Raw genomic sequence first — 72,089 nt, forward strand, 5'->3', positions numbered from 1 at the left:
AGGATCTCGCCCCCATCCCTAAGAGGGCACTCCACCCTTTTCCAGCTGAGGACCATGGTCTCGGATTTGGAGGTGCTGATTCTCATCCCAGCCGCTTCACACTCGGCTTTGAACCAATCCAGAGAGAGCTGAAAATCACGGCCTGATGAAGCAAACAAGACAACATCATCTTCAAAAAGCAGTGACCCAATCCTATACAATACAATATCATTATCAAAATAATTATTAATATAACTATTTGGATTGTTTTAATCTTTTCAGGAGTGTGCTGCAAACTACAAATTACTAAATAAATCATGTGCTACGGTAAGTGACAGACAATGAAAACACAAATGTATGTGTGGCACGTGGCTTCTATCAGGTAATGATACGGGATGTTTATATTTTTTAGGATTGTGATTTTTCTTTTATATTGCACCCACATTCAAGTTTTTAATTATTGCACATTGTTATACTGGAGGCAGGAGTGGGGAGGCATTAGTAAATTGGTTTTTCAGGATGGGTGGGATGACTTTTATCAATTTGGAAGCTGTAGGCATCAGGAGCTTTATGTATAAACGGTGCGTACGCACAAAACTGTTATGTACACCTGTTTCCATGCTCACTTTGTAATGTATAAAAACTAAACTTGGTAAAGCCATGCACATTTTCACAGCAGCCTCATAGCATGCATATGCACTTTTATACTCGGTTTTGCAAATGGGTGGCACCCAGTGTCAAGGTAGTGTTACTGTTTCTGTGTGGCCTCCCTTTTTTCAGATTTACATCAGTGACGTGGGATTTATCAAATACACCAAAATTAATTGCATTTTGTTTACGAATTTAATTTACTTGATTGTAGTTGGAGGTTCTCAAACTGTGGGGTGGGCCCTCCTAGGGGGGGCGCGAAGTAACAAAATAGGGGGTGCAAAGATGTGAAAAAAAGAAAACAAGAATCAAAAATATGAAAAATACATCTATTGAAACCAAAACAAATTAACTTAAACTACATTCTGATACTAGAAAAATAAATATAGAGTTAGATAAATGTCGATAAAAGTTAAGTAGGTATAATAAAATATGCAACTATGATATATCATTAATTAAAAAAGAACAAATTGGTATTAGTGGGCTCCTTTCAAAAAATGTTAGGGGGGCGCGATTAAAACTGTTATGAAAACTCGGGTCGCAAATACTCAAAGGTTGAGAAATGCTGATTGTAGTTATTCTGTAACAATATAATGGTCCACAGAATGAACAAACTATTTCAGATACCATAGCTGCTTTAGCATTATTGCTCTCACTGCACCACTCAGAGTATTTTAACCCACTGTATCTGAGTGGGGAATCACAGCTGTACATCAGCTGATCAGAAAGCTCTACGGTGGGCTGTGTCAAGAGTGCAGAGGATTGTCGTAGTGCAGCTTCCAGCCCTGCAGAACATTTATAGCACACGCTGCCTCAGGAAAGCCACCAGCCTCTGCATGGATTCCACAGTCTATTTGAACTTCTCCCATTCAGCAAATACTTCAAAGCCTTTCCTACACAGACTTCAAGGTTCAGAAACAGTTTCATACTAAGAGCTTTAAATGTACTCAATCAGTCCATCAAGTGCTCCTGGTAGAAATGTTTGTACTTAGAATTACAATGGCCTCACTGGAAACTCTCACCACAGCTATAACATAGCACAACCTGAGCCACTTTATGAACCATTTGCACTATCTGCATTATATTTATATGTGTATTGTACTTATCCTTTTATACGGTATATTTTTCACTGTTTTTTAATTGTATTATTATTTTTTTTTTTTTATTTTAATTTATGGAGGATTTGAATATTGATTCTAATTGTACCATACAAGGACAATAAAGGAATTCAAATCAATTCAATAGAAGAAAGCGCATATTTACAGATGACAAAGTCGATTTAGATTTCCAACAGTTATCGTCTTGGCACTGTGCACTGTTAGAGTACTAGGATGTGTACTGGATATCATTTTTATGATGAAATCCATTAAAGTATGTATATTACAGTTTACTGATAAATTATTAACTTCACTTAAATAATGAATACTGTTAATAATTAAACATGTAGAGGCACGGTGGTACAGTGATAGCGATGAGCTGGCGCCCTGTCTTGTTCCTGCCTTGGATTGTATGGTTGCTGGGGAATGAAGCAACCCTGGATGGATGGAATAATTAAACTTGTATATTGAAGATTTTTCAGTGTTCCTTACAAGTTTTGAACAACCGGCGTTCTAAGCTTACAGCTGGTTTTACAATTATTACAGGCGCTTATTGTGTGGCGATTGGTTATGTGGAGAAAGAAAACAGAAAGACAGGATTTGAGGGTTGGTACTTTTGACACAGACAGTACTTCTGCAATAATTTATTCTATCCAGGGTCACACATGTCACAGCAATCATCATGCAAGAGGCAGGAAGATGTAGCTCATTAGTACTGCTGCGCCACCGTGCCCCCACATGTTTAATACATGCTGAAATACATTTCACCCTGAAAATGATATCAAGTATACATCTTTGCATTCTAAAATGTTGAGAAGGCTGTAATATCATGAATGTAATATGGGCATACACAAATGCCAAAAAAATCCTGGATTACTAAAAATTACCACACAGTTCAAATGGAGGGGTGACTTTAATGAGAAGCAACCATTCACAACTAACAATGGCACCATGAGAGGGACTGCTGCTGCCTCACAATTGGGTTCAATTTCAGTCTGTCACTATGCTTGCAGATTTAACTGTGATTTGAATTATTTTTTCCATGATTACAACTTCTTTTTGACGTTGGAATAATTTTTTTATTAATGATAATTTATGACTATCATTTTTGCTTAATGGAATTCACAATTGTAGTTTAAGATTTTTTTTTTTATCTTTTATGATTTCACATGCTTAACACAACACCATACATCTCCACCATTCTGTACCCCAGTTGCCTAGATGTGATAACTGGCCACTAGGGGGTGAGTCACACTGATTTTGTCATTTCCATCGCCCGAGTCGTGTCTGACATTTTGCTGCCTCTCCTCTATGGCAGTCCACCGTCTGTGTGGATTGTACACATTTCCTTGTATTTTCATGGCAGTTTCTCCAGAACCTCCAGTTTAACTTCCACATGTGAGTGGCTAACTGGTTAGCTCCAAACTGGCCCACTATACACGTGAGTGTATTTTATTGGGGCTGTTTACATTTAGGTTGACGATTGCTTCTTTGTATTGACTCTGGGCCTTTTGTGATCCTCTACTGGGTTACGTGAATTAATAACTTTTTAAACATTCCCGATTGAGACTTTGCGCCATGTTAGCTGTTAGATAACTAAACAGGCTTGATGAACTGAGTGGTCTCTCTTTTGTCAAGCATGCTCATGTTCTTATGTGTTATATCTGTAATTAATCACTTTGCAGAGATCTGTTTCCACTTTGGCATTATTTTTCTATTGATCAATGTAATGAAATCCAAATTAAATCCACTCTGACTCAATATTGTATAACAATAAAATGTGAACACTTGCAAGGGGGTGAATACTTTTTGTATGGATGGTACATGACTGCAATACCATTTTGAGTTTGTTCTTCTTGTGGTCAGTGCCATTCTTTGACTCATTTCTCATGGCCTTGGTCATATTTTCAAGGGTAATAATGTCTTCTGCTAAGCCAGTGACCCATATCAGCATGATTTCATCACACACTGACTTGATATAAGATGCTGGTCCTCTATACTCTGTGTCCAACCATCAGATGAAAACTCTCAAAAATGAACACTTTTTAGGTTCCTTTGCATTTATGTTTGACTACAACTTTTAAATTTTCTTCCACACACAACAACAACAATATTTATTTATATAGTACATTTTCATGCAAATGATGTAGCTCTAAATGCTTTACAGGATGAAGAAAGAAAATAAAATTAGGCAATACTAATTAACGTAGAATAAAAGTAAGGTCCAATGGGCAGGGAGGACAGAAAAAAAAAAACTCCAGACAGCTGGAGAAAAAAAAAAAAAATCTGCAGGGGTTCCGAGGTCACGAGACCACCCAGGCCCCTCCAGGCATTCTACCTAACACAAATAACACCACAACAGAAAGAGTTAAGGAATAATAAACCGATTGAAATATTAATTATTTAATGAGGTTTAAATTTCCATGAAATTCAAACTGCAGTACAAATATTGGACAGTTCAGAACAATGCCTTCTGATATCAGCTCTTTCACATTCTAATGTCTCACCATGCACAGCTTTCAGCTCTTTTGTTAAACCACAAAGAAAAGCAAAGTGCTCTGTTGATAAGCACGTCTGTTGAACTGATATACTTTCACTCAGCAAACTGGAACAAGCTGGTCTCTGACCAGCCATGTGTTCAATTGGATTTGATCAGAGTGTTCATGCAGTGAAACTCATTCAGAAGAAGCAATTCACACAAGTCATTCCACTTATGCCTCAACTGTAACCAGGCTCTGCTTGACTTATTATACAGTTCATCCGGAAAGTATTCACAGTGCATCACTTTTTCCACATTTTGTTATGTTACAGCCTTATTCCACAATGGATTAAATTCATTTTTTTCCTCAGAATTCTACACACAACACCCCATAATGACAACGTGAAAAAAGTTTACTTGAGATTTTTGCAAATTTATTAAAAATCAAAAAACTGAGAAATCCCATGTACATAAGTATTCACAGCCTTTGCTCAATACTTTGTCGATGCACCTTTGGCAGCAATTCCAGCCTCAAGTCTTTTTGAATATGATGCCACAAGCTTGGCACACCTGTCCTTGGCCAGTTTGGCCCATTCCTCTTTGCAGCACCTCTCAAGCTCCATCAGGTTGGATGGGAAGCGTCGGTGCACAGCCATTTTAAGATCTCTCCAAAGATGTTTAATCAGATTCAAGTCTGGGCTCTGGCTGGGCCACTCAAGGACATTCACAGAGTTGTTCTGAAGCCACTCCTTTGATATCTTGGCTGTGTGCTTAGGGTCGTTGTCCTGCTGAAAGATGAACCGTCGCCCCAGTCTGAGGTCAAGAGCGCTCTGGAGCAGGTTTTCATCCAGGATGTCTCTGTACATTGCTACAGTCATCTTTCCCTTTATCCTGACTAGTCTCCCAGTCCCTGCTGCTGAAAAACATCCCCACAGTGTGATGCTGCCACCACCATGCTTCACTGTAGGAATGGTATTGGCCTGGTGATGAGCGGTGCCTGGTTTCCTCCAAACGTGACGCGTGGCATTCACACCAAAGAGTTCAATCTTTGTCTCATTAGACCAGAAAAGTTTCTTTCTCATGGTCTGAGAGTCCTTCAGGTGCCTTTTGGCAAACTCCAGGTGGGCTGCCATGTGCCTTTTACTAAGGAGTGGCTTCCATCAGGCCACTCTACCATACAGGCCTGATTGGTGGATTGCTGCAGAGATGGTTGTCCTTTTGGAAGGTTCTCCTCTCTCCACAGAGGACCTCTGGAGCTCTGACAGAGTGACCATCGGGTTCTTGGTCACCTCCCTGACTAAGGCCCTTCTCCCCCGATTGCTAAATTTAGATGAACGGCCAGCTCTAGGAAGAGAGAGAGAATTCCTTTGACTTCATGCTTGGTTTGTGCTCTGACATGAACCGTCAACTGTGGGACCTTATATAGACAGGTGTGTGCCTTTCCAAATCCTGTTCAATCACCTGAATTTACTACAGATGGACTCCAATTAAGCTGCAGAAACATCTTAAGGATGATCAGGGGAAACAGGATGCACCTCAGCTCAATTTTGAGCTTCATGGCAAAGGCTGTGAATACTTATGTACATGTGCTTTCTCAATTTTTTTACTTTTAATAAATTTGCAAAAATCTCAAGAAAACTTTTTTCACATTGTCATTATGGGGTGTTGTGTGTAGAATTCTGAGGAAAAAAATGAAGTTAATCCATTTTGGAATAAGGAAAAATGTGGATAAAGTGATGCGCTGTGAATACTTTCCGGATGGTACTATATGTGTGTTTCTCTTTATTTCTTTATGGGGTACTTTACAAGTGCTTCTCTCATCTTTAATAATGCTGCAAAATACGTGGACTCTCTGCATCTACACAATTAAGGCTGTCATTATTTTGCTTAAAACAATCAAGTGTGTGACAGTTACCAGCTCTGTCTGACAGAATCTACTCTTTAGTTTTTCCTCCCTGCCCACACCCCAATAACTGTAGTGGACCACTCTATGTCATCAAGCCATGGTTCACTTTTACCAGGTCATTTATGTGTCAAGTCATCCTGATGTCACTCTGATGTGGGGTTCCATTGAGAGTGAAATCTGATGTGTTGCTGAAGACTACTTCTGTAGAAGAACTGTTTGCCACATTCAGAACAACAAAACGACTTCCATCCTGAGAGGGATTTTGTGTGTCCATGATGTCTGTGTATATCCGAGAATTGTTAGCCACATTCTGAGCAGGATGAAGCTTCTCTCCGGCATGAATTTTTGTGTGCCTTCGAAGATTTCCTTTTATCGAGAATTGTTTACCACATTCAGAACAGCTATATGGCTTCTCTCCAGTGTGTATCTTTATGTGCCTTGTAACATAACTGACAGTTGAAAACTGTTTGCCACATTCAAAACAGCCATATGGTTTTTCCCCAGTATGAATTTTCATATGTCTCTGAACATCACTTGCATTTGAGAATCGCTTACCACAGTTAGAACAGCAGTGTGTTTTTTCTCCTGTGTGAACTCTTGAGTGTACTTTAAGATTGCTTGCCTTTAAGAATCGTTTCCCACATTCAGCACAACAATGTGGTTTCACACCTGTATGTATCCTCTTGTGCTTTTTTAGCTCACCAAGCAGGGAAAATTGTTTGCTGCAGTCTGAACAGCAAAATGGCTTCTCCCCAGTGTGAACTGTTGTATGTGACTTAAGATTACTGATGTGTGCAAATCTTCTCCCACATTCAGAACAGGGATATGGCTTTTCTCTAGTATGAACTCTTGTGTGTATTTGAAGATCACTGGACTTTGAAAATGGTTTGCCACATTCATTACAACAATATGGCTTCTCTCCAGTATGCATTTTTCTATGTCTCTGATAGTTGTTACTGTAAGAAAATCGTTTACCACATTCAGCACAGCAATACGGCTTCTCACCGGTGTGAATTCTTAAGTGGGTCTTAAGATTTCGAGTTTGCGAGAATCGCTTACCACATTCAGAACAGATGAAAGGCTTTCCTGTTACATAAACATTTCCGTGATCTTTACAATCAGATTTAAAGGTTGAACTTTTCTCATTTTCTTGGCAGACATCTAAAGCAAGGGGTTCACTATTTTGCATTTGTTCTCGAGCACTGGTGGCACCTAACCCTGTTGATTTCACAACATGAAAAGAAGATGGCCTCAAACTCTCTGTCAGCTTCTTCCCATCTTCAATTTGCAGCTTCTCCCGATGTCTACACTGAAGTGAGTAACACCTGCCATCCTCTTGCAGACCTGTTTCAAAAGAAAAAAGTATTATTGATTTAAAATGCAAAATGGAAATTGATAGACATATCTATGCACCTGGACAAATTAAATAATAAAGCACATAAAGGAGAGTTCAACCTACACGTTATTCAAGGCAACAGGCCATGTTTGTCACTGTATTTTGGTAAAAAGCTGGAATTCCATATTTTTCACTTAAAGGACCCTTATGAAAACACATGATTATTTAGCCTGGAGAAGTTTTTGGCAGGGGATCATTTAGCACAGAGAAACGTTTAATTTCATCAGTGTTGTAACAGGCATCACACCAGCAGAAGGTGAGGAGATGTGGCTTCCACCCAGGTATTAGTCTGTGCCTCCATTTCTGACAGTCTCAAGCCATTTTAGGATCAGAAGGGCTGAGTCTGTCTTAGCGGTGCTAAGCACAAGGCAGGAATCAACCCAGTTCATCGTGGGCACAGTCCACGTATGCATGCAAGGATGCGCAAACACAAACACGCGTACTACGCCAGGTCACAGATGTCTTATGGAGCATTAATATATGCAGTGTAACGAGGCCTTGAAGTCAATTAAATTGCTTTCTTAGAAACTGATTTACAAATTAATCTAATTTACACATGTTTTGGATAAAAGAAAGAAATTTGAAAAGACTTAGGAGGAAAATGCAACCTCCACACTGGCTGGGATTTATTGAAGCTAGGGGTGTGCTGGTAAGCTGTTTCATCTTGTTCAATCAGTAAAGAAATAAATAAAGTTATAAACAACCCCAATTCCTAAAAACTTGGGACAATATGAAAAATTCTAATCATCTTCTTCTTTTGGCTGCTCCCATTAGCGGTTGCCACAGCAGATCATCTTCTTCCATATCTTCCTATCCTCGTCATCATTCTCTGTCATACCCATCACCTGCATGTCCTCTCTCACCACATCCATAAACCTTCTCTTAGGCCTTCCTCTTTTCCTCTTGCCTGGCAGCTCTATCCTTAGCATCCTTCTCCCAATATACCCAGCATCTCTCCTCTTCACATGTCCAAACCAATGCAATCTCGCCTCTCTGACTTTGTCTCCCAACTTGAGCTGACCCTCTAATGCCCTCAGTTCTAATCCTGTCCATCCTCATCACACCCAATGCAAATCTTAACATCTTTAACTCTGCTACCTCCAGCTCTGTCTCCTGCTTTCTGGTCAGTGCCACCGTCTCCAACCCATATAACATAGCTGGTCTCACTACTGTCCTGTAGACGTTTGTGATGATGCGGGTTCGGTGCATGCTCTCATCGTCCGTCCGGGAGCCCCTTGAACCCGACACCATCGGTAATGTCACCGATGCGCTTGGCAGTGAGGCACAACAATGGAGCAAGGGGATGGTGCAAAAGTGGAAAAGTGCTTTTATTAAAAACAATCAACAAAAACAAGTGTTCAAATAAAAGTGCAGTGCATTCAAAACATCATTAAATAAATAATCCATAAAAACAAGTACTGAGTGGAGGTTAAAACTAATAAATAGAAAAAACAACAATCCTTTAAAACGAGGTTAAAACAATGCTGGAAGCAGTCCTTTAAAAACACAAAAGCCCGGCGTGTTCTTTACCTGGCGGCTCCCCTGCTTCTCCCATCTGGGCTCCGCAACAGGAGAGTCGCTCTTCTGCAGCAGCTGACCTTCTCTCTGCTCATCTGGTCTGGAGGCCTCCTGATCCCTGGCTTCGGTCGCGTACTCTCCAGACTGAGACTTGGCTTCCCTAATGACCAGGACGCACACGTCAGGGAATTCACCGCCCAAGCCTCCCGCTGCCTTCTCGGCCTTACGCAGCCAGCCGTCCTACTGCCGGTCACTCCTGTTTCTCCTTAAAATACTCAGCGGGTGCAAACACTTCCAACTGCCCTAAGTGTTGGCCAAACACCCCTGCTAGGGCTCACTGTCCAGCTGCTTGCTTGCCTGCCTGCGATCACACGCTCGTGCTCGCTCACACCGGCTTTTTCCTCCTGCTTCCTGCTCTCCTGCAACCTCCGGCTCTTTGTCTTCTTTTCTTAGCCGTCTCGCGCTTCTATTTATGAAGAGGACATGGCAGCTGAGGCAAATCAGCAGCCCCGAGAACAATCATGGATGCAGACGATTTCTCACCTGTGCACTTAGGTGAGAAACGCCCACATCACGAATCATATCGGGAACCGCTTCAGCCACACAACCACCACTCCCCCTCGCTAAGCCGTGAGTGCAGTGATTATTAAAAACTGGCCTTCCTGATGGGAGCTGTGGACCCACAACACCACAACCTTCCCTTTCATTCTTGTTGATGCCCATCTATTACATATCACTTCTGACACTCTTCTCCATCCATTCCACCCTGCCTGCACTCTCTTCTTCACCTCTCTTCCACAATTCCCATTACTCTGTAGTGTTGTTCCCAAGTATTTAAACTCACCCACCTCCCTGCACCCTCACTATTCCACTGACCTCCCTCTCATTTACACACATGTATTCTGACTTGTTCCTACTGATCTTCATTGCTCTCCTCTCTAGAGCATATTTCCACCTCTCCAGGGTCTCCTCAACCTGCTCCCTACTCTCACTACAATCACAATGTCATCAGCAAACATCACAGTCCACGGGGACTCCTGTCTAATCTCGTCTGTCAACCTGTCCATCACCATTGCAAATAAGAAAGGGCTCAGAGCCGATCCCTGATATAATCCCACCTCCACGCTGCCTGCACCCGTCACTCCTACCGCAGACCTCACCACTGTCACACTTCCCTTGTACACATCCTGTACAACACTTACGTACTTCTCTGCCACTCCCGACTTCCTCATACAATACCACAACTCGTCTAATGGCACCCTGTCAGGTCCACAAAGACGCAATGCATCTCCTTCTGGCCTTCTCTAAACTTCTCCATCAACACCCTCAGAGCAAACATTGCATCCGTGGTGCTCTTTCTTGGCATGGAACCATCCTGCTGCTCACTAATCATCACCTCACTTCTTAACCTAACCTCTACTACTCTTTCCCATAAACTCATCCTGTGGCTCATCAATTTAGAAATTCTAATAAAAACACAAAAGGTGTAATTTATAAATTCTATTCACCCTGTATGATTTATAAAACACTACAACATATTATTTGATTTATACCTTATAAAATTTATTATTTATAATTAAGAGAAGAAATGGGATGGGACAAAAACAAGCAGCCACAGTGGATACCACTGGTTTACAATATGGAACCTACAGGTGAGTAAAGACTAAAGAACACGGTTTCCATATATACAGTGAAGTCACAAAGTATTTGGAGCCCTTCACTTTCTACACAGGTGTGTTGTAGATTTTATTTTAAATGGCAACATTTGCTGTTTTTGTCCATCGATCTACAGTCAAAACCCAAAATGATGAAAGAGAAAGCATATGCAGTGTAAAGTGTACACAAAGTGAAGGGGCCTGAATACTTTAAGCTAATGTACACTTTAAAAAGTTACTTTAACAGCATGAGTTAATGTGATGGTGGTGATTTTGCTCTGCATCTAGTAGTAGCGGACAATATTCCAGTTGATCCAGTATACCACATAAAATTCTGCCTGTGGTGTGGATTTTGGGGAGAAAAAAATTTACCAGTAGGATAAAAAATTGCTGGAAATCTTGTGAACACAAAACATGCACAATTATGCATGCAAAAAGAAACAGCACATGTGATGTTGTGGGTATATTTGTGTCTTTAAGGTAATGTCTTTACATTTGGACTTGTATGTGACCTGTGTGTATTATGTGAGCCTATACTATTACCCAGAGTGCTGGGCAGCTCAAAGTAATTGGTGAGTCGAGGGAAGAAGACGCATCTTGAGCAAGCGAGCAGGTGAGTGTGAAGAATCCTCACAGGTGGCGCAGTGGTAGTGCTGCTGCTTTGCAGTAAGGAGACTGTGGAAGATTGTGGGTTCGCTTCCCGGTTTCTCCCTGTGTGGATAGCGCTTTGAGTACTGAGAAAAGCGCTATATAAATGTAATGTATTATTATAAGCTAAATTTTTATTGGCTCAAGAGAGGTGGACACCTGCTATCAAATCCTGTGACAAGCATTTCACTGTATTGGAGGCATGCCTTTGTGTACAGTTAATCATTAATACATATTTTCAGTTAGAAAAGTACATAAATATACTGCATACCAGTAGCTACCAAAACCATCAGATGTTTTAATCTTATCGTGATATGTAGCACATAAAGCTCTAATTGGCCATTTCTTACAAACCTAAGTGCACACTGAGATCTCCAGATGCCGGCCTACTTAAGATTTCAAGAATAAATAAAATAATAGTGGAAAGGTCAATCTTTTAGTTACAGGGTCCCAAAGCTGAGGAATGTTCTACCTGCTAATTTAAGAGAAGGTCCTTCAGTGTCTGCTTTCAATTCCTTCCTGAAGACTCACAACTTTAGTCTGGCATACCCTGCCTAGAGCTGCTGATTAGTTGTCCATAATGCACCTCTGTCTGTTAGTTATTTGTACAGAAATATAAGTAATACAATATTTATAAACTGTTACTAACAGTCCCTATTCTGTTCTTTTTTTATTGGTATCCTGAGGTAGCACTTGGTGCCACTGATCTACTGCCAGGCTGCTCTCCTGCATATGGAAAACTCATCTTAGATGAAAGAGCATTGGAATCATCAGACAGAAAAGTTCTGTCATCAGATTGGATGGCCAGCACAGACTCTACAAAAGAAAATTCAGGTGGGGGGGTAGGTGGCCAGTTGTCAGAGGTCTCCAGGACAGTGATTGTGTCTGACTTTGTGTTTGACTCACATGCTTACAACTTAATATCCTCCAATGTCAACTGGACATAGTTCATCAATTAATTAATGGACCATGTAACCGACAACTGGGGATCTTGCCACACCGGGACACCTGGAGAAGCAAAGGTCCGGGAGAGGGGCAATTCCTTCCCCGGGATGTAAGAGGGCAGCCCTCCTGGATTGCATGGGGGCTACGGAGCTTGGAAGCTAAACCCTGTGGGGTTCATGGCCACCACCAGGGGGTGTCTGGATGGTTCCGGAGCCATGGACTGTAGCACTTCTGCCACACCAGGAAGTGCTGCAGGACGGTCATCAAGGAGCACCTGGAGCACATCCAGGTGAACTATAAAAGGGGCCGCCTCACTCCATTCAGGGAACCGGAGTCAGGAGGTAGAGGACAGAACTTGCAAGAGAGAAATGGAGGTGGCAGAGGAGAAGATAAAAGGAAAGGGAAAAGAATAAAGAAGGTTAAAGGACTGAGTTGTTTATGGTGCATTGTGCTGTGTGAACTGTAAAATAAAAGTGTGTGCTTTGATCGGTGTGCCTCCGGCGTCTGTCTGTGTCAGGTTACATGCTGGTATAGCACCATCTATTGTCACAACAGATACTGTTGGTTTCCATCCATCCATCCATTTTCCAACCCGCTGAATCCAAACACAGGGTCACGGGGGTCTGCTGGAGCCAATCCCAGCCAACACAGGGCACAAGGCAGAAAACAATCCCGGGCAGGGTGCCAACCCACCGCAGTACACACACAAACACACCAAGCACACACCAAGCACACACTAGGGCCAATTTAGAATCGCCAATCCACCTAACCTGCATGTCTTTGGACTGTGGGAGGAAACCGGAGCGCCCGGAGGAAACCCACGCAGACATGGGGAGAACATGCAAACTCCACGCAGGGAGGACCCGGGAAGCGAACCCAGGTCCCCAGATCACCCAACTGCGAGGCAGCAGCGCTACCCACTGCACCACCGTGCCGCCCCTGTTGGTTTCCACTTACATTCATTTGTTTCTGTTTTGTGCTTTGTGATGAACTGTCATGCCCTCTGGGGTTGGTTCCTGCCTTGTGACCTATGCTAGCTGGGATAGGCTCTGGCACCCACATCGACCCTGTTAAGGAATAAGCGGGTTAGAAAATGAGCGAGTTTCTATTTTGTTCAATCTATGCTTGCATTTTACCTGAGAATTTGTTCACAGCACTCTTTGTGCCTGTACACAGTGAAGAGCGCCATACAAAAATAAGTTGTATCGTATTGTATTGTAGTGTAAATGGATTTAGGGCCACTCCACCCAGATGGAAGTTCCAAATACAACCAATTTAATAACTTTAAAGAAATTGGAAAATTAAAATGAAATTAAGGAAAACAAGCAATAAACTCTCAAGTGATATTTGGACTACGATGTTAAACACCCGGACACAGGGAGGACATGCAAACTCCATACAGCCCAAACAATGATGATGCATAGAATTTGAACTGAAGAGCTAAAGAGGTAAATTCAAAGAAATGCTTATTGAAAACTTTATATTAGGAATTTTCAAATGATATTGAAAAAATGTTGTTTGTGGAGTGATAGGTGCAGTGTTTAAACATAAAGCTTCAAAGCATGTTGTTAGAATGTTTCAAAGAAATTAAATAACTTCAGGGCAGCTTTACAATTTGATGTAAAAATGCAGATAAGGAAGCAATCTGTTAGGATGTGACACTGTTTAAAAACTGTTAAACTATTGAGGGTGTCTCTCTGTTATATAAAAACTCTTTTCATGAATAGGGAGTTTGAATTTGGCTGAAGAGTGTCAGCTCCCAGAGTGCTTTGTTTAAATACAGTTTTGGTGGAAGTGCATGTGTCCTTAAACCTTTCCTTTATATAACATTGAAATCTGAATCGCCGCAGTTTCTACACACGTAACTAGAAAGTGGCACGTTATGCGAGTTGAATGGGGTGCACAACATGAAATTTACGTCTGTTAAAATGTTGCCACTTGTTAGACATGATTTATAAAAGTGAAATGTCAGTGCAATGTGTCAAGCGCAAGAAAAAGAAACCTCGATAGAAAAATTTGTTCATTTTGTTTTGTAAATCACTTACATAATCCATGTGGCAGTGCACACAATTCCCGTTTCATTTTCCTGTCTGTATCTTTCTCTTCAAGTTTCAGCTTAAGAGAATGTTTCCTTCTCTCCTTGCACCCCAAATTAGACATTTCTGTTTTGTAAGCTGAATCCGATGGTGGTTCCAAGTCGTTTTCTGGAGACGCATCTTCCTTGAAAACATTTAAAGCTGCATGGTGTTGTACGTCAGGGGTAATAATGCCCTGCTCACAATCCTCTGCTTTAATGCTCACAGCCTCCTCCTCCTCCTGTTTCGAAACACAGATTTGCTCATCAGAGTCCTCGCTCCCACTGAAACCTTCATGTGCATATTGGGCAGAGCGCCATTCACAATCCTCTTCTTTAATGGAGGCTGTTTGGTCTTCCATGACATTCACTCTGTACATTGAAGTGCCTTCTTATTTTAATCATCAAGGCCTTGTGATACATTTCAGCACAGGACGGCTCATCCTCTCTGTGAATAGACCACATTACAATAAATGTACCATAAATAAACTCATTTACAGTTCCTTTAGCTCATTCTCTATTAAAATTAGCCTAACAAAGAAAAACAGCTGATCACTCTTAAAATGTGTGCAGGTCAGGAACAGTAAGAGAATCATCCTGGAGATGTTTAATGACACCTTCAAGAAAGCAACCAAAGCGCACCAAATAATCTAAATGATCAGTCTGGCTAAGCCGAGTATAACTTAAGTTAATCACTGCTTCTAAATTTACCCAGTGTGTGTGAGCAGGAGTGCCCTGGTCTTATGTCCAATAAGGTAGGAAATGATCTGAGGCCAGCAAATGAAATGAAAAGAGAAAGGGGACAGAAACCGGAGAAGCAACCAAATCCAACCATTATGGTAAGAACATAAAACCAGAAACAGGCAGAAACTCCTAACACCGAGTGTTTTTGGATGTCTTATTAGCTTCCTTCTACATTAATTAGGAAAAGAAAAAGAGAGTGAGACATCAAGAGAGTAACTTAGGTCAACAGTAGGACAGGATGAGCTGCAGTCTTAAGTGAGATCATAGCGTCACATGACTGGCAATAGCTACCACAATGGTATATAAGATGGCTGCACTTGTGAACAAAACAGAAACCCAAAATGGTGACTTGGTGATAAAAATAAAAGCAACAAACAACCCAAACAATTCGTAAAGATGAAAAAGACAAATGAATGAGGGGAAAAATAAAAAAACTCAGAATGATGACAAAGTGCAGCCAGGATGGGGTCTGGTCTCTGAAGACCCTAAAATCAGATCTATTGGAGTTAGACAGTAGAAGGATGAACATTTACAACTCTTAAAACTAAAAATCATTCAATTATAGTTTTTTTAGAGATTTTATAATCAATAAATTGGTAAATTGACTGTTTATTTCACTTGTATAATATATGGGGGTGGGTGGGGGTGTGTGTGTAAAGTTAGGGTCTCACGTCAATGTTGTGTTGTGAAAAAAGGCAATGTGGGCAGCAACTACACATCCACACATGAGCTGGTATAGCGCAATATCTACTAATAACATGGCTCGTCCAGTGAGTTACAGTGTCCTAAAGCCTTTGGCCGCCATTTCCTCACACCACACATCAGGCTCATAACATCTCTTCTAACCCCATTCACCCTCTGCTCACTCTCCCTCTCCTTCCTTCTGTCTGAACAGGACTATCATATCTCACAACATGACTTTAGCCACAAGCTGTGGGATGCGTGAACTTAACATCTTACCTTTAAGGGTCTTCTACACTGATTCAGTGAATAGGTCACAGTGGGTTTGTGCCAAACTGGTTTAAGTTCTGCAGGCGAATGACCACCACTGTGCCACTTACTGTATGCTACATGTTTTATTTCTCTGAGCTTCACCAAGTCAAATTCTATGCAACTGACACATGAAACACAAAGATCAGAATTACAATAACAATAAAATAACAAGAATAAAAATACAGTATACAAAAAACACACACTGATTAAAAAAAAATGACATTAACAATCCATCCATTGTGGTATGTGGCACTACAAGAAGAAAAAAAGTGCAAAGACTTCTATAAAAAATAAAAAGATTAAAAAATGCCTTATTTTAACTTTTAGCATAAACAGTTGATGCACTCATTTCCCTTTTTACTGAAGAAATTGAGAGAAACTGAGCATAAACTATAAACTGATCTTTTGACCACAATGTTAATTAAATTTACCTCCATCCCACGTACCGATGTGGCTTAGCTCAGTTTTAAGTTTATGAGGGGCTGAAGCCTACAAGCACCCAAACTCTTTCAAGATGGGAAGTTTAGCATCTTGATTCAAAATATTTTGAAGAAAAAAAGATGTGGGAGAAGCGTCCTCACACAGTGTGTGACCAGACTGCCGTTCGTGCCCAATATCCTGGAGCAATTCTAACCACTAATAGCCCATCATAAAATCAGCCAACAGATTTTTAAAAAGGGACAGCGCACGAAGCCTTAATATAAAGTAACAGTCCCAGACCCACCAAACCCAACTATGAGCCTATCCTGTAACTTCTGGGCATAAGGAAGGAAACAGTCCACTACAGGGCCCACTCTTGCAAACCACCACACACAAAACTTGGACTCACCAATTAGCTCAACACGCACATCTTTGGGGATGTATGAGGGAAACTAAAGTAACTGGAAGAAAATATGCTGTAAAAGACGGGAAAAATATGCAGACTCCGCACGACTAGAAAAATGGACAGTCATGGGATTTGAACACTGGATCCGGGAGGCACCACCGCTGCCCACCATAGCATCATGTCACCCACATGAAGAACTAAAGAGGTGATTTCTAGACAACGCTAGTTGAATCTGAACATCAGTCAGTCCCGACCGTAACCACCGTCCAGTCTATCTCTCTCACATCGTGAGGTGCGCGCTTCTGTTACTCGTTACAGATGTCTGCTCTCAACAGTCATTCCTCGGGAATGAAGGACAAACCATGCCCAAACGGCGACGCAAGACCGATTCCAATTTCTCCACTTAGGTTTCTTCTACTAGTTTAGGATTGATTTTATCTCCCCACCTCAAGACACTTACCAACAGGCCACGGCACTGTGAAAAATGCACAACAGTGGACTTCAGTTCCCAGCAAGTCTTACTTTCAACATTAGAACTCCAGACTGACGGAAATGGAGTCACTTTAACAGCTTTCTACAGCAATGGGAAAAAAGAAATTACATCATTAATCCGCACTGATTGATTGAAAATACAGGGCATCACCACTTTAAGTAGCAGGCAATAGGTCCGTGAGCGCAATCAGCGTGTCTGTGTAACTTGTCTACATTTACCGACAGTATTTGAATACTCACTTGTGTACAGTACTGTATTGGAGAGAAAAACGAAAAGATTTAAACTTCATTTCCCATGAGCGGCAGTGGCGAGCGTGGACGCCGGGAACAAGGATACGTCCTCTCCGCTCTTGCTCGGTTAAGGAGCCAATCATATTGTAGAAGTCCTTGGATGCTGTTGCGGAACGTCATACCTTAGAACTATAATATCAAAATAAAAGTCATCATTAGCGCGAACTTAAACAATGTCCTAACAGTAATAAATTGCACTTTTCAATTGCGTAAAGTATTCTGACATACTTATACGTAAGTATTGGTTTTAACAGATTTACTGTTTGACCTGTTTAAAAAAATATTTTCTAAGTGAGCTTTCAGTTGCATTTTTGAATGTGATATTTTGCAAGTAAAACGAGCAGATGTATTTAGGAATTTTAAATAAGTGCGCAATATCTTTAAATAATAAACGATAGATATAGGCAGTAATTAATAATAGACTATAGATATTTCCCCTAATAAAATGTTTTACTTCTACTTCGTGGTTGAAGTGCATAAGAAATGTCTTTCATTTTAGATGTTTCTTTAGCTTAAGTAATATTTGTGTTACTTTATGATCTATCTATCTATCTATCTATCTATCTATCTATCTATCTATCTATCTATCTATCTATCTACCGATTACGTGATCGCCTACAACTTCCTTGGCCACGCCTCTAGTGATACGTCCCTGTGTTTTAGCAAAAACCTTACAATTGAAAATGAAATGGCGCAGTTGTAAATTTACAAAGCAAAAAGATATTAAAATTTACAACGTTTAAACAAAAATACATTTGAATTCCCTAAGTTACAAAACCATAATTAAAATATCAGGCCTAACAGAAAAGTTTCAAATGTTTGGGGAAAAAATATGTAATGTCTCAGAATCAAATGAGATGAATGCTCAGATATTCATTGAGTCATAATAATGCACATTTTACATCCTAGCGTTACATGCATTTAAAAGTATAGGGACCTGCTCTTCTAGATGGTACGGAAATAAAACACACCATTTCATCTAAAATAAAGCGAACAAACAAACAAAAAATCCTGCTGACAGGTGTCCTGCCATTTAGATAAAACTCATAAAAGAAAAAATAGGACAATTGGGTCAGCTTCAGGATAAGATTGTATTTAGTGGTAAGACAATATAAATCAGAGGTAGCGCTACTGCCTTGCAGTAAGCAGACCTCGGTTCACATCCCAGTTCTTCCCCCTCATGGAGTTTGCATACTTCACCGTATCTGTGTGGGTTCCTTGCAGGTGGTCCGGTTTCCTTCTACAGCCCAAAGGCATGCAGATTAACTGGACTGGTGATCCTCAATATGCCTGTGTGTGTGAGTATCTTTGAAGTACGATGGACTGGACTACTCTTTTGTATTTGAACTTTATTACAAAGGCTGTGGGATCACCTCAGGTGTTCGAGACGAGCACTTATAATACTCATGAGTTTCCACTTTGGTCATCTGTTTGTTATGGTGGAGTCTATGAAGAAGCGCTTTCGCTAGTCGAAACTTTGAAAGTGATTCTCTTTACACAGTGACAAGTCTAAGAGGGAAAAAAGCATGAAAACAATGTCTTGAACCTATCAGGATGATTTTTAATTGTTCCCCTGGGTTTGCGTGAGAAGGTGCTGGCGTCTGCTGCGGTCAATCTGGTATCAGTCATTTGAGGAAATGATGGCGGTTCAGGCGACCCTCTGACTGGGGTCGACATCAGAATCATTGCAAACTTGTACCAGTTTGCACCCGATCTTGTACCAGATATTGCACTTTTACCAGATCGAACGGCTGTCCTAAGTTATGAGTGCTACACTATGGCAGATAACCTGGATCTCCACGATCAGGCCGAGGAGGGTGTATAGCGCAATGGTGCGCTTAGCAGTTCTGCTGTTACAGCGTGTGGTGCGCATTGGAGTGAAAACGAGAGTTCAAGTGAGTTTGTTGCGGGTGCAGTGGCCTTGGTATAATACTGTCACGAGACACGCCAGCGTACATGGGACACTGTGAGAGGTCAAAGGGGACAAGAGTGGGCAGTGCATGTATGTCTGGAGGACGGCTGGCACATAAATCAAAAGAGGTTGAAACTCCTTGAGTAATAACACCATAAGGTTGTTTGAGCCTTTTGGGGGCTATGGAAAGTGTAAAAAACATGTGACAAACTGCTAATTTTTAAAATGTCTTTTGGACTTTTTTATTAATCATAGTACAATAAAATCTTTTTTTTGTACAAACTGATTTTCATTTTTGGACCCTGATAAGGATTCTCTGGTACTTGGTTCAAACTACTAGACTTAGAAGTGCCAGTCTTCGAAGTGAAAGGTGGCGCAGTGGTAGTGCTGCTGCTTTTCAGTAAGGAGATTGTGGGTCTGCTTCCCCAGTCCTTCTTGTGTGGAGAGTGCTTTGAGTAGTGAGAAAAGCGCTATACAGTAATCCCTCGCTATATTGCGCTTCGCCTTTCGCGGCTTCACTCCATCGCGGATTTTATATGTAAGCATATTTAAATATATATCGCGGATTTTTTGCTGGTTCGCGGATTTCTGCGGACAATGGGTCTTTTAATTTCTGGTACATGCTTCCTCAGTTGGTTTGCCCAGTTGATTTCATACAAGGGACGCTATTGGCAGATGGCTGAGAAGCTAGATTGCTTACTTTTCTCTCTCTCTTGCGCTGACTATCTGTGATCCTGACGTATGGGGGTGTGAGCAGGGGGGCTGTTCGCACACCTAGATGATATGGACGCTCGTCTAAAAATGCTGAAAGATTATCTTCACGTTGCTATCTTTTGGGCAGCTGCTTCGTGAAGCGACATGCTGCACGGTGCTTCGCATACTTAAAAGGGCACGTATCGATTTTCGATTGTTTGTTTCTCTCTCTCTCTCTCTCTCTCTCTCTCTGTTCCTGACGGAGGGGGTGTGAGCTGCCGCCTTCAACAGCTTTGTCCAGCGGTGCTTCGCATACTTAAAAGCCAAACAACCCTATTGATTTGTTTGCTTTTCTCTATCTCTATGACAATCTCTGCTCCTGACGCGCACTCCTTTGAAGAGGAAGATATGTTTGCATTCTTTTAATTGTGAGACGGAACTGTCATCTCTGTCTTGTCATGGAGCACAGTTTAAACTTTTGAAAAAGAGACAAATGTTTGTTTGCAGTGTTTGAATAACGTTCCTGTCTCTCTACAACCTCCTGTGTTTCTGCTCAAATCTGTGACCCAAGCATGACAATATAAAAATAACCATATAAACATATGGTTTCTACTTTGCGGATTTTCTTATTTCGCAGGTGGCTCTGGAACGCAACCCCCGCGATGGAGGAGGGATTACTGTATAAATTTAAAGAATTATTATAAAGCCATGAATTGCCATAAACTCTGTCCTTGCAGTTCATTGGATGTTCTTCTGGGAGCCCCTGTGACTTTTTGACTGTGTCCTTGCAGCCGTTATGGCAAGCCAGCCTTTCCTGGGAAGATTCCTTCTTGTTCTAAATGTTCTCCATTTACAGATGCACTGGAGTCCCAGTGTTTTAGAAAAGACTTTGTAACCCCCTTCTTGAGTCTTACATTTCAAAAATGTTTTTTTCATTATATTATCTAGAATTTTCTTTGAGGTCTGCTGTTTTTGTGGTGGAAGATTCACTTTCGTGATAAGGGTCAGTACTGTATTTGGTGAGCTTCAGATTCATCGAGTCTGGTTGTTTTCAGTCAGCCGAGTCTTAATCGTCTGTTAGAGTAAATAAAGGGGAACTTACAAATGGTACAACTTTAATACATAAGTACAGATAGCAGATAAAATTATCTAATATTAGATTTAGTCTAAAATTGTGAAACCATTAAATTTGAAAATAATAAAAAGAAAGATATAAGGAAGGGGCAAATACCTTTTCACAACACGGTCTATGGGCCTTTTGAATTTTAAAGAACAACAACAAAAAAAAAGAATGGATATGGTTTTCCTTACACATCCTAGAGAAGTTCTGGATATTTGGACTCGCGATTCCAAAGTTTCTCCTTTCGAGTAGTTAGCAGGGTTTTTTTCTGTTTTGTGTCCCGTGCTCTCAGAATAAGCCGCGAATTGGATTTTAAAGGCTTTAAAGGTGTTATGTATGTAATGTGGGGTCGAAGAAATTTGACCAAAGAATCATAGTGAACTGGGCGGCACGGTGACGCAGTGGTAGCGCTGCTGCCACGCAGTACGGAGACCGGGATTCGCTTTACATGTTCTCCCCGTGTCTGCGTGGGTTTCCTCCCGCAGTCCAAAGACATGCAGGTTAGGTGGATTGGCAATTACTAACTGGCCCTAGTGTGTTCTTGGGGTATGTGTCCTGCGGTGGGTTCCTGGGATTGGTTCCTGCCCCGTGACCCTATGTTAAGATATAGCGGGTTGGAAAATGGATGGATGGATGGATCACAGTGAACTGTTACCACAATCGTACGGTAGATGGCAGCAATGCGCGTCTGAAACGGGGCATGTCTGACTTTTATTTTGGCACAACGATGCGCATTTCGGAGCGGATATGACAATTTTCTGTTGCTGTTTTCACTGTGAGACGAGTCTGCCTTGAAAGTGCATCAATAAGAGCGAGCCGTCCTCTTTCAGCATGCTGCAAGCCACTATTCTGATAACGACATCGTGCCTTGTGGCTTCGCAGAAAACCAGCTGACATCGCGAGAGGTACGTGTTCGAGTGTGTGAAGACTCTCAAAAGCCTAGGGCAATTAACGGGGTTGGAGTGCGGATTGAGGGGATTGGGGGGTGATGGTGTGCACACCGGGGTGCGGGTGAGGGAATAAAAGTATCACGGAGTGACAGGAGGACGTCCCTAAGAGGGAGAGAGGGTGGCAGAATGAGAACAGCACGGCAGCTGGGGTAACGATCGAGACAAAAGAGAATAACGGGTGGATGGATGTAAGTTTTGAAGAGAAAGAGGGGTCGGAAGGCATGAAGGAAACAGAAAAAAAATGTCAGTCATCGTTGGGGTGGTATCCCCCGGTGTAAGGGATAGGCGAGGATTAGAGGGTGGGATGTCTTGTCGTGAGTGGTGATGGAGACAAACAAGAAGAGCTACGTAGAAAGCGAAGTGGTGTACGGACGACGCGGTGGAGCAGTGGTTAGCCCTGACTTTCCTATCCAGCGCCCAATCATCGTCAGGGTGGAGTTTGCATGTTCTCCCCACGTGCAAGAGTCCCCTCCAAAATACCCCCAAAATGTTCATGCTCAGCAATAATAGTAATTGGTTCTATATGTATGTGAAAATCCTGCAGTGAACTTGCTTCTCCCACGTTGCTGTTTTGTCCGTGATTCTAATGGGTATGGGTCTGGCTCACTTATGACCCTGAATCGGATTCATCTGTTTTGTAAGCACATAATCTGAGTGTGGATCTGCACACAGACAACAACTAGACGTGGGATTTAAACCAAAGGCAGTTGATCATGATCTGTCAGATGGTATTGTGTCACCCTGCACCATACAACAAATAGATAGATAAATACAGTGGCGTAGCTCGAGTTCGTGCCGCTCGGGGCGGTGCTTCAATTTGCCGCCCTCCACCATATCTGAATATGTTAACCTATTTAAATAGAATATTAACATGACGTATAGAGAAAAATTAAGATAAATGTTGCATAGGTTTCTTCATATATAGAGAAACAGCAATAATTTTTCACATATAATTATTTATAAGCATCATAGACAAGAATTGAGTACAGACGCACTGATAAGCCGTGTTCTAATTATTGCCAGTGTACAAGTTATAGGTGGGGATGTTTTCTGCACAGAGCAAGAAACGAAATAAAATTATAAATTGTAAATTAGTTGTTTATATTCCTAGAAATTATTACTGGTGTAATGTTTTTGTTTATTTTTGTTATTGCATCATAAATTCCAACTGCTGTGTCTGATGCCGTCACAGAAGGACAGTCTGAAAATTATTTTTGAAGCATTTGTGGATAAAAATTAGAGAATTTTATTTTTACCATTCATAAGTGATATTTTTCCGAACCCTGCTGCTTACACATGAATTGTACTGAGCCTTTTGGCCAATAATGCCACCCCCAAAAATGTGCCACCTGGGACGGACCACCCCTAGATAGATAGATAGATAGATAGATAGATAGATAGATAGATAGATAGATAGATAGATAGATAGAAAGGCAAATCGTGATTGCTAAATTTGTCCTAGTGTGTGTGTGTGTATGAGTGTGCGTGTATTCACTCTGTGATGAACTTGTGCCTTGTCCAGAGATGTCTACTATGTCACAAATCAGTGTAAAGTTAATATTTGCATCAAGACCCAAATGATAAATAATTAAGTAGGATTGATAAGGTAAATGTCACCATTCCATACGAAAACAGTCAAATTTGCTGAAGAGGTTCTGATCAACACCAAATTAGAAAATAGATTTAAAAAAAAAAACACTCTTTAATAATCTGTCATTTTCCAGTGGATCAGTGAACTTAATTGCAGTGCCTTACTGATAGAAGTTAATTATCTTTGTTATTTAAACTCCTCTGTTTGGAGTTCCCTGTTCTTGGCTGCTTTATTTTATTTTATTTTATTTATTTTAACTATCCTAGTCACCAGCACACCATGCTTTCAGATACATCACACATAGAAACAATCACAAACTCAAACTGTTGTGCTTCCACGAGAACGAAGCACACATACAGGTGCTGGATCATAAAATTAGAATATCATGACAAAGTTGATTTATTTCAGTAATTCTATTCAAAAAGTGAAACTTGTATATTAGATTCATTCATTACACACAGACTGATGTATTTCAAATTTTTATTTCTATTAATGTTGATGATTATAACTGACAACTAATGAAAGTCCCAAATTCAGTATTTCGGAAAATTAGAATATCAATTAAGACCAATGCAAAAAAAGGATTTTTAGAAATGTTGGCCAACTGAAAGGTATGAACATGAAAAGTATGAGCATGTACAACACTCAATATTTAGTTGGGGCTCCTTTGGCCTGGATTACTGCAGCAATGCGGCGTGGCATGGAGTCGATCAGTCTGTGGCACTGCTCACATGTTATGAGAGCCCATGTTGCTCTGATAGTGGCCTTCAGCTCTTCTGAATTGTTGGGTCTGGCGTATTGCATCTTCCTCTTCACAATACCCCATAGATTTTCTATGGGGTTAAGGTCAGGCGAGTTTGCTGGCCAATCAAGAACAGGGATACCATGGTCCTTAAACCAGGTACTGGTAGCTTTGGTACTGTGTGCAGGTGTCAGGTCCTGTTGGAAAATGAAATCTGCATCTCCATAAAGTTCGTCAGCAGCAGGAAGCATGAAGTGCTCTAAAGCTTCCTGGTAGACGGCTGCGTTGACCTTGGACCTCAGAAAACACAACGGACCAACACCAGCAGATGACATGGCACCCCAAACCATCACTGACTGTGGAAACTACACTGGACCTCAAGCAACGTGGATTCTGTGCCTCTCCTCTCTTTCTCCAGACTCTGGGACCTTGATTTCCAAAGGAAATGCAAAATTTACTTTCATCAGAAAGCAGCAGTCCAGTCCTTTTTGTCTTTAGCTCAGGCGAGATGCTTCTGACGCTGTTTCTTGTTCAAGAGTGTCTTGACACAAGGAATGCGACAGCTGAAACCCATGTCTTGCATATGTCTGTACGTGGTGGTTCGTGAAGCACTGACTCCAGCTGCAGTCCACTCTTTGTGAATCTCCCCCACATTTTTGAATGGGTTTTGTTGCACAATCCTCTCCAGGGTGCGGTTATCCCTATTGCTTGTACACTTTTTTCTACCACATCTTGTCCTTCCCTTCACCTCTCTATTAATGTGCTTGGACACAGAGCTCTGTGAACAGCCAGCCTCTTTAGCAATGACCTTTTGTGTCTTGCCCTCCTTGTGCAAGGTGTCAGTGGTCGTCTTTTGGACAACTGTCAAGTCAGCAGTCTTCCCGATGATTGTGTAGCCTACAGAACTCGACTGAGAGACCATTTAAAGGCTTTTGCAGGTGTTTTGAGTTAAGTAGCTGATTAGAGTGTGGCACCAGGTGTCTTCAATATTGAACCTTTTCACAATATTCTAATTTTCCGAGATACTGAATTTGGGACTTTCATTAGTTGTCAGTTATAATCATCAACATTAAAAGAAATAAACATTTGAAATACATCAGTCTGTGTGTAATGAATGAATCTAATATACAAGTTTCACTTTTTGAATGGAATTACTGAAATAAATCAACTTTGTCATGATATTCTAATTTTATGACCAGCACCTGTATACTGTGAAAGTGGGACAGGTAACATAAGATTTGTGACCCTTGTTAATGGTCTACAGTCCACTAGAGGGCACTGAGTGTTAGATTCTGAGGGGTATTCGAGACCATAGACATAGAATTCCTAGACGGCGCAAGACCAGCAGCATCATACGTCAATGTCGCCGCCATATTGCGAGTGGCACTGCTGTGGAGTGAAGTAATGAATAATGTGCTGCTTGGGATTGTACAAACCGCTGTACGCTCCAAACCAGATCCCAGGGGATTACATTTCATAGGTAAGGCTGAACAATAGTTTTGGTTATATTTGGCCATTAGAAAATCCCATGTTATAATCTTAGCACTCAAGGTCACCTTACAATAAAATTAAACAACATTAGTAAAATAAAACAAGAGAATGATAAATTAAAAAGCAATAATTAGCAAACAATCAAAGATGACTGGCAGTAACAGTGCAAAATTCACAATTGGTATGTCAGTTTGAAAAGATAAGTTTTGAGGGCAGCTTTAAAATGTGTTATTGAATCGAGCTGATGTATATGGGAGGGAAGAGAATTCCAAAGTTGAGGAGCACAATGAGAGACGCTCGAGCTCCCATAGAACAGAGTTTGATGTGCGGTACAGAAAGTCGAGCTGCAGATGAGGATCTGAGTGAGCGAGAGGGACTGCAAGTCTGTAGGAGATCAGTGAGGTTGTGGAGAGCTTTAAATGTTAAGAGCAGTATTGTGTATTGTTTTCTGTAGTTAACAGGGAGTTGAGAGATAATAGGTGTAATATGTTCAGTGGATTTAGAACAGCAGGTTATTATCCTGGTAAGTGATGGATGCGTTTTTGTGGGATACCAGATAGAATAGCATTACAGTAATCTATACGTGAGGTGACTAGGGCATTAACCAATACTTCAGTACAGTGTTGCGTAAGAACAGGACAAAGTCTGGAAAAGTTTCTGGGATGGAAAAAGGCAGTCCGAGAAATGTTACTTATATGGGAGGAATTATTTAATAATAATAATTATTGTTATTATTATTTAATAATTGCCATTATCCATATTACTAACCGAGAATGCTAAACCGGATGATGGACGCAGGCACATCCGGCCATGGGCCGTAGCTGCAAAAAGACGTACTGCGTAGGCGCAAGAAAGGGCGGACGGGATACACACCAAGAGGGGGATTTAACAAGCCCCTGGAACACAAAAAAAAAGAACACAAAACCACCCCACACACCCTACAAGCAACGGACGGGACACACACAAAGAGGGGGATTCAACAAGCCCCTGGAACACAAAACGAAAGAAGACGCTCGCTCAACAACAATCCTCACCCACACACCCCCCCCCCCCAATCAATAAGAAGTGACACCCAAAGCCACATATCTAAAGGAAACGTCCATATTAAACATACGTCATCTCAAAACCTTCACACTAGGCAGCATAGGTGGATCTCATTAAAATAAAGCACTATTAACCGTTCAACTGGAGAAAAGGCTCCATATTAACAGTGAGTACGATCCTCCTTAATACTTATCCATATTTCGCACGCTGAGGAACAAACAAGTCATGCATACACGGTCACGGGTACAAAACTATTCGGATCGGATAACGGAACCAAACACACAAACACGAATGAAACAAAAAGAATACACGGCGGCGCATACAATGCGCTTCGGAAAATACGTGAGAAAAAATGTCTCGGATCAAAAAACGCAAAGCTCAAGTAACCCCGTTACAGAGACGTGCCCAAATGAACAGACACATTGAACGTAGATGCATACAGCGCGCGTCTCAAAGTGCTGCATCAAAACAAGCACGATTTCAAAAGAAAGAGCTTGCGTCTCAGACATACAAAAAAGGGAGCAAAGCAACGCGCATATGACCGGCCAGAAAACAAGCAAGCAGGACTCAAAAAGCAGAAAGCTCAACTGACCGACATACAAAAACGGACAAGGCACGATACAAACAATGCACGACGTAGAGTGAAACGGACTTTGCGCAAAGCGGAGGCGGATCAATTAAAACCCAAAAATAGCGCGTCACAAATAATGGACATGCAACAACGCGGCACTCAAACACCACAAGCAAAACATGCCCGTCGCAGACATCAACACCAGACGTCTGCTAAACTCTTACGCCAGTTGGCTGACAACGCTTTCAATAATGAGTCCACTATTGAGGAAAATTCATTGGGATTAATGAATGTCATTTGCAATCATTGTCATTCACTTAACTTCACAGAAGAAACAACTGGCAATACAAATAATGAATTTACACGTTGTTGTCAAAAGGGGCAGATTAGACTGCCTCCTTTACATTCATATCCTGAATATCTACAGAAGCTTCTAACTAAGGATGTGCCTGAAAGTAAAAACTTTATGAACTGCATTAGATCCTACAATAGTTCATTTGCTTTTGCATCTACCAGAGAACATAACAGGACACCAAAAGGCAATGGCCCATACTGCTTTCGCATATGTGGTTAACACAATGCACTATATTATGTCCAAAAAATATTAATGTTAATCACATTATTAACCAGGTCATTTCATTACTTCCTGGAGAGACACGGCTCTTTCTAAGCTCTGACAAAGTTGACTCTGATGACGACAATGAACATCTGAATTTCCCATTAGAATATTTGAACACTATTAACCCGGATGGATGACCACAACACAACCTTACCCTTAAAAACGGAACAATAATCATGCTATTAAGAAACCTTAACACTAAACAGGGTTTATGCATTGGCACACGGTTAGTCGTCAACACCATAACACACAATGTTATTCAAGCAACAGTTCTTTCAGATTCACATGCTAACAATACTGTTCTCATTCTTGAAATTGACCTTACGAGTTCTGACCTAGAATTACCTTTTACATTGAAACACCGACAGTTCCCCATTAAACCTGCATTTGCCATGACCATCAACAAATCACAAGGACAAACCATGGACAAGGTTGGCATCTACCTCTCTGAACCCGTTTTTGGACATGCACAACTTTATTTTGCCTTCTCATGTGTTCGACGTTCATCTCACATTAAAGTTAAAATTAAAAATGATCCATGCCAAGGAAGACTCATTCAAAGACAAGACACCATCTTTACTACTAATGTTGTATACAGAGAAATATTCCAATAAAACATTACTCTATGCCAAACACTCTATTTTGTAGTTATATAGGCATCATCCAAACCTGCACACTATTCTATATCTAATTCATACATCTCACTCTTTGTCATGCCCCAACGCCAGGGGTTGGCGAGCGAAGCGAGCAGGGGGCGGAGCCCCCTAGTTAGTGTATAAATGGACATAAATAATTGCATGTAAATGATTCGCCAAAGTCTTTTTGTTTGTAAACGATACTATTTTAAACGTTATTGTTTTTTCATCAGAAAACCCGGTTTCCATGTCTACCTGCATTAGTTTAAATGACACTTTTGCCACTCGCAATAGGACGGACGCGCTGACGTATCATGTTGACTGGGCAACAAAGTGAATGCGGCGTCTATCTATATATGTTTCTGTTCGAGACATCAGACAATCTGGCCCTCTTCAGACAGGTTCTGTGGTAAAGGATGTCTGCAGGGAAACCTGGTGCTGTTAGGGGGAGCTCATCCTGGGTATCTGCAGACCTTTGGGTGCTGGCCATGTAAATGAGAAGTGCTTGTAAAGGCGTACCTGGAATACTACTCCAGCTCCAGGTTTGAAAAGCCTCTGCATTTGGAATATGAAGGTCTTGGGATTGGGAGGAAGTGGCTGGACAAATAAAAGAAGATTAGAGGTGAACTCATATGTGAGGGCTTAATAGCAGGGCCGGAGTCTGAGTTTATTTTTTTTTTTTTAACCCTTATGTGTTTACTGGACGTTTGTTCACCTAATTTGCTAATAAAACCCTTTTCTTTTTTTTAACTTTTGTTTTTCTGGTTGTCATTTGTGTTCAGGGATGACACACAGTCCACAATACATGCATATACAGTACAAACTGTAAATACAGTATGTGACCCATAGATTCCCATACTGCATGCTCTTCAAGACCCATCTGCACCTTCATCTCCTATGTTGGAGGGTCTTTCATGCCTCAGTGACCCACAGAGCCATGTTGTCTGAGCTTAGGGCTGCTTTTGGTAAACTGATTTAAAAAGGAGCAGTCTGATAAAAAAAGAACCCAAACTATAACTGTCCTCATGATTCTAAAGTGACCTGAACCAACCAGGCTGAGAACAGGCGTACTGGGACCCATTCCAGGAAGCAGACCCAGTGGGCTGCTTACTTGCTTGTATCTCATGTCTTATTACCTTCAAGGCCAGGAGAGATCAGATTTAGTCCTGGTGTGCTACAGGTTTTCATTCCAGAACAATTTCCTAATGAGAATTAAATTATTGCTATTTAAGCCCATTATGGCTCAATCAACATACTTGTGCTTCATTTTCCTTAACTTCCTCATGAAAATTCCCAACATTTATGTGATTCCATTATTCCTGGACAGTTCTGTCCACTACTTTTCATTGCTTCTTGATTTTCTAATGAGCTTCCAATTAAGAGTGAGATAGAAATGGCAAAGAAACCAGCAGCTCTCCATCTAACTTGATCCCATTTACACCCATGTGTCTTCATCGTGAAGGATTCTTTTTCTGAATAAAACATTTGGAAAGACACGGAAACAAAATATAATTTGGGTGAAATCCTCAATGAGAAAAAAACAATAGCATTCTAATAACCTGAGATGGCAGAATAAAAACCATACAATTACATAACAGGATATACTATTGGAAATGATGGGGTTCAGTTAAGAAAGTGGGCTGCAGCAAAGACCTGTAGTCACTGCAGTCCCCTAGGTCTAAATATGCTGACCAAGGCACCATAGTGCTGGTTGGGTGATAGGAAAGTTATACAAAACCGTGTAGAGAATCTTTAGAATTTCACAGGGCAGAAAAGTAGTTAATGGAAGTGGTCCATTATTTAAGTTTTTTAAGATTTTGTTTTGTTTGTTTGCTTGATTTGATTGTCCATGTGTCTCACTTTTTCAGATAATACACTACTTAAACATAACCAAGAATTTTTGATTTTATATTTTATGTATTTTTATACAGTGATCCAAGAATTATAACTGAAGCTTTTGGATTAAAAAATGAAGAGGTTGCTTTCCGATTGAAGGGATTTTCACACTAAGATCCGTCAGAGCTCTAAGTGTGAAGAAAAGGTGAAGTCACACAGGGAAGAAGGACTTAGAGACCATGGAGCAAAGAATGGTCCGAATTAAACAAGAGGAGTGTGAAGAGGATCCTTTCCATGCTGCACAACAGGGTCTCTGCATAAAGCAGGAGGAGACGGAATTGGTGAATGCTAACACTGAAGAGAAACAGTTTGAGAACAAACTCCTGTTTGTTAAAGTGGAGGATATTGAGAAAATGTCTACTGGCTTTGAAATACTCGGTCATGGAATTGTAGACACTCTCCGAAAGGACCTGTCCAATGAGAATCGCTTCATGATAGTGCAATGTCCTTCAGTAAAACAAGAGGTGGCTGACTTTGTGTCCCTTCAGAGGACTGAGAGATCTCTTCTGCTGCAGTCCATCCACGTTAAACCTGAAACCTTCAAGTATGATGACAAAATGATGATGGAGATGTGGCGTAGAAGAGAAGAACAAGAACAGCCATCATCTGTAAGGCACACAGGAACAAGTAAGTGTTCATATAGAAAATCATTAAGAATATTATTTCTGATATTGTCACAAAGGTTGGTAGGGTGACCTAACACCTTATGTTTCCTTTGGACAGGAGTGCTAGTTGTAAATGGGCATAAGGTCAATGCACTAATAAACACCGGCAGCAACATTTCCATTGCAGCTGGCTGTTATGTGTTACCATGTCAATGGCTTAAAGGGAAGACCAGTTTAACCTGTACTCACAGGGAGACATGGTGGTATCATTCTGCCACCTGTATTATCAGTTTTGACAACTCCATAAGGGCTTTTTTAGGTGGTGGTTATTCGAAATCTACCCTTTCCCGTGATCCTGAGTAAAGACTGGTCAGAGAGTAAAAGCGGTATCATACAAATCACTCCTGCCAAATTGTTGGGCCTGGCAATGGACGGAGATCATCTGCCGCTCACTGTTGCCATGCCGTGTACACAACTGGAAACACAGAGTCACGTGGCTACCCAGTGTGACATGGCAGAAGTCGCGATGAGACCCAGGCCACCAACATCGTGGATTGCCACTCCACCCACTGAAGTCAGTCCTGATCCTCTTGATACACTTCTATTTCAATTTAGGCAAACAGCAGCCTCCTTTAAACAGGAACAGTGGAATGATAATTCCCTTGAGTTTACCAAAAATGCAGTAGTCTCAGTAAACGGTCAACACAACTTACATATATCAGGACTCCACTTTGTTATAGAAAATGATTTATTATATCGGGTAGCTGAGCGTAAGGGAGAGGGTGAGGTCATTGTTACTAGAACCACGAACCTTCAATCTAAAAAGGTCTGTGAACTTGTGTACACCCACCTCCTAGGTGCCCATCTGGAAACCAACAAAACACTGGAGAGAATCAGACTCTGATTTTATTAGCCGGGAATCCATGAGGAGTTCCAATGTTTCTGTACTTCATGTCCAGAGTGTTAGTTACGTCTGATTCCTAAGAAGGACCGTGCTCCATTGGTTTCTCTTCCCCAATTGACATCACATTTGAACATATAGGTGGTTGACATCATAAGACCCCTTGATCTCTCTGCTAAAGGGCATTAATGTATTCTAGACCTCGTTAATTATGCTACCTGTTATCCCAAGGCTATCCCCTTGAGAGTAACCAATTCCAAAGCTATCGCACAGGAACTGATAGGGGTCTTTGTTGCATGAGTCGGCATCTCTAAAGAAGCCTTTAAGTACCATGAATGCCCTCCCTTCCATTAAAATTCAGGAGTATATCATGCAATTATGCAATAAATTCAGAAACATTAGAACCATATTAAAAGAGAATATGGAAAAGGCTCAAGCAGCGCAAGCCCAATGTTATGATTGTGAGATAGTACTTCGGGAGTTTCACGATTTGAGATCGTGTCATGGTACTCATGTCAACCTTGAACTCTAAATTAATGGCCCATTCGCAGGGCCCATAAGAAGTTAAGAAGTGAAAAGGGCTTGTTCACTATTTGGTGAAACAACCAAATCATTCATTGACCGTGTGAACAGATTTATCACATCAACTTACTGAAGACGTGGTGGGACAGGGAGCCCGTTCCTTACTCCAGCCAGCCCCATTCTTGTTTCACCTGTAAAAATTACCTTAATTTTGGCCCTAATTTGACGCACCAACATAAACAGGAGCTCAAAGAAGTAATCCTGTCCGTCCCTGAGGGGTTAAGCAAGAAACCTGGCTGGAACTCACTGATTGAACATGATATCATAATGGACTCCGGGTAATCATTTGGGAGCGACTATACCACCTCCCAGAGGCAAAACATGATGAAGTGGAGCTTGAGATCAAACGCATGCTGGAACTAGGTGTAATTGAGGAAAGTAATAGTCCCTGGACCAGCCCAATTGTATTGGTCCCTAAACCCAATGGAAGTTGGAGATTCTGCAACAACTTCCGTCATCTTAATCAAGTCTTCCAATTTCAGCTTATCTGATGTCATGAATGGACAACCTCCTTGAGCGACTAGGAAAGGCGACGTACTTGACCACTCTTGACAACACAAAGGGGTACTGGCAGGTTCCTTTAATGGACTCTGTAAAGGCCAAGACAGCGTTTAGCATCCCTAGTGGACACTGGCAATATCAGGAACTTCCATTTGAATTGCACGGGGCACCTGCCAACTTCCAATGTCTGGTGGATAAAATGCTACATCCCCACAATTCCTATAGTGCCACAAACTTGGATGACTTGGTCATCTATTCCGACACATGGAAGAAACACCTAGAGCCGGTTCTGGCTATACTTCAGACACTTGGAAAAGCTAGACGTCGTATCAATCCTAAGAAATGTTTCTTTGGATTGCACAAGGCCAAGTATTTATGTTACCTGGTGGGTGGTGGTACAGTCAAACCACAGTACTCCAAAGTAGATGCCATTTTGAAGTAAACAAAGAGATTTTAGTTAGGAAACCCGGTCACCTTCACTACATGTCTCAGGATGTAACTGCCAGTGAATTAACAGGTGTGGAATTACAGGACTGAGACATTATGAGAAGTGCTGAGAAAGAAAAAGTGACCGTACTCCAAAAAGTAAAAGTGCAGACACTGCATTTTAGTGAAGACTGACTGACTTCAAACACTGGTGGCACAGACAGAAAAACTCCCAGGTGTACTCCAAATGTCGAAGTTCCAGTATGGACTACTGGCGATTACTGGCCCATATCAAGCCTTGGCATACATGACAATGCCCTCCAAGTTTCTACTTGAATCTGCTTAAATAGAATTTTTAGATTGTAGACACAATGCTATTGCAGTAACATTTTTCTTCTCAGAGAAAACTTAATCATGTCTGTATGAAAATCTTAGACTACAATGTGCACAGAAGACAATAAAACCCGCTCACAGCTCATGGCTGTTAAAATATACACCTCTAAGTGAGAATGGAAGATATAAAAAGAAAATAATAAAAATAATGCAAAAGTTCACAGCACATCTCTTACATGCATTAATTACTCTTGCAGAGAATCTTGTGTGAAATGACTACAGTGACTGGAGATGTGCAGATCATTTTAAGTTTTTTATAGGCAAAACAAGTCTCGCAGGACATACTCAAATGTTCTTCCTGTGTCTGCATGGATTTCCTCCCTCAGTCCACAGGCATGCAGGTTAGGTGGACTGGTGATGCTAAACTGACCTGTGTGTGTGTTCACCCAGCAATTGACTGGACCCTTTACCAGACATTGTTCTTGGTTTGTGCCCAATGCTTTCTGGGATCAGCTTCCCTATGATTCACCTAGGGATAAATGATTATGAAAATGGATGGATGGATGTTTGAGTACTGGTTTATTAAAAGCTGTTTGAAACCTTAAAAATACATTCAATTTTGGATTAATTTCCTTACATCCTGAGGGTGGTAGCAGTTTAGGGTTTTTTCTTTAGCACCTCATCTTTTACTTAACGAAACTACAGAATCAGGGTGATGAAAGGATTTTTGTTTTGAGAAGATGTGGAAGATGAGGGTCTGACAGCTGGGCCATTGTCAATTAAGGCCACCAGCGGTTAGCTGGTTGTATCATTTACTTGGATTTTAGTTTAACTGAGCATTTTGGGTTATAAAAGCAAACATTGCCCAACAGCTCCAAGTTGCAGTATTTAGGATGTCAGTTTGTCCCTGTGCATGTGGTGTTTGCACCTTCTACTGTTCTTCTTTACATTTTATTAGTTGGTAAGTTGTCGATTAATAAATGGAGGCTGCAGCATCTTGCATGATCATCTGTTCCTTAAAATTAACTTGTACCATATTGATTTTTACAGTGTGTCTGATGATGCCAGGATACTCAACTGTGACTCTCAATTAACACTGAAGGATTCTGAAAAGCAGCTGATGTGTGCTTGTGCCTTTGTTTAGGGAGTAGCTGTGGTGAAGGTTTTATAGGCTGTTCTGTTCAAAATTTGCACATGTAATGAACTCTTTTCAGACCTTTATAAATGTTTGCCATTCCATTTTTAAGTGAGATAGTGGCTTCATTTTTTATGTTGTGTTGTGCATATTGAAAACTAATTGTGTCTTTCTGTCTTGAAACAGGTTTACAGAAAAATAAAAGCTTCTCCATATCTCCCTTTACTATGGGTGCTCAACAACTGAGAAATATGAGAGAAATGATATTCATGGAAGAACCTAAGAATTCAATATCCTCACAATGCAATAAAAGATTTCCAGAGATGCATAGTCTTCCAAAGGACACAGAAAGGCATACAGATTTCTCAGATATGGCCAGTGCTCAGGAACACACTCAGGTAAACGCAAGAGAGAAGCAACATCACTGTCCTGAGTGTGGCAAAGGATTCTTGTACTCTAGGGATCTTCAGAGACATTCAAAAATTCACACTGGGGACAAGCCCTATTACTGTCTTGAATGCAGAAAGCGGTTCTCATGCAAAAGTGGTCTTCAAGCTCACAAGAAAATTCACACAGGGCCAGAGATCCACTGTTGTTCAGAATGTGGTAAGCAATTCTCACGTCGAAATTGCCTTCAAAAACATAAAACTATTCACACAGGAGAGGGCGTGTATTCCTGTTCAGAATGTGGTAAACGATTTGCATACAGAATGAGTCTTCAAAATCACATTCGACTTCACACTGGAGAAAAGCCACATAGCTGTGAAGCATGTGGCAAGCGATTCACTGAAAAAAGTAGCCTCCATAGACATATGTGGATTCACACAGGAGAGAAGCCGTATTGTTGTTCTGAATGTGGAAAGAAATTCTCACGAAGGAACAGTCTTCAGGCACACAAGAAAGCTCATATAGGAAAGGAAATGCATTGCTGTTCTCAATGTGGTAAGCAATTTCCACATCGAAAGAACCTTCATAGACATATAAGAATTCATACTGGAGAAAAGCCACATTGCTGTACTGAATGTGGCAAGCGATTCTCAGAGATAAGTAGCCTCCAGAAACACACATGGATTCACACTGGGGAGAAGCCACATTGCTGTTCTGAATGTGGAAAACGGTTTTCTTCCTTTGGGGATCTTCAGAGGCACACCAGAATTCACACTGGAGAAAAACCATACTGCTGTGCTAATTGTGGTAAATGCTTTTCACAAATAGGCAATCTCACAATGCACATGAAAACTCACACAGGAGAAAAGCCACATTGCTGTTCAGAATGTGGCAGTCGATTCTCAGAAGTAAGTAATCTGAAGAGGCACATGAGAATTCATACTGGCGAGAAACCACATTGCTGTTCTATTTGTAGTAAGCAATTCTCACAAATTTGCAACCTTCAGGTGCACATGAGGATACACACAGGAGAGAAGCCACATCGCTGTTCAGAATGTGGCAAAGTCTTCTCCCATATAAGCAGCCTTAAGAATCACAGAAGACTTCACACAGGAGAGAAGCCACATTCATGCTCTGAATGTGGGAAACAATTCTCACGCACAAGCAATCTTCAGGCCCACATGAAAGTTCACACAGCACCAAAAAAAATGTTCAGGACCTTCTAGAGGTGACACCAGCATAACAGAACAATGCAAGAGCAACACTGTGCACCTGAAGTACAGTATACCTGAAAAGGGATGGTATGATTTGAATGGTCTGTTGTACAAGATGTATTTCATCTTTGACCTAAGCTGCTTTCTGGGGCAGCCACAGCTTCCCAGTGACCCTGCTGTGGATAAGCATGTTTGGAAGATGGATGGATGATTTATATTCAAGGTGTCCCTCCTGCCTGGATGAAGGTCCCAACCCAGAGAGTAGCCACACAACTGGTTCACTTTTCAGCAGCAGAAAGAGACTGAATTGCTGAGTTGACTGTGGGAAACAATTACTACAAATAAACAATTATCCATGATACAGAAAACTTTGGAAAGAGTGTTCAGTCCACTAAGTTTCTCTCTCAGTAACATTCAGTGTTGGTCATCCATGGCTGGTGTACTGTTCTATGAAAAACAATTGGATGATAGTGCTAAGGTAAAAAAAAACTCCTGATGTAAGTGATGAAATGCAGCAAAACTGACAGAAAAGAGAAACCGTCACTTAGAGCGATTTACAAATAAACACTGAGTCACTTGCGCAAAGTAAGATTTTACCAGGGTTGAAATAAAAGCAACTTTGAAATCTTTATGTATTACATGGCCTTAAAAACATGAAGCATTGTTGAAAAGTATAATCTTATATATTTATGAGACATTTTAATATCTTAATTACTCTGATAAAGGAAAATGTGTGTTCAGAAAATCTTGGGTGATTTTCCATGTGTTCTGTCATTGTTACTGTCATTTCAGTGTACACATACTGTATGTGCACTTGTTTTGAACCTGACCCCCTGTAGAGAGTTCAGTAAACAAATCTTCTTCTAAGAGTGGAATGTCTGCTAGTTTTCCTTCAATTCAGAGTCTTCAATGGTCTGTGATGTCTGCTTTGTGACAAAGGGCTGTATGGTGCTTTTATGTTACACCACGATAACAAAGCACACAATATCTATAATATCTACTCAATGGCTCCTGTGACGCAGTCCTGCTAGTCGGAGAAAGAGTACATTAACCTTATAACACAGAATGAGACATTACAATGTAAAGTGTTGAGGTCTCCCAGAGAAACCTGTTTAAACTGAAAAAATGCTAAAGAAAATGAATGAAAAACCAAAAGGCATCAAGTAAGTCAATTCAAGAGTATTCTTATTCTTCAATTTATTGCCAGTGCAGGCTGATTTATATCCAACAGTTGCAGGTCTAAAAATGAACGCCCAGTCAGCTCTGTTTTTTAATAAATGGAACCAGAATAAGTAGGAATTCTGGGATAATCTGGAAGTGAGGTCACTGGTCTACTGCAGGCTCCTCCTCCACACTTGTGTAGGAAAAGGAAGTGAGGTTAGCGGCTGTGTCTCATCCAAAGCTTCCCCCATTTCACCTCTTGAGCAGAGCCTCCAATACAAAGTTTCTGTCTGTTATACCTGCCTGGCACTCTCCACCTTGCATTTTTTAACTTGCACTGCATTTTTATCACTCTTTAATTAATATTGTTTTTATCAGTATGCTGCTGCTGAAGTATGTGAATTTCCTCTTGGGGATTAATAAAGTATCTATCTAGAATTCATACTCGAGAAAAGACGTTTAGCTGTGATGAATGTACTGTTGTGTGAAAAAATAAGTACACCCCATGGAAATGGTTGCCTTTCTTACTGTTCTTCAACAGGTAAACAATAGACTTTCATGTAAACAATGCCTACAGGTAAAGCTGATGTTCTTGAATAAAAGCACAAGGACAATTTGCCTTTTTAGTAATGTATTTAACAAAAATATCAATAAATGTAATAGTCTACTTGACAACACTACTAATATCTAGGCCTTGTTTTTACATCAGTTGCATAGGATCTTTGTTAAAAAAGAAAAGTATCAATTTCTGTTAAAATAATGACATTTTCTGGATGATTTCAAACTTTCGAACACTACTGTATGCTGCTCTCTCCACCTGTTAGTAGTATATCAAATTCCTTTGTGCCTCTTATTATTGGTTATACGTCACATGTGTATCAAATGTAATCGGGCTTTTCTATCTTGAAACAGGTTAACCTCTTATCTATGTTGTCCTTATCTGTAGACATTCAACATCTTGAAAGCACAAAAGAATTGAAAGTTATGGAAAAAATTAATAAGTCATTCTCTTCACAATACAGCAAAAACATTTCAGATACTGATAATGTTGCATAGAAAGAGGCAACTCATAAAAAACTTGAGATACAACTGTTGCTCAGGAGCGCACACAAGTTAACACTGAAGAGGAGCCACATTGCTGTCCTGAATATGGCAAATGATTCTTGCAAATTTGGGATCTTCAGAGACATTCAAAAATTCACTTTGGGGACAATCCCTATTAGTGTTCTGAATGCAAGAGGAGAGTCTCATGCTAGAAAGGTATTTTGGCTCGCAAAAAAGTTCACATAGGATAAGACATGAATTATTGTTTGGAATGTGGTAAACACTTCTCACATTTAGTTCACCTTCAGAAAAAAAAAAATCACATAAGAGGGGTATATGAACTCTTATTCAGAGTATTGTAAATGGTTTGCTCACAGAAAAACTGTTCAGAGTCATATCAATATTCATATTGGAGGAAAGCCACAAAGCTGTGAAGAATGTGGCAAGCGATTCAGTGAAAAACACAGTCTTCAAAACCACATGTGTGTTAATGATAAAGAGAAAATGTTTTGCTGTCCTGAATGTAATAAACAAATCTCAGGAAGAAACAGTCTTCAGGCACACATATACATTCACATAAAATTGGAAATGTATTGTTGTTCTCAATGTGGAAAAAAGTGCTATATAAATGTAAAGAATTATTATTATTAATGTGGTAAACATTTTCCACCAGAAGGAGCATTGAGAAATGTATGATTATTCATACTGGAGAGAAGCCATTTTGCTGTTTTGCTGTACAGAATGTGGGAAATGATTCTCAGCAGTAATCTTCAGTTTTGTTCAGTAACACACATGGATTCACACGGGAGAAAACTGTTCAAATTTAGACAAGGACTGTCTACTTTAATTAAAGGAGAAGATGAGAAAATCTGGACTGAATGTCAATTTCTGCAAAAGATGTACCTCTATTTTCTTCCACTCCAAGTTCATCAAGACGCCATATACACTATATAGCCAAAGGTTTGTGGACACCTGACCGTCACACATATATGAGGTTTATGGACATCCCATTCCAAAGCCATTGGCATTAATATGGACTTGACCCCCCGCCCCTTTCTGATTATAAAAGCCTCCACTGTCCTGGTAAGGTTTAACACAAGATTTTGAAGTATGTCTGTTGGGTGTTTGTGCCCAAAAGCCAAAAGAGCATTTGTGAGTTCAGGTACTGATGTTGGGTGATAAGACCTGGCTCACAATTCATCTCCAAGGTGTTCAATAGGGTTGAGGTCAGGGTTCTGTGCAGGCTATTCAAGTTCCTCCATGTCTTTATGCATAGGGCAGCAGTCATTCTGGAACAGAAAATGGGGGCTTTCACAATCTGTTAGCACAAAGCTGGATGTACACAATTGTCTAAAATATCTTTGTATGCTGTGGCATTGTCAGTAGTCTTCATAGAAACCAAAGGGCCTTACCTAAACCTTAAAACCAGCCCTGGACAATTATCCTTCCTCCACCAAACTTTATAGTCCAGCAGGTGGCATTCTTCTGGCATCTGCCAAATCAAGAGTGGTAAACTGGACTGCCAGATAGTGACACCTGATTCATCACTCCAGAGAAATCATTTCCACTGCTCCAGAGTCAAGTGGTGGGTAGTGTGACAGCACTACAGCTGATGCTTGGCATTGCACATTGTACAGTGGGTACGGAAAGTATTCAGACCCCCTTCAATTTTTCACTCTTTGTCATATTGCAGCCATTTGCTAAAATCATTTAAATTAATTTTTTCCCTCATTAATGTACACACAGCACCCCATATTGACAGACAAAAAAAAGAATTTTTGAAATTGTTGCAGATTTATTAAAAAAGAAAAACTGAAATATCACATGGTCCTAAGTATTCAGACCCTTTGCTCAGTATTTAGTAGAAGCACCCTTTTGAGCTAATACAGCCATGAGTCTTCTTGGGAAAGATGCAACAAGTTTTTCACACCTGGATTTGGGGATCCTCTGCCATTCCTCCTTGCAGATCCTCTCCAGTTCTGTCAGGTTGGATGGTAAACGTTGGTGGGCAGCCATTTTTAGGTCTCTCCAGAGATGCTCAATTGGGTTTAAGTCAGGGCTCTGGCTGGGCCATTCAAGAACAGTCACAGAGTTGTTGTGAAGCCACTCCTTCGTTATTTTAGCTGTGTGCTTAGGGTCATTGTCTAGTTGGAAGGTAAACCTTCGGCCCAGTCTGAGGTCCTTAGCACTCTGGAGAAGGTTTTTGTCCAGGATATCCCTGTACTTGGCCGCATTCATCTTTCCCTCGATTGCAACCAGTCGTCCTGTCCCTGCAGCTGAAAAACACCCCCACAGCATGATGCTGCCACCGCCATGCTTCACTGTGGGGACTGTATTGGACAGGTGATGAGCAGTGACTGGTTGTCTCCACACATACCGCTTAGAATTAAGGCCAAAAAGTTCTATCTTGGTCTCATCAGACCAGAGAATCTTATTTCTCACCATCTCAGAGTCCTTCAGGTGTCTTTTAGCAAACTCCATGCGGGCTGTCATGGGTCTTGCACTGAGGTATGTGTGGAGACAACCAGGCACTGCTCATCACTTGTCCAATACAGTCCCCACAGTGAAGCATGGCGGTGGCAGCATCATGCTGTGGGGGTGTTTTTCAGCTGCAAGGACAGGACGACTGGTTGCAATCGAGGGAAAGATGAATGCGGCCAAATACAGGGATATCCTGGACAAACACCTTCTCCAGAGGGCTAAGGACCTCAGACTGGGCCGAAGGTTTACCTTCCAACAAGACAATGACCCTAAGCACACAGCTAAAATAACGAAGGAGTGGCTACACAACAACTCTGTGACTGTTCTTGAATGGCCCAGCCAGAGCCCTGACTTAAACCCAATTGAGCATCTCTGGAGAGACCTAAAAATGGCTGTCCACCAACGTTTACCATCCAACCTGACAGAACTGGAGAGGATCTGCAAGGAGGAATGGCAGAGGATCCCCAAATCCAGGTGTGAAAAACTTGTTGCATCTTTCCCAAGAAGACTCATGGCTGTATTAGCTCAAAAGGGTGCTTCTACTAAATACTGAGCAAAGGGTCTGAATACTTAGGACCATGTGATATTTCAGTTTTTCTTTTTTAATAAATCTGCAACAATTTCAAAAATTCTTTTTTTTGTCTGTCAATATGGGGTGCTGTGTGTACATTAAAGAGGGAAAAAATTAATTTAAATGATTTTAGCAAATGGCTGCAATATGACAAAGAGTGAAAAATTGAAGGGGGTCTGAATACTTTCCGTACCCACTGTATAGTAAGGCCTTTGTGCTGCTACTTGGAAATGGGTGCCCATTTCATGAAGCTCCTGATACACAGTCCTTATGCTGATGTTGCCTCCAGAAGCAGTTTGGAACTCTGTTGTGAGTGATGCCACCAAGAACAGACGACTTTTACAGCACTCAGCAGCCTTGCTCCGTGAGCTTGTTTGCCCTACCTCTAAAAAAGCACGTCCTGAAAAAACTGGTGTTTGAGATTAGCCAGTTTAACAATTGGCTTCATATTGGATGCAGTTTTTGCAAGAGAGGAAAGACAAACAGGGTGAAATTGACTAAAGACCTCATCAGAAGTCAGGTACAGGAAAGGAACTGAGACGAATGGTGAAATAGAAAATGTAACCTTATCAATTTTACCAATTAAAAAAAAAAATCAAAAACTCCCCAGAAGTTTAAAGATTCTAATCAGACCACAAGTTATGAGGAATTGATATACAAATATTTATATATAATTATTTGGCTGATGCCTTTTTCCAAAGCAGCTTACAACTTTTTGAGATACAGTTGGTTAAATTTCTTTTGTGTCTCCAGTTGGAATACAGGCAGGTGAAGTGACTTGACCCAGGGTCACACAGTAGCAGGATTTGAACCCACCACCTCAGAGTTTGAGGTACAAATCCTTAATCACTGTGCCCCACTGCCTGTTTATTTTACACAAAATTAAAAAACATTATTTTCAGTAACAAAACAGGGACTAATCACGCACATGATGGTTAGTTAAGGATTCGGAGAAAAATTAGAGTTTGGAATTTACTTACTTACTTATTGGACAATCGAGGCACATTCTGAATGAGGATGAGGAGAACATGCGGCTAAGCGAGACCCGGTGTTTTCCAATTTACACACATTAACGAGCCTTTGTCGCGACAGTATATTTTTGGAGGTGGACAATGTCGTTTCAGGATGAGCGAATGACCAAAACGTAAAAAAATAAATAAAGCATTTTCAAATATAGTCGTATTATAGTGATCTATGAAAAGTCTTGAGACACCACCTCTCTGTAGGCTAACATGCTTGCCGCACTAACTCCTGGGAAATGAAGTTTTTACTTTTCCTTAAATAATTTGTGAGGGTTAGTGTCAGGAAAGATATCCGACCGTAAAAATCACGCCAAAACGTTCAAAACATCGACCCCACATAGAAGTAGGAAAAGAAGAAGTGGAAGAAAAAGACAAATGCAGGAACGTTGGGTGCAAGGGCCGTAGGGAAATGTAGTCAAGTAATTGTTCTACGCGCAGGCGCGCTCTTGAGCGTGCCATACTGTTGCCAGGATTCGTCAGAAGACGCGTGCACCTTAAATTAGCTCGGGGTTCCTGGTGCCTATGTCAAACCTATGATCATTAACTGTTTCATTGTCTTGATCTCCTGCTCTACAAAATTTGGAAAGTGAAAAAGTTCCTGAGAGCCTGTAGTCGAGATTTCTAATTGAAAAAGGAAGCGCTGCTGTGAAGGGAAGTCCGCCCTCCTGCATTTCTCACACCGCGGTGGCCTGTTGGCGAGTGAAGAGCTAAATCGACCATAAACCCGAAGAAGAATCAGAAAAAGGAGAAGTCGGAGGTTTCGTATTATGTTGCACGGATTTTCAGGTATGGCATCTTCTCCGTCTCCGAGGAATGACTATCTAGGTGTGGCTGTGAGAGCGGACATCTATGACGAGTGTCAGAGAAATTAATCTCCTGACGAAGAAGGGCTTGATTAGGGAGACTGGACGGTGGCTCAGGGTGTTCTCGTGTTCCTTACGGTTAAGTTCGTCTTCCCTTCTTTGTTGTGATCAGGACAATGGATGGATGAGTTGTTTTTATTTTAAGAAAGGGAAAAAAACTATATTTGATCTTGACCTTTTTTCGTTTTAAACAAGGACCTATAGTTTTTTTTTCCGTGTTTGGTTTATTTGAGTTCTTTTTCTTTATCTTTCATTTTCCTTTATCCGAGTTTAATTGGATCCCAAAGGATTTTTGATGGGTTTATTTCATTACTGCAGAGCCCCCTATCCTGATTAGACAGGGTGCAAGGTAGAGAGCATAAACAGGATGCCAATCCATTGCTTGGCTCACACAAACATATCAAGAACTGCTTTAGAATAACAAGGCAACCTAACCAGCATGTCTTTCCGGTTGTGATATGATAACTGGAGTTCTCTAAGTAAAATCCTCACAGGCATAGGGAGTACCTGTAAACTCCACACAGGGCATGTCAAACTCTGACCCTGGAGAGCCGAAATGGCTTCAGGCTTTTGTTTCAGCCACTTTTAAAATTAGTAACCACTTACTGCTGCCAATAGTACAGGCAGGCTACAGTTAGATCCATAAGTATTTGGACAGAGATACAATTTTCATATACTTTTGGAATTATGTCTCTTTGTGTGTGTTAATACATTTTAATAAAAATTAAGCAACAATATGTTGATAATGTGTATAATTTTTTTTATTTTTTTTTTACTTTTTACTTTCTCCTATTGTAATCGTCCAAAAATTCAGGATTTTAACGAATCTCAACATTTTAGACCTCGCTGAGTCCGATTTACTTTCTCGTAGGGAAAGTATTCTAATCATCCAAAATTTCCATTTCGAGATTTTGATGAATCTCAATGTTTTAGACATCCCTGAGTCTGAAAATACCATTTTTGGAATTCTGTGTGTTTGTGTGTTTGTTTGTATGTAAACACGATAACTTGAGTACACTTTCACTTAGGTCAACCAAATTGTGCATACAAGTATTAGGTACAAAACGTAGATTTCTATCAGCTGTTGGGCTATAGTGGTACTTTACCTGAACACATACTCGATTTTTGTTTTTTTTTTTTTATTCATGCAGCTAGAGTCCAATTTTTCCTCTTTACTTTTATAATAATTGTTCAATATTATTAATTTGATTTGTTGTTGATGCTTCTTTAATGTATGTAATATAAAAACATAATCCATTGTCTTGCGGTTTACATTTCTTAAAATATCCATCCCATATCTGAGTATGTGAGAAAGTTGAGGGGAGAGCACTCCCGATTTTTGCTTTTGTTATTCTCTTAAAACACTGTTTTGCAATATGTCTGTGATCCCAAGATGCATGTCTACATACACTCTGCATGAGTGTATTTGGTAAGTTTTTAAAGGCTTTTTGCTTCACCTGGGGACCCGTGTCTTCTTTAGCTGCACAAACAGGCAAAGTATGTTTTAAAATGTATTGAAAAAATATGCTTCACTTCAAACACAATTTTATATGGAAAATTAATATATACTATTATCGTGAAAAAAAATGTTTTGACTTGGAAAAATACCAAACTTGTCCTTTAACAATTAAACAAGTTCTGTGTGGTAAAAATGAAGTTATTTTAAAGGTATGACCCAGACCTAAATGGGAATCCCCTAAATACATCAAAGTTAGTATCTCTCTGTTAAAAACACTTGCTTACCCACAATGCATTTACTGTCACCCTAATGCCCACACTCTAGGGCAGGGGTAGGCAACGTCAGTCCTGGAGAGCCGCAGTGGTTGCAGGTTTTTGTTCCTACCCAGTTTCTTAATGAGCAATCAAGCAATAAGTGTTTCATCAGCAATAATTAAGTGATAGTTTGATGCTTCATTTTAGTGGTCTCGCTTGTTAAGTCTCCCCGCCCTTAATTGCTTATTTCAATCTTAAACAGCTGCATTCAGTGTGTTAATGGCTCCTTATTTAGTAATAAGATGTAAAAGACAAAGCAGCCAGCTAGCTGCTAGATGGAGAACTTCTGGCTGCTTTGTCTTTTACATCTTATTACTAAATAAGGAGCCATTAACACACTGAATGCAGCTGTTTAAGATTGAAATAAGCAATTAAGGGCGGGGAGACTTAACAAGCGAGACCACTAAAATGAAGCATCAAACTATCACTTAAGCAATAAGTGTTTCATCAGCAATAATTGATTGCTCATTAAGAAACTGGGTAGGAACAAAAACCTGCAACCACTGCGGCTCTCCAGGACTGACGTTGCCTACCCCTGCTCTAGGGGGGTCCCCCTCAGCCTTCCAAACCTTGTTTGAAGTATTGTGGCAATCCCCTCACACTAGGTGCCCTGTATTTAATCACCCTAGAAACAACAAACAAACTAGAAATTTAAAAGCAAAGTAGTATTAATTAAAATAGCAGTAAGAACATACGTAATATAGCAAAGTCAGGATATTGTAATATGTGAGTCAATGTCTTGGACCTAAGAGATGACGCAGAGCCCAAAGGCTTCAAGAAAACCGACTATATTCTAATTAAAACAGGAACAGTTAAGGTCTTTATTCAAATGGGAGCCACCACTTCAATACACTCGAACATAGCAAACAAGAAGTGATGGGGCCAAGTCAGTGGGCGGGTTAGACTGGCCCCCTCATCAGCCATCGGGTGACAGACATGACATGTTATGTGGCGAGTCTGTGAACCTGTGGTTGCCTTAGCGACGGACCTGCCTGTAATAACAGTGTTGGTGCCCAGCACAGCTGGGGGGTTGTTGGATCTCAAAAATATATTAAACTAGGGGGCTCTGCCCCCTGCTCGCTTCGCTTGCCAACTCCCGGCCGGGTGCTACGTGCTAGCCACTTCATGGGTCTGCTGCTCGCGTATGGGGATGCGGATGTACAATTTAAACAGATTGTTATTTTCATGGTAATTGTTACATATGCATGATAGAACTAACTATTTTACATTACAGCGAGTATTTAACCATAGTAAAACGTAATAAATTGAAAGAAAATGATGTTTCATGTTGTGTTAGAGGTAGTCATTGTGATACACAATTTTGTTCTGTTTGGCTTTGAAATTAACACACAAACACTTTTTAAACTTACACTTTTACTGTAACACTTCAGTAAAAACAATATTTGGAATTAACCTTTTGTCAATATGGCATTGAATTTTGATTCTGTGTTTGGACTTACATCATGACAACACAACGTATAACTGCCTGTGAGAGAATTTTGTTTCTTTCTCTCTAATAAATAAACTTTCAAATGTTTGTCCCTGTGATTTGTTAATTGTCTTTGCAAAAGCTATTCTAACAGGAATCTGTAAACGTTTTAATACGAATGGCCTATCAAGATCTCCCTTGGTGTCTAATGTTATCCCATGAAGATGGGACTACATTACCTTTCTTGTCGCCTGTTAAAATTTTACATGTCAGAATTGTTCGACCAATTTTGAATACAACTAATCTTGTCCCATTGCATAGCACATCACTCGGACATAAATTACGTAATAACATTACAATTCTTCCTTCTTTCAACAGTTATTCATGTGATGGAAGAATGTATGGTGTTAATGGTTGTAGATATTCTAAGTGATATTGTAAGTTGATGTTTTCATCTTCCGCATGATCACCACTAACTGTTTCAGCAGAGTCTATTGATATGCATTTAACTAATTTGCCACGTAACCAATTGACAATTTTCACGCTAATTCGTCTGACTTCATCATTTCTTGGTGCTAGGATTGCCCGTGTACTCTTTTCTTCTGTTGATAACCCTTCGGGATGAAATTCTTCAATAAGATTTGGACATAACATGTCTTCTTTTATTGGGAACTTAAAGTGAGGAAAATGTCAAAATTTATAAGACCTGAGGCAGCAGGAACTGTGTCTGACAAAAGCATTCACACGAATGAGAGGTGAGAGGACCGTAAACCGGAAATGGTGGAGAGGAGGGCGGGACTTGAAAAAATCTCTTGGAAATAGACTCGTCTACGTCTTGAGATTTTCTTTTATAATAGAGAGATATATTACACAGTCATAATACGCTTACTAATAATTATCAATGATGTCAATTCAGGATGTTCTCCTGGGCAGATGTTAGATTCCACACTCCATCTTCAGCATGATGATGGGATGATAGAAAGAGGCAGAGAGACCAAACTAATGCCAGTCCTTTGGCTTTCTGTCACACCTTATGGGCCAGTGGTGCAGGGTGCCTCCCCAGACTCCCCTGATTCAGTGACCAATCTTGTTTAGTCCTCCAGTCCATCCTTCCCACCACAGCTAGTCTACTTTTGTTCTTCTCAGCATTTCCTTAATTTTCAAAGGATGCACAAATGTAGTTAGGAGAACAAGAAAGAAAGGATGTAGTCAGTCATAAAATGCTGGCAAAGTAGAGACCAATAGATGTGATTGGTCCATATGCCTTCAAGTGTCCTAAAACACATCAACACAGTTGTCTGGGTGCAAACGAAGAGAAAAAGAAAATGAAACATGTATTTGTTTTATCAGTGTGCCTCCTGCGTCTGTCTGTGTCGGTTTGAGCGCTGGTATGGCGGCATCTATTGTCACACTGTATATTGTACCCTGGCTGCAAATGGGTAATTTTGTTGAGGTATTCACAGGTTTGAGTCCAAAACAGAACTGATTTGAGTGTGAGAATATGGCAGCTTTAAAGGTCGGGACAGGAAGTGACATCACCAATAGCACCAGTACTGGAAGTGATGTCATCAATGGAGCCAGGACCTAGTGGGATTTCCCGTTGATGATCTGCAAAGGATTGAGAAAGAAAGTCAGTGCAGCTCGTCACCCCCTGGTCTGGCGTGGTACTACTACTATTCAGGCCCTTTAGCTGCCTCCCAATCACACGTGTGTGACAACGGGGTGAGACTAGTCAGACAAGTATCACTCTGCAACTGAAAAGTGGAGCCACAGTGGGGAGTTGACATTTTACAAGCAGCATACGCTAGGTGTCTCTTTACCAAGCTGTGTGCAGCCATACAGTTGCTCCCTGCTTTACTTCTTTTTCACAACAAAATGTTAAAATTGGACATCAACTGTACATTAATCACCCACATACCCCATGTAGTGCCACATATATTAATAACTAGCTCTACCCCATGGCTTTGCCAAAATATTAATGAAACAGGACAAACTTTAAAAATCAATAGGCGCTGGCACTATATCTGATCATGTTCAGCTCTGATGGGAAAGCACATGGCCGTGATATCTCTGGCAATCAGCAACTTCCCTCTAAAACACATGGAGCTCTGATCTCTCTCTCAAAAATGTCAAACGTTACTCCTCAACAATCTGTAGATGATAATGTCAGTGGAACAAACAGGTATCACTAGCTAAGCAGAGGCAAAGTGCACTCCAACACGTGGCGAGAGGTAGAGCGACTCGAACAGAGGCTGGCGAGTGAATGAGGAAGGCCCCGCCCCCCTGCTCTCGGTCCACAGCCACTCTCTTGGATTTGCATAAGTATATCGGTACCACAAGTGAACAGTGGTAGTTAGCGTGATGAGAGAAGTTGCAAAATCAACCGGAAAGTCCAAGCAAATTATAGAAAACAACCGGATCTAAATCCGTGAAGTAGTTCTCTCTTGAAAAGTGGACAGATATACAAACGAGTCTAAAACTATAAGACATTTCACGCTTGGAGCACGACATTTTTAAAACCGTTTCTTAGCAAGCACCTATGGGCCAATGGTAACCTACATTCCAAATTTCAAGTCCCAAGTTCTCATGGTTCTGGAGATTTCATGATGAGTGAGTCAGTGGTATTTGGCTTCTATCTATCTATCTATCTATCTATCTATCTATCTATCTATCTATCTATCTATCTATCTATCTATCTATCTATCTATCTATCTATCTATCTATCTATCTATCTATCTATCTATCGATCATAATAGTATTTTTTGTGATTAAATTTTTATTGATAAAATAAAAAATGAATATGGTAGAAATAAACAATGAATACAGATTTTGGGCCATATAAGAACAAACACAATACACCCCCACCAGCAAGAGCCCCATATATTATAAAAATGGAGTGAACAGTCACGTTTTTGTTTGTTGCCTGTGGATTTTATCCATTAGTCCATCCTTGTATGATTGCTGGTTTTTAGAGTGGTGAATCTCCATTGTCTAAACTCCCTTAATCTAACTTTATGGCTACAGGAGGTGTTGTGATGTGAAATTTTGCATACAAGTTAATAAATATTTATATGTCTTTCTTTGTAACTTAGACAAAGCAATGTAATATTAGTGTTACATTATTGATAATAACAGCAATGGTTTGATGGTTTAAGAACCCCTTTCCCCCCCCTTTTAGGACTGAGTCTCTTTGTAATTTTACGACAGGGTTGGGGGAAAGTGCCTCAAACAAGATTGGCTAATATTTCTCTGCAGGACTCTCAGTCAACACCCACAGGAAATCCAGGCTGCCTAACTGCCAAGCTTTAACTTAATAAATGGTTATGGTGGCAGATGTGAAAGTATTCTGTGCCCCATTGGTCTGAAGTATGGCTGTTTGGAATTGTCTTATATCAAAAGCCCTTAAGTACCACGACACCCTATTGGCTGTAGGGGTTGGACAGAAAATCTATAAATTTGCTTGCCTTACCCAGCTCTCTCTCTCTTACCAAACTGATGAAAGACCATCTCACACACCATGAACTTAAAAGGACAACACAATGAAGAGCACAGCTCAGCAGCCATATTGAGACAGGCACGCGGCCTGTTCTGAAGAAAGTTGACTAGAAATTATGCCTTAACTAGAGATATTTAAAGTAACTACAAGTCTGTGTGCTGCCTGAAACTACACATCACCATTTACCAGATTGTATGGTTGCCAATATTCAATGTACTTTGGATATTTTTATTTATGAATATTATCAATAATACATTATTTAAAGTTTAACTTAATGCCTGCTTGCCCTTTACTACACCTAATTGCCTGAGGTTATAAATGTAGAAGGGAAGGTGGGGGGAAGTCATATGGTACAATACCTTATAAACAGTGGTAAGTCTGTGAGATTTGAGGCATTCTGACAAAGGCTACATATTAATAATAGAAAAGGGGAAAGTAGAGCAATATAATACTCTACCAAGACAAAACAGGAGACTAAAACTCATCTTGTCAGCACTGGGTATAAGATAGGAAGCACCCCCAGAGCACACTTACTCCCACATCCACACAGCACACATAAGACCTTCAGGCTGCTTTAAAAAGAGGTGCAGGCTTAGAAGTTTAGAATTTTTTTCCAATCTTTGGCTGCTTTCTTAATGGGAATCATTAAACATCTAAGATTCAATTTACTTTGTAAACCAAATGTTGAATAGATTTGACAAGAAACTGGCTGTTTTACTTTGTTAGGTTTGTTTTTTTTCAATACATAATAAGTTAATGGTAACAAGGTAAATATGTTTATTGTTGTGTTTGTAATACAATTATAAAGGAATTATGTGCTCTTTTCACAGTGAAAAGATGAGCCGTCATGCACAGAATTGTACCGCCCCATTGAAGCCAGCACTGCGATGGTTACAAAGGAATCTGTGAAGAAAGTAACACGTCAAACTACATGGTGAATCTCAAGGACGAGAGAATGGCCCATGTCAAACAAGAGGATTGTGAGTGGAGTTCTGTACATCTGACAGGTTTCAGCACAAAAGAGGAGAATTCTGAAGAGAAAATTTGTATTTTTAAACAGGAAGAGGAGACGACATCTGTGAGCGTTAAAGCAGAGGATTGTAAGCAGGGCACTGTTAGCCCTGAAGTACAAATGCACACCACTGTAAATGTTTTGAAGGAAGACCCGTCGCCAAAAAATGATTTTAGACCACCTTCGGGTTCAACATTCCAAAGAGAAATGTGTATTTTAGGGTACAAGAGGAGGAAACTTCTTCGCAAGTCAAAGTCTGGGGACAAAAATGCAGTCAGAAAAGAGAAGCCAGAATTGTCTGCAGGGCAATCTGGATTATGTAAGTGATCTACCAAACTTTTTTTCATGTTCAAAGACCGCTTTTTAACATTTCTTATGTTTTAGATTAAAACCCTCTCACATAACTTTTTAGTTTCTGGTTACCTGTTAAACCACAGAAAAAGTATTGTTCATGTGACCGTAAAATTATAATACTGAAATGTATAGATTTAATGAGCATTTGTTTTTTTGTTTTTTTTAATGCACCTGTTTAGCCTTTCATATGGTTGGAGTGGTGGGTAGCACTGTTGTCTAAGTCCCATGCTTGGTCATTGTTCTTGTTGTGTGGAGTTTGGGTGTCCTCCTTTTGTCTGTGCAGGTTTTATTCCAGTTACTCAAGTCCCACATCACCAAAAATGTGGGTGTTAGAGCAATGTGTTATTCCAGCTTGGTCCTTTCTGAGGATGGGCGTGTGCAAGAGATGAACTGGTGTCCTGCCATGGCACCAGTCCATTAAGGTTCAACTCCCTGTTTAAGTGTGAAATGGGCCTTCAATGAAAGAAATCGGCAACAGCCTGGAAGAAACGAAAACTGAAAGACAAAGAGGTGCTGTCCTGTTGGTGTGTCTTGGCACATTAGCCAATCAGAATTCATTTCTTGAAAAGACAGAAAGTAAAATAAGTGAAAGACATTTGACTGACATTCTCAAGTCTGTATGACTTCTACACATTAAAAGAGCTGTCAGTAGAAAGTGTTGGCGATCCTAGTGCATGATTGAAGTGGTGGCCTAAGGTGTAGGTCTGAGTGACAGTGACACAACAGCGAGTGACATTCACCATGGCAACTGTCAGATTCATTTATGGATAACTGCTTATGTTGAATAATCATGTAAACAGAATAAAAGCACTTGAAGGAGCTATAGAAGAAAACTACAATCCACTTTCTAGCTTGATGATGGATGTTGAAAACCTTAAGAAAACCTAAATCATATTGGGATAAAAAAATGAGATAATTAAAGTAGTTGTATACAGTGAAACTAGAATACTGAGGTAAGTGAAGAGTTATTATCTTCATTAGGTGAAGAAGAAATGCAGAAGAAGCAGTGCAAAGGTTTTAAGGAGTTTGAATGTGTTCGTTGCAGATTCAAAATTTGGTTTTGGAAAATATGTCTATACTTTTTAGTGAACTAAAATAAGCCTGTTTTAAAAATTCCATCCAATACATTAAATAAGCAGCTTACAAAAGAATTAAGTGGGTTCAGAATTTGTGATTATGTACTTCAAGTGTCTATTTCCTACCTTAAAGACAGTAAGATGTTTAATGATGGCAGAGTGGGAAATACTTTGATTTTCACGCTGACCCTAAATCTTTGGTTCTTTGGTATATTTGAGTATGTACAGTACTGTGCAAAAGTTTTAGGCAGGTGTGAAAAAAATGCTGTAAACAAAGAATGCTTTCAAAAATGGAAGTGCTAATCATTTATTTTCATCAATCAACAAAATGCAGTGAATGAACAAAAGAGAAATCTAAATCAAATCAAAATTTGGTGTGACCACCCTTTGCCTTCAAAACAGCATCAATTCTTCTAGGTACACTTGCACACAGTTTTTGAAGGAACTCGGCTGGTAGGTTCTTCCAAACATCTTGGAGAACTAACCACAGATCTTCTGTGGATAGGCTTCCTCACATCCTTCTATCTCTTCATGTAATCCCAGACGCACTTGAGGATGTTGTGTTCGGGGCTCTGTGGGGGCCATAACATCACTTCCAGGACTTCTTGTTCTTCTTTACGCTGAAGATAGTTCTTAATGACTTTGGCTGTATGTTTGGGGTTGTTGTCCTGCTGCAGAATAAATTTGGGGCCAATCATACGCCTCCCTGATGGTATTGCATGATGGATAAGTATCTGCCTGTATTTCTCAGCATTGAGAACACCATTAATCCTGACCAAATCTCCAACTCCATTTGCAGAAATGCAGCCCCAAACATTCAAGGAACCTCCACCATGCTTCACGGTTGCTTGCAGACACTCATTATTGTACCGCTCTCCAGCCTTTCGACGAACAAACTGCCTTCTGCTACAGCCAAATATTTCAAATTTTGACTCGTCAGTCCAGAGCACCTACTGCCATTTTTCTGCACCCCAGTTTCCTATGTTTTCGTGCATACTTGAGTCGCTTGGCCTTGTTTCCACGTCAGAGGTATGGCTTTTTGGCTGCAACACTTCTGGCCAGACTTCTCCGGACAGTAGATTGGTGTACCTGGGTCCCACTGGTTTCTGAGCTGATGGCACTGCTGGACATCTTCCGATTTCGAAGGGTAATAAGCTTAATGTGTCTTTCATCTGCTGCAATAAGTTCCCTTGACTGACCACTACGTCTACGATCCTCAGCGTTGCCCGTTTCTTTGTGCTTCTTCAAAAGAGCTTGAACAGCACATCTTGAAACCCCAGTCTGCTTTGAAATCTTTGTCTGGGAGAGACCCTTACTGATGCAGTATAACTACCTTGTGTCTTGTTGCTGTGCTCAATCTTGCCATGACATGAAACTGTCTTCCACAACCTCACCTTGGTAGCAGAGTTTGGTTGTTCCTCACCCAGTTTGAAGCCTCCTACACAGCTGTTTCTGTTTCAGTTCATGACTGTGTTTCAACCTACGTGTGACATTGATGATCATTAGCACCTGTTTGGTAGAATTGGTTGACCTGACTAGAATCCTACAAAATCCCTGACTTTGTGCAAGTGGACCTATAAGAATTGATGCTGGTTTGAAGGCAAAAGGTAGGAACACCAAATATTGATTTGATTTAGATTTTTCTTTTGTTTGCTCACTTTGCATTTTGTAAATTGATAACAATAAACAATCATTATTTATATTTCGGAAAGCATTCTTTGTTTACAGCATTTTTTCACACCTGCCTAAAACTTTTGCACAGTACTGTATATACACCAGGGATGTCCAGCTCTGATCCTGGAGGGTCACAGTGGCTGCATTTATTTGTCACATACAATTTCTTGTATTAGGAAGTTGTCATTTTTCACATATCCCAACCTACTCTCCAGAGAGTTTGGGGGTCAGAGCATGGGGTCAGCTATTTGTCCTGCATCTCTGAAGCAGTTGCAGGTTAAAGGCATCGTCCAAGGGCCCAATGGAGTATCATTCATTCTGTCAGTGCCAGGATTCAAACTGATAGCCTTTGAGTTACCAGCCCAGATCCTTTAGCCAGAGAGCCAACATTCCATTTTGAGTCTAAAGCATTTCAAACCATCTTCTTCATTAGTGACTGGGTTTTGCTGCTAATTAACTTCTTTTGCCTTCATTTTAATTAACTTGATTCAGACCCCTTAGTTGTCTCATTTTCCTTAATTAGCAGCCAAACATTAATGGAACACAAAACAAACCGCCACATGACCAGTTCACCTGTCCGCATCACACAATATCTGAAAATAAAGAAAGGAGAAGGTCTCAGTAAGGTTGATCTGTCAGGTCACCAAAACATTTTGACGATGTTCTTAGGAAAAGCAGAAAATCAACAGTTTTGGAAATGTCTGCTGCAGCAGAATGAGAGCAGCAACAAGCCATGGGATTAAATAACAGAGATAATAAAGTCCATTGAATTGCACACGTGGATGCACCTCCATCACCAGAGTGGTGCACAATTCAGTTCCAAATTATGAAAACTTGGCAAGTTCCAAACTTTTCATCCACATTTCACTGTCTTACTTTGCTCTTTTCTGGACTGCAGTTTCTGCTGCTTGTTGTACTTCCAACCCATAAAAGGCTATTTCTTTTAAAATGACTTCTTCTCTTGGTCTAAATATGTGTTTTGGTGCAGTGAGCAGGTCAAGAACTTCACTGGATTTCATTCAGGCCCTCAAAGAAATATCTTTATGTTGCTGTGCATCAAATACAGAGAGCTTCTTTTGTGGTGTATATATGTATAATACAGTATATGGAGGTGAAGGTCTGTCATACAGTTCGCATATTTGTAGCTGGAAATCCACAAAGGGACAATTTCTTAAAATAGGTTTTCAGGAGTCATCATCAGAGGAAAATAATCAGTCATACAGGCAATATATATGTATATATCTTATATATAAACATCTGCAAATGGAAAGTGTGTGTGTGTGTGTGTCTGTCTGGCCCGGAAGTAAGAGATGGAGTCAGGGTAAGGGTTCAGTCTCGAGAAACAGAAAAACTCGCTTAGCCGCTAATAACACAAGTGAGGCAAGCATGTCAGCAAAATGAAACCTCAGAATAAAGACAAAGTCGCTTAGCTACTAACATCAGCAACACGGTTTCCCTTTTACTTCACCTTCCGCCGCTAATACACAAGCGAGACGAGCACATCGGCAAAACGAAACCTTCGAAGAAAGACAAAGTTGCTTTGAGGCTAACATTGGCAACACAGTATCCCTTTTATATTGCCTCCCGCCGGTAATGCACAAGTGATGCGAGCACATCGGCAAAATAAAACATTCAAAGAAAGAGTCACTCACTTAGCAGCTAATGCACAAGCGAGGCAAGCACATCGGTAAAACAAATCCTCCTTGGAGAGAGATTCCCAGAGGAGTTCCTTTCAATTACCTGACATCTCTACATTTCAGTTTTTTTTTCTGACAATTTCAATAGTTTCTAGGACCCCTGGCTTTTTACAGCACAAGCTTACACAGTTAGTCTTATATATAAACGTCTATGCGTGGAAGTGTGTGTGTGTGTCTGTCTGTCCAGACCAGAAGTGAGAGGTGGAGTTGGGGTAAGGGTTCCACCTCCAAGGAAACAGAAAACTCTCTTTGCCACTAATAACACAAGCAATGTGAGCACATCAGTAAAACGAAACCTCAGAAGAAAGACAATGTCACTTAGCCACTAACATCGGCAACACAGTATCCCTTTTACTTTTCCTCCTGCCACTAATAACACAAGCAAGGCGAGCACGTCTACAAAACGAAACCTCAGAAGAAAGACAAAGTCGCTTAGCTGGTAATAACACAAGCGAGGTGAGCACGTCAGTAAAATGAATCCTCCTAGGAGAGAGATGCCCAGAGTAGTTCCTTTCAATTTTTTCTGACGGTTTCAGTAGTTTCTAGGACCCCTGGCTTTTTAGTGCACGGGGTTACACAGCTAGTGTTTATATAAATAAAATTAGGGTTGTCAGAATTGAAGCATTAATACGTGTGATTAATTTTGAAGGTATAGCACATTTTTTTCTAATCGTATTTTGCTCTTGTGCTGTTCATCTCCCCTAATTATCTAAACCAATGTTTTCTAAACTGGATGCTTCAGCCCCACTGAGGTTGACCTTAATTTTAAAAAAAAAAAAACAATTTTAGAATAGTGTTAGTCTTTAAATAGCCTTACATAGTTTTTAAATAAATATGCTGGTAACTGAAAACGTTCTTTAATTGTTGCATAAAAGTACTCTTATATTTATGTAGTTATACTTGAGAGCAGTGGAGTACACAAACAGCAGTCTGGTGGTGCGCGAGGAAAGTAAAAAGTGAGACCGTTGATTTCACAGCAGCTGAACCCGAGTCTCCCTGCTCAGCTGGGCTTCAGTTTCCTGTGCCATCCCACTGCACTCCTGCCATCAAAATCTGCACCTGTTTCCCCTTGGGATTAATAAAGTATCTATCTATCTATCTATCTATCTATCTATCTATCTATCTATCTATCTATCTATCTATCTATCTATCTATCTATCTATCTATCTATCTATCTATCTATCTATCTATCTATCTATCTATCTATCTATCTATCTATCTATCTATCTATCTATCATTGACCACATTGTCTCAGAGGGAACAGCTGCTGCTTGCTCCCCTGTTTCTTTGAGCTGATCCATGCCAGGCTGGAGACTGCTCAGTAACCACACGCCAAGACCGATTGACTTTTGCAATACAGAGGGTCTCGGGTGCTGTCTTTCTCACCGCCCGCCGACCACACTAGCAGCATGTTAGTCTGCCTGTCTTTCACTCTCTCCCTCTCATATCTGGTCCTCAAGCATTACAAGATTTTTTTTATTTTGATAAACTTGTTTGATGTTCCATCAGTTTTAGAACAATTTTAAGAATACGATGACTAAGGAAGGAAAAAAATATATATTGTAGACAAATGTTAACAACTACTAATAAGAAAATGAATGTATCAAACATTTTATTTTGACATCATTACTGTTAATCAACAGCTGAACACTACTGTTTAGGAACAGAGTTACCAATGTTTGTTAACTTGCATTCTTCTTTAAAAAATAAACATAGGAGTAGGGTGCCATTAGAAGCAGAACTGTACCTAAATTTACAATATTTGTCAATGAAAACTAATAATAATAATGAGCCTGTAAAAAGGCACTCACCCTTAACAGTTGTCTTTGAGTTATCTTTCTGTTTTTTTTCTTTTTAAACTGAACTGCTTGCTTCACTCACCAATCCCCCATCCAAACCGGCCTGCATTATGCACCAGCAACTTCACGTCTCTGCCGTTCGTGTATGTGGATTTCACTTTCACCAAACAACAAATTTTTTAATTCTCGCGGGAAGAAACACTACTTTTCCCAGATGGCAACATGAAATAGACAATCTACAAGTCTCCGACTTAAAGTTTAAATCCGAACAATATCTACATAGTTCTGTCATAGCACCTTTGTCCATATATTTGATCTCTTTTCGCTGTTCCGTCATTTCACTGAGTAATAATTTCCATTTGTTTGTGCTAATGTGATCTTTACTATCATTTTTTTGAGACTTTTGAATTTTCATACTTTCATTATCTCTAACCTGCTGTGCATGTGTATCACGCCAATGTTTTTGAATTCTTTATGACGTTCTACTTTGTCATCTACTCTTTGTCTTTTATTTCCAGCCCAGTGCGCGGTTAAATCTCTTGGCATGAAGACTCATCTCGCAAGACATGAAAGTGTTTCTCTGAGAAAGTCATGTCTCGTCCTAGGATTTTTTTATTGTAATAGAGAGATATTTGTAACTTTTATTTCTATTTCTTTCAATTTGGATTCATATGTTACCATATAATTTATGTAAATTAAAAATAAGGAAATTTTGGACTTTCTAATTTTTGTATTATTATTCGAGCCATTCTACTGTTCTTATATTAAAAAGCATTTGCTGTATATGATAAAAATTAAAATACCTGTACAACCACCCAAAAAAGTGCTGTGTAATCCCTTGTTAAAGTTCTGAAGTGCAATACCGGTGGGACAGGGGGGAATTAAGAAATGTCATTTTAAGAATTCAATACTGAAGGGTAAAATAAAATGGGGATACCTTAAAATATTTCAATTCTTGGAGGTGCTACACCAAGGATAGAAGATTGAAAGCCCTTGGTCTAGAGATACCATGTGACGTTCAGTCATATACAGTATGTGTCAATAGGTTGACATAGTTAAACATTTGCTGTTATTTTCAGGTCCGCTATTATTCAAAATCATGCAGTGCAAGTCATTTTAGAAGTAACCGAGATCCAAGATCAGCCCTGGTTCATCTCATTTGGTTTGTATTAGCGGATGCCTTGCCTAGGAGGTATAACTATTTTGGGGGGCTTTGACTTAAAGTCTGGAAACCCCTGATCTAAGCTATTGCATTAACAATGGCTGTAAAGGTGAAATATGTGATGGTTGCTTTTGATTTAAAACTGTCTCAGATGATGCAAAAGACAAAATTGTTGATATTTTGTGTGAGCAAAATTAAATATCGCAGAGGTACAACATCCTTGGCTTCTTAGTTAAGAGCAGAACATTAAGAGCAGCATTTTTTGTGGGCTGAACCTTCTTCCCAACATGATTTATTACTTAGTAAGTCAAGGTGTGTATTACAATGCAGAGTTTTAAATATTTTGTCTTTCTTTTAAAACAGGTTTGCAAGAGGACAGCAACTTTTCCCCTCTTCAGTGCAGATATCCAGTGGAGCAGCATGGTGAAAATAGGAAGAACCTGACATCTTGCTCAGAAAGTTTGATACCCACCTCTTTGAAGTGTAATTCTTTAAACAGTGAGAATCTAGTAAGGTTAGAGATCATCAGCGCTAGTGAACAAAAGCAAAATAGTAAGCCCCTGGCTTTATATGTTGGCCAAGAAAGTGTGAAGAGTTTGAACTCCAAATCGGACTTTAAAGATCTGGAAAGTGCTCATATCGGAGAAAAGCCCCAGTGCTGGTCTGAATGTGGTAAACATTTCTCACAAATCAGTGAACTTAATGCACATTTAAGAATTCACACTAGAGTGAAGCCACATTGCTGTTTAGAATGTGGGAAGTCGTTCACATATTTAAGTCATCTTAAAGCTCATAGAAGAGTTCACACTGGTGAGAAGCCATATTTCTGCGCAGAATGCGGTAAGCAGTTCTCACATAGCACCAATCTTCATAGACATAGGAGAGTTCATACTGGTGAGAAACCATATTGCTGTGATGAATGTGGCAGACGATTCTCACAACCCGGTGATCTCCGAGCACACACCAGAGTTCATACTAGAGAGAAGCCACATTGCTGTTCTGAATGTGGTAAACGTTTTTCACGTATTGGCAATCTCAAATCACATAAATTAGTCCACACTGGAGAAAAACCATTTTGCTGTTCTGACTGTGGCAAGCAATTTTCTCTGCTGGGTGATCTTCAAAGACATAAGAAAATACACACTGGAGTAAAGCCCCATTGTTGTTCTGAATGTGGCAAACGATTCTCACATGTAAGCAATCTTAAGGTACATTCAAGAGTTCACACTGGAGAGAAGCCGCATTGCTGTTCAAAATGTGGTAAACGATTCTCCAACACAAGTGATCTGAGGAGGCATACCAAAATTCACAGTGGAGAGAAACCTTACTGCTGTTTTGAATGTGGGAAACAATTTTCAACCTTTAGCCATGTCACAAGACACACAAAGATACACACTGGGGAAAAGCCATATAGTTGCTCTGAGTGTGGCAAACAATTCACTGAACTACGCAATCTCCGACGGCACACAAGAATACACACTGGAGAGAAGCCTCATTGCTGTACTGAATGTGGGAAACGATTCTTATACAAAAGTAGTCTTCTGTATCACAGCAGAACTCACACTGTAGAAAAGTCTCAAGCCCCTTCAGAATCCCACCAGAAAGATCTGACTCATGGATGACTTGGGAGTAGTAAACTGAGAGACTAATCATGGCAACACAATACAGTGTTCTCTAACACCATAGTGCATAACAGAGGGAAAGTAGTGAATCTTGATAAAGAGGAGATTCTGCTGAAAATTGCTCACTGCATGGATAGAAGCACAATACTGATGACGTTGAATGTGTTCATACAAACTGGCCAGACGCTATACCTGCATATTATGCCAAACATCTTATGTTTAGATATGAGATAAGTACCAGAAACCACCAGAAAGAAAAGATAGTCAAACAGACCCCCAATAATTAAGGAGTTCTCCATGTTGTAAATGGAGGGGCAGCATGAAATGATATAGACATGCAATTCAGGGCATGACAAATGTGGAACAAGAAAACTTACAGCTGTTACTGTTGATCAATGCCCATGATTTACCAATTTAAAAAGACAAGTGCAAAAAACAAAACTAGAAGAATCACCTGTTCTTTCCTTTCAAGAGAAACAGATACTTGATGGACTACAAAATGGATGCAGCAGAATGAAACAAAAGCAGTGAAAAAGGAGGAAGCAGTACTTCACCCATTGGCCTTGGGAGCCATTGGATTATACTTTACATAATAAACTAAGCACTTGTATGTGAAAAGATGACCATTATATTGTGAGGGATGGGCGGCCAAATATTCCGGTCCACACCTCCAGGCCGCCAGATGGAGCCCTCCCAGCAGCATGGAAGGTCCCCAAATTCCAGCAGGGCATTATGGACATTGTAGTTTTTATAAACAACCCTTCTGGATAACATGGGGACCACCAGGAGCCGCTGTAGGGAGGTTTACAGAGTGCTACGTGCCCTATAACCCGGAAGTGCATCATGATCACATGACCAGAAGGAACGACGTGCTTCCAGGTTGAAGAAAAGGACTTTTAATCTGACCCGGAAGTGATGAGGACTTATGGATTGTTGGGCTGGAACCACTTCCGGGTCAGGGACTATAAAGGATTCTGGGAAACCCCAGACGAGTGCGCTGAGCTGGGTGGAAGGGTGGCAACGCGTCTGGGAGAGGAGGATTGGTGATTGATTATTGATTTATTGTATGAGTAGTGTGGAGTGGAGGGTGCTTTGTGCACATTATTATTATAAAATAAATAATAATTGTATTTTAATCCATTTTGGAATAAGGCTGTAACATAACAAAATGTGGAAAAAGTGATGCGCTGTGAATATTTTCTGGATGCACTGTACTTCTGATTTTTGATGTAGTTTGTGTTTTTCACCAATGAAGAGTCATATGCTAAAGTAAGTTTCCTTCAAAATAGGATTTGCAACACTTCAGACACTTATGGCTTGTTGTCTGCGTTCACCGACCTCCTCAACCCCCTTGATGTTGATGGCTTTGCAATCTTCTTTTTTTTTATGAAAAGGTGTCTGTCTTCTTATCACCCTCTACCACCCAGCATGCTCCCTCCTGAACACACCACAGCATTCTCCTCTTTCTCCCCTTTCCCCACCGGGGTCATCTCTAGTCACCCCCACTATCTGTCCACTTGACTCCATCCCCATTACATCTCCTCCAGGCTAAGCCCCCCTCACTCATTTCTGCAGTTACACAATTCATCAACAACACACTCAGCACATGCACTTTTCCTTCACTGTGCAAACAAGCTCTAGTAACTCCTAGCCTCAAAAAGCCCACTCTTGACCCACCTGAAGTAGAGAATTACAGACCAGCTTTGCCCTTCTCCTTTCTATCCAAAACACTGGAACATGCTAACTCTAACCAAGTCCCTTCCTTTCTTCTACAAAATAGACTGCTTGATCTTCAATCAGTCAGGATTCAAGAAGGGCCACTCCATGCAGATGGCTGAATTCACCATTTCTGATACATTACAGCAGGCCAAAACTACTGCTATCAGTGCTCATCTTGGTAGATTTCTCCTCTTCCTTTGACATGGTCAACCACCATATCCTCCTTCACATCCTCTCTGGCTCTGGAATCAATGGGACTGCCCTCAGATGGTTGATGTCCTATCTCTTGGACAGATCCTACTGTATGTCCTGTCATTAAGAGATATCAAGGGTGCACCAGGTGAGCATGGGAGTCCCCCAAGGATTGGTGTTTGGCCCTCTCCTCTTCATTAGGCTCTATCATCCAGTCCCATGATATCTCTTATTGAAGATGAGCTCTACCTGTCGTTCCCTTCAGAGAACCACACAATATCAGTTAGTATCTCTGCTGCTTCTGTTTCTCTGTTTTGGCACACGCTATACATGATTCTGTCCAGAATGAATGAAAATGTCAATTAAATTCTGTTTTGCAACTAACTAGTGCTTAGAAAAGGTTGGAGGAGTGTGTTGTATCCTACTGGATACATGCAGGTGCATGGGGATTTCTGCCATTCACCACGAAATGATGCCGGATTTGTCTTGTAGTTTAATGGCTGGTCGCTTTCTTGCACAGTTGTAGAGTCAGAATCATCACGTTCTAACACCGAGTCAGTGAAGCTTCAGGGATGTCAGTCTGTCCAGTTAGGAAACACAAGTGACTGTGAATTAACTTCACCTGCTTTGGTGCAAATGAAAGTGGCAACAACTGGAGAGGCAACAGCAGGACACTCCCCAAAAAGGGAATGGTGGCCACAGACAGTTGCTCTCTCCTTATCCTTTCTAACCAATTCTTCTCTAGTTTTGCTAGTGTCCTTGTCACTACTGGTAGCATTAGGTGGTACCTGCAGCTGATTCCAGTTGCACAGGTAGTCCAACTCTTCCAGGATGGCACATCCATATGTGCCACATGGAAGAGATACTAGGAGTCATGCCATTACACAAGGAGAGCCATAGAAGGACATCCAGCCCAGCAGCAGGACTGGAATCTGCTCCTTTATGTGAGGAGGAACAGGAGGAGCACTGCCAGAGCCCTACAAAATTACCTCGAGCTGGCTACTGTTGTGCATGTTTCTGACCAAACTGTCAGAAACAGAATCCATGAGGGCAAAATGAGGGCCGACATCATCTAGTGGGACCTGTGCTCACAGTTCATCACCGTGCAACTCAATTGGCATTCGCCAGAAAATCCTACATTTGACAGATCCGCCATTGGTGCCCCATTCTCTTTACAGATGACAGCAGGTTCATACTGAGCATGTGTGACAGACATACAAGTGTCTGGAGACACCGTGGTGAATGTTATGCAGTCTGCAACACCATCCAGCATGACCTGTTTGGTGGTGGGTCAGAGATGGTCTGGGGAGGCATATCCTTGGAGGGTCCACATGTTAGGCTATGGTACCCTGAATGCTGTTAGGTACTAAGATGAAATCCTCAGAGTCATTGTCTGATCTTGCTCTGGTGCAGTGGGCCCTGGGGTCCTCCTGGTGCAGGACAATGCCCAGCCTCATGTGGCCAGCGTGCGTAGGGAGTTCCTGGATGACAAAGGCATTGATGTCATTGATTGGCCCACATATTCCTCAGACCTGAATCCAACTGAGAATCTCTGGGACATTATGTATCAGTGAATCCAACATGGCCAAGTAGCTCCACAGGCTGTCCAGGAGCTCACTGATGCCCTGATCCCAGTCTGGGAGGAGATACTCCAGGACACCATCAGCCATCTCATTGGGAGTAGGCCCAGACATTGTCAGGAATGTGAACAGGCATGTGAGGGCCACACACACATGTGACTGAGTCACATTAGGTGTTGCTGTGATGAAATTCACATAAGTTGGATCAGCCTGGGATTTCAGTTTTTGGCTTTGATGTTTGGTGTGATGTTGAATCAGCCCTCAGTGGGTTGGTGAGTTTGGTTTCCATTAACAGTTGTTATAATCTTTCGTTCTCATCAAATTACCCAGTATTACTCAGTAAAGATTTTCCACTTGAATATTTCATTCATCAAGATATGATTGTGACTTAAGTGTTCTATTAATTTTTTTGGGCAGTGTATTAATAAAAAAACAAACATTAATTTGCATCATTAACCCAGAACAATAGTATGAAAGTCAAATATTCCAATATTTTAATTCGATTTGACCTTTCCCGGCAAAATGTCAACTTAACTGACAACTCATGTCTGTTGCTGTTTACGGAATAAATTACAGTGTAACATGCACTCCAAAGGGATAACTAATGTTGTTTTATTTTATTTCTGGAGGCGAGATAGCTTGAAGAGGACTACCGCAAAAACTGAAGAAAGGAGGCCATCTCTGAGAACACAAATTACTCTGAGAGAGTGTGGAAGTAACCGCAGAGTAAGACAGGAATAGTTCAATCAATCAGTCTTTATTCAGTCACAAATGGATACATGGATTCCACTTTGCAAGGCAGAAGAGCAAAGTTCACCTGTTTCAGTCGGCTTTTAATCTCTTTCCTCACTCCCCCTTCCCCTTACTTATCAATCACCATCTAAATATTTTCATCTTATATTGTGCAAATCGGCTGACTGATTCTGTTTTGTGTATGTGTCAGAGGGGCCCCCAAAGAAGGAAAGGTCATCTTTCATGTGCCTCCTTCATTTCTGTGATTTTATTACTCGGTGTTTAAATCACAATGGTGATGTCATCACTAATGTCTGTAAACAGAGAAATCTAACTTCAGGTGTCAGATAAAACACATTTCAAAACGTCTGTTGTTTTTACCAAAAACTAAAGGTTTAGAAAACATATAGAGATCAAATAACCAGACTCTTCCAAATTCCACAATAACTAACAGCCAGGCGGTATTAATCAAAGGCACAAGAATAATTAACAACCAGATTGTGTGGCCACTTCTATAAAAGCAAAGCTTTCAGCAAGTTAGTCTTCTGAAGCATTCCCAGTTGTGTTCTTGTCGTGCTGCTCATCAATCTGGGAAGGGTCATAAGGCAACCCCCCCCCCCCCCAAAGAAAAAAAAAAAAATTGAAATTGACCATTTGACAGTAAGAAGGATGGTTTCCAAGTGGAGAGCCTTTAAGACTGCTACACTCTCGTTAGGAGTGAATGTTCCAGCAAAATCAGCCCAACATCAGAAAGTTTAATTCTCAGAGACTCAAGAACATCATGTAGCCTACAGACCTTCATGAGCATATTAAAATATGAAAATTATGAAAAACATATGAAAGGCACTACATAAATAAAACTTCTTCTTCTTCTTATTATTATTATTATTATTATCTATACTAATAAAAGGCAAAGCCCTCACTGACTCACTGACTGACTGACTGACTGACTGACTGACTCACTCATCACTAATTCTCCAACTTCCCGTGTAGGTGGAAGGCTGAAATTTGGCAGGCTCATTCCTTACAGCTTACTTACAAAAGTTAGGCAGGTTTCATTTCTAAATTCTACGCATAATGGTCATAACTGGAACCTCTTTTTTGTCCATATACTGTAATACACTGCAGCTCGATGGCCATGGGAGGCGGAGTTTCGTATCGCATCATCACGCCTCCCACGTAATCACGTGAACTGACTGTGAACGCAGTATGTAGAAAACAAAGAAGAGCCCCAAAGGGCGCTGAAGAAAACATTCATTACACAACTGAGAAGGCAGCAAAACAATAAGAAGCGAGGAAGTGACGCATAAATTAAGTTCATAGACCTACAAAAGGTTGCCATTGATTTGAGACAAGATTGATTTTCTCCTGTACAACTATACGTTTCTCAACAGTAAGCTTGCATGGCTTGGTCATATTACAACCGGAGTGCTGAACTGACAACATGGAATACAAAGAGAACTATAACAATCGTAATAAACGAACAATAAAACAGCAGAGAACCCGTGGATTAAATAAAAAGGCTGCTTCCTTGGCGAAGCAAGGAAAAAGGATGGCCTTATATGGCGTTCGTTTATAAAATAGCGGAGAAGCTGTGTAAAGGCTGCTTCACAAAAAAACAGCGGAGCGCCTTATATGAGCAGGCAGTCAGCTAAAGAAGGGAATAAATAAATAACTATAATCGTAATAAACGAACAAAAAATAGCGGAGAATCCGCGGATTACATAAAGGAAATGGGTACCTGAACAGAAAAGTGAGTCTCAAATAGCTACACAATAACTATAACAATCGTAATAAACGAACAATAAAACACTACAGAACCCCGAAGCAAGGAGAAAGGATGACCTTATATGGCGTTTGTTTATAACACAGCGGAGAGGCTGTGTAAAGGCAGCTTCACAAAAAAACAGATCCTTAACAAATTGTTATTGGTATATTTTCCCTCAGTTTAAAAAGGTTTTCTTTTCTTCTTAATAAAAATTTAAAAGCAGTACTTCGCCGCTGTGAAGCGCGGGGATTTTGATATATATGTAGATGTGTGTATATATATATATATATATATGTATATATATATATATATATATATATATATATATATATATATATATATATATATATATATATATATGTATATATATATGTAGATGTATATATATATATATATGTGAATGTATGTATGTATGTATATATGTATGTCTATATATATATATATATATATATATATATATATGTAGGTATGTATATATATGTGTATATATGTAGATATGTGTATATATATATATGTAGATATGTAAATATATATATGTATATATATGTGTCTGTGTGTGTATATATATATATATATATATATATACTAGCAAAATACCCGCGCTTCGCAGCGGAGAAGTAGTGTGTTAAAGAGGTTATGAAAAAGTAAAGGAAACATTTTAAAAATAACGTAACATGATTGTAAATGTAATTGTGTTGTCATTGTTATGAGTGTTGCTGTCATATATATATACATATACACATATACACACACATATACACACATATAGAGATATATTATATATACATATACACATATATTTTATATATATATATATATATATATATATATATATATATATATATATATACACATACATACATACATACATACATATACACACATAGATGCACTTACAATAACATAGAAATCAATATAAACAACATTAACATCATTATCATATGAGAATATGAAGTAATATATAAGAAGCACATTTCATATAAATATAAATTATTAAACAGTAAAATCTTCTTCTATAATTTGCTACCGTGGCTTTTCGTTGGTCTGTCCAGGATTTTAAATGACCTGTAGCTTGCAAACCGTTTCACCTATTGACTTGAAATGTGGTACACATATAATACGTCACGTCCGCTATCCGCTTTATGGGTGATGATTGTATTACTCTTTTTATGTTTATTTTATTTTAGAATCAACTCCTATCTGCGCACACCAGGGCGGCCGTGGGCAGATGCGTATGGTGTATTCACTCCATGTTATCGTGCATTGCGCTGTCAGTGGTATTTTGATAAAAGAATTTGAACAATATATAAAAAGCGTATAAATTATTAAACAGTAAAACATTAACATTTAAGAAGTAAAGTTACATTGAGTACTACTGCAGTGCCTTCAGGTATACCTAATTTTTTCTTTGCCCATTACATGCTTAAATGTATACATTTTTTGGTGTACCTACCCGAGAACACGCGACATATAACCGACCGTGGGAGAAGCATGGATTTTAAACACGCGTTGAGTTCATCTGCTGGTCTCCCTCGTGGAATAACTGGTAATGTTTGACTAAAATCTACAGCGAGTAAAACGACATTACCTCCTTTTTTTTTTTTACGATCTCTGAGATCTTGCTTTTTTCGGTTCAAGGCTTCATAAGCTCTTTTATGTTCCATGGTGTACTTAATAAGTACTAATTATCGCAAACCATCATCTTTGAATGTTGCAAGACTTTCGCCTTGTATGTAGATCGGGGTAATTACATTCATTGCATTCCTAGTCTGAATCACAATCTGATTGTATGGGTGGTTACCTGGCACTGTAGGGTTGCCACCCGTCCTTTAAAATACGGAATCGTGCCGCGTTTGAGAATGAAATTGCGCGTCCCGTTTTGAATCAATACTGGACGGGATTTATCCCGTATTTTTTTTATCATTTTTTTTTTAAAGCAGCGTCTCATGCAAATCATCCCACACGCATTTTATGAAGATGCCTCCTTTCCTACTTTTGATTGGGTAATACTTGATGTCATCGTTAGTTTGATTGGTGTTTTTAACTGTCCAGTGAGGAGGGCGTGTCTTTTAAGTACAGTCTGCAAAGTGTTGGCACTGAGATGTGGCGTCAGCGCCATACTTGAAGCCCCTAACGTTGCGGTCAGCAAGTCGGCTAACATCCGCCATGTGCTGTCTTTCAGTTGCGAGAAGCAGATCATAGAATGGTTGAAACTGTTGCCCCTAACGTTGCGCCACGGCGTGTGGTTCGTTCATACCTCATGTGTTCTCATTAAACTTTTATCTCGCGAATATGTTATTGCAATCCGCAGCGGGAGCGTTTCTATAAACTTAATTTAAACTTACGTTTTACACCGTGCTTTCTTTCCCTTATGAACATGCTTGTATGCTTAACTCGCTCTGTTCTCAATTGTTTAATTAATTTTTTGCTCTTAGCTGTTCGCGGCTCTTCCTCCATTTCCCCCTACTTCATTCTTTTATCTCGCGAATATCTTATTGCAATCCTTAACGGGAGCGTTTCAATAAACTGATTGAAAATAGTTTTGCATTTACCTTTTTAGTAAAAGGCGAGCTTTTAAGCCTGAGAAATCAGCCCGTAAATGCACACGTTTAATTGCACATGTGTTAATATGTATGGTTACACAGTATTAAAAGACAGTGAACAACGTCAGTTACCTTTGTTCCCGCGTTTGATAAAAGGTGAGCTTTTAAGCCTGAGAAATCACCCCGTAAATGCAGACGTTTAATTGCACATGTGTTAATATGTATGCTTACACAGTATTAAAAGACAGTCAAAAATTAACGTCATTTACCTTCGTTCCCGCGTGTGACTCGTGCTGTAAATCTCTTCCTTGTTTTTAGTTCACGTGATTACGTAGGAGGCGTGATGACGCGATACGTGACTCCGCCTCCTCCATTACAGTGTATGGACAAAAAATATGTTCCAGTTATGACCATTACGCTTTGAATTTCGAAATGAAACCTGCCTAACTTTTGTAAGTAAGCTGTAAGGAATGAGCCTGCCAAATTTCAGCCTTCCACCTACACGGGAAGTTGGAGAATTAGTGATGAGTGAGTCAGTGAGTCAGTCAGTCAGTCAGTGAGGGCTTTGCCTTTTATTATTATAGATATATATATATATGTGTGTATGTATGTATGTTTGTGTGTATATATATATGTATGTGTATGTATGTGTATATGTATATATGTATATGTGTGTGTGTATGTCTGTGTGTATATGTATGTGTATATATATGTTGATATATGTATATATATGTATATATATGTGGCTGTGTATATGTATATATGTGTATATATATATATATATATATATACTGTATATATATATATATATATATATATATATATATATATATATATATATATATATATGACAGCAACACTCATAACAATGACAACACAATTACATTGACAATCATGTTACATTATTTTTAAAATGTTTCCTTTTCTTTTTCATACCCTCTTTAACACACTACTTCTCCGCTGTGAAGCGCGGGTATTTTGCTATAAAGAATATAGCGGACAATGGTTTAAAGGAGTACATATTTAAAATTGGTGGTAAGAGTAAATTGTTTGGCAAATGAAGCTCTTCATAAAGAGCTAAATGAACACATCAAAGAACTGTTATTTGCGTACAGCCACCGAAACTTTGTAACGGCACGAGACTTCAGGTCATGTGTCTGCAAAAGAACCTAATTGAGGCCACTATTTTTACTGGCAGTGGCTCAGGGGAGACGGTTTTTATTCCTCGCATCCCCATTATAACCTCTGATCTCCCATTTCAATTCTCCAATTTCCAGTAAGGCTCTGCTTTGCAATGATAATTAATAAGTCTCAGGGACAGACCCTACAAAAGGTTGTCATTGATTTGAGGCAAGATTACTTTTCACATGGCCAACTGTATGTTGCATGCTCAAGAGTAAGCTCAGCGCACAGCTTGGTCATATTATAAAAGGAGGGCCGAACTGACAACGTGGTATACAAAGAGATCCTTAATAAATAATTATTTATATATTTTCCCTCAGTTTAAAAATGTTTACTTTTCTTCTTAATAACAATTTTAAGGCAGTACTTCGCCGCTGCGAAGCGCGGGTATTTTGCTAGTTATTATTATAAAATTTCATCTCCTTGACAGCTGTGGGAGAAATTTATGGGCACCCCACACTGGGTTTCCCATATTTACCAATTAACACAGGCAGGAGAAAGCAGCAATCATTCTTCTTTATTATTAAAGTCTTGGAAGAGGTAACACCTACAGTGCAAGCAACTTATTAGCTAGTGTTACAAAGGAAAGGAGTGACTTCTTCGCTGTATTTATACTTCATTGATTAGATCACAATTCCAAGGAATTCATTACACAATCAGAAAATGTTTAACATGATTGGTTATACCCAGTTGCTAATGGGACAAGACAAACTTTGATACTTTAAATAACCACAATTAACCTGGCCCACGCTTACAGACAATGGGCTTTTCCTTTCTTTTTTTAACATTTTATTGAATTTATGAAAAACAAGTAACATTCCATACAAGCAAGTCAAACCTGACAAAACTAAGTTCAAATTTACCCCTGGGGCTTTTCCTTTCTAATCAAGCTGGGATCATAAACAGGAAACTTAGCCTAAGCATTACAATCCAACAATGATTATGCCTTAAAATATGACCTTTTCTCTTAAACTTCATATATTTTTGCTATAAAGATGCTTGAAATGCCTTTATCATAGTGAATATTAAAATGACACCTTCATCCTTTAAGCAGGAGCAAACTGGGCCTCAAAACCAGCCTGGGCATTCTTCAATGAA

The 72,089-nt window shown here is 40.2% G+C and overlaps 3 protein-coding genes across 5 annotated transcripts; 2 read left to right on the forward strand and 1 right to left on the reverse strand.

The window, feature by feature from the left end:
- Window positions 1-5,700: 5,700 nt before the first annotated feature.
- On the reverse strand, window positions 5,701-7,459 carry LOC114643706 (gastrula zinc finger protein XlCGF52.1-like). The gene is made up of 2 exons (XM_051927596.1): window positions 6,167-7,459; window positions 5,701-6,127 (listed from the first exon to the last, which is right to left on the reverse strand). Exon 1 carries the CDS (start codon window positions 7,296-7,298, stop codon window positions 6,237-6,239), a length of 1,062 nt encoding a protein of 353 aa, XP_051783556.1. The 5' UTR covers window positions 7,299-7,459; the 3' UTR covers window positions 5,701-6,127; window positions 6,167-6,236.
- Window positions 7,460-22,151: 14,692 nt separating this feature from the next.
- Window positions 22,152-37,863, forward strand: LOC114643715 (gastrula zinc finger protein XlCGF57.1-like). 2 transcript variants are annotated; one of them, XM_028792234.2, is made up of 3 exons: window positions 22,152-22,321; window positions 30,991-31,582; window positions 35,625-37,863. In XM_028792234.2, exons 2-3 carry the CDS (start codon window positions 31,135-31,137, stop codon window positions 37,049-37,051), a joined length of 1,875 nt encoding a protein of 624 aa, XP_028648067.2. In that variant the 5' UTR covers window positions 22,152-22,321; window positions 30,991-31,134; the 3' UTR covers window positions 37,052-37,863. The 2 variants fall into 2 exon arrangements, with proteins under 2 accessions (XP_028648067.2, XP_051783389.1); XM_051927429.1 differs by lacking the exon at window positions 22,152-22,321 and having other exon boundaries at window positions 30,852-31,582.
- A 5,686-nt stretch (window positions 37,864-43,549) lies between these two features.
- LOC114643710 (zinc finger protein OZF-like) lies at window positions 43,550-62,356 on the forward strand. Of its 2 annotated transcripts, none has more exons than XM_028792224.2 (3): window positions 43,550-44,104; window positions 51,710-52,210; window positions 60,017-62,356. In XM_028792224.2, exons 2-3 carry the CDS (start codon window positions 51,811-51,813, stop codon window positions 61,273-61,275), a joined length of 1,659 nt encoding a protein of 552 aa, XP_028648057.2. In that variant the 5' UTR covers window positions 43,550-44,104; window positions 51,710-51,810; the 3' UTR covers window positions 61,276-62,356. The 2 variants fall into 2 exon arrangements, with proteins under 2 accessions (XP_028648057.2, XP_051783429.1); XM_051927469.1 differs by having other exon boundaries at window positions 43,550-44,075; window positions 51,722-52,210.
- Window positions 62,357-72,089: the final 9,733 nt, after the last annotated feature.

This window comes from Erpetoichthys calabaricus, chromosome 5 (genome assembly GCF_900747795.2).
Source record: "Erpetoichthys calabaricus chromosome 5, fErpCal1.3, whole genome shotgun sequence".
Taxonomy (NCBI): Eukaryota; Metazoa; Chordata; class Cladistia; order Polypteriformes; family Polypteridae; genus Erpetoichthys; species Erpetoichthys calabaricus.

Excerpts from the sequence above, each read along its gene's own strand:
- LOC114643715 (XM_028792234.2), top strand. The coding sequence starts at position 31,135 with ATGGAGCAAAGAATGGTCCGAATTAAACAAGAGGAGTGTGAAGAGGAT. Across the intron at positions 31,583-35,624 it reads TGTAAGGCACACAGGAACAA|GTTTACAGAAAAATAAAAGC; the intron begins GTAAGTGTTCAT and ends GTCTTGAAACAG.
- LOC114643710 (XM_028792224.2), top strand. The coding sequence starts at position 51,811 with ATGGTGAATCTCAAGGACGAGAGAATGGCCCATGTCAAACAAGAGGAT. Across the intron at positions 52,211-60,016 it reads TGCAGGGCAATCTGGATTAT|GTTTGCAAGAGGACAGCAAC; the intron begins GTAAGTGATCTA and ends CTTTTAAAACAG.
- LOC114643706 (XM_051927596.1), bottom strand. The coding sequence starts at position 7,298 with ATGCAAAATAGTGAACCCCTTGCTTTAGATGTCTGCCAAGAAAATGAG.